Source organism: Micromys minutus (genome assembly GCF_963924665.1).
Source record: "Micromys minutus genome assembly, chromosome: 3".
Lineage (NCBI taxonomy): Eukaryota > Metazoa > Chordata > Mammalia > Rodentia > Muridae > Micromys > Micromys minutus.
In genome coordinates, this window is record NC_137972.1 from 30,287,460 (window position 1) to 30,357,244 (window position 69,785).

The 69,785-nt window shown below is 53.2% G+C and overlaps 3 protein-coding genes across 3 annotated transcripts in view; 1 reads left to right on the top strand and 2 right to left on the bottom strand.

Moving 5' to 3' along the window:
- Positions 1-8,284: 8,284 nt before the first annotated feature.
- On the top strand, positions 8,285-47,463 carry PLXND1 (plexin D1). Its single transcript, XM_080914688.1, has 36 exons — positions 8,285-9,756; positions 22,165-22,341; positions 24,282-24,413; positions 24,646-24,746; positions 24,831-24,960; positions 26,106-26,283; positions 26,375-26,483; positions 26,795-26,897; positions 30,196-30,300; positions 32,377-32,466; positions 32,634-32,727; positions 33,139-33,293; positions 33,807-33,958; positions 34,525-34,624; positions 34,707-34,846; positions 35,095-35,262; positions 35,344-35,434; positions 35,602-35,859; positions 35,953-36,102; positions 36,624-36,738; positions 38,366-38,473; positions 38,543-38,655; positions 39,215-39,319; positions 39,674-39,804; positions 39,966-40,164; positions 41,501-41,647; positions 41,777-41,933; positions 42,326-42,429; positions 42,508-42,571; positions 43,003-43,037; positions 43,242-43,346; positions 43,641-43,804; positions 44,649-44,796; positions 45,517-45,657; positions 46,172-46,246; positions 46,405-47,463. Exons 1-36 carry the CDS (start codon positions 8,434-8,436, stop codon positions 46,519-46,521), a joined length of 5,784 nt encoding a protein of 1,927 aa, XP_080770814.1. The 5' UTR covers positions 8,285-8,433; the 3' UTR covers positions 46,522-47,463.
- Positions 47,464-51,866: 4,403 nt separating this feature from the next.
- Positions 51,867-56,651, bottom strand: H1-8 (H1.8 linker histone; the record flags this gene model as incomplete). The annotated part of the gene is made up of 5 exons (XM_080914420.1): positions 51,867-52,115; positions 52,340-52,401; positions 53,142-53,373; positions 54,040-54,299; positions 56,549-56,651. 5 exons carry the CDS (start codon positions 56,649-56,651, stop codon positions 51,867-51,869), a joined length of 906 nt encoding a protein of 301 aa, XP_080770546.1.
- An 8,074-nt stretch (positions 56,652-64,725) lies between these two features.
- The window catches only part of RHO (rhodopsin), a gene marked incomplete at its 3' end in the record, with an annotated part of 5,068 nt that continues 8 nt past the window's right edge, over positions 64,726-69,785 (bottom strand). Inside the window, exons 1-5 of the mRNA XM_080915092.1 lie at positions 69,306-69,785; positions 67,692-67,860; positions 66,084-66,249; positions 65,745-65,984; positions 64,726-64,836 (exon numbers count right to left, since the gene is read on the bottom strand). The exon at positions 69,306-69,785 is cut by the window's right edge and continues 8 nt beyond it. Of these exons, the coding sequence (XP_080771218.1) occupies positions 64,726-64,836; positions 65,745-65,984; positions 66,084-66,249; positions 67,692-67,860; positions 69,306-69,666 (1,047 nt within the window). The 5' untranslated portion in view covers positions 69,667-69,785. The remainder of the gene's footprint in view (positions 64,837-65,744; positions 65,985-66,083; positions 66,250-67,691; positions 67,861-69,305) is intronic.

Below are 69,785 nucleotides of genomic sequence, written 5' to 3' on the forward strand. Positions count from 1 at the left end.
GTCACTGCCACCAAGGTACCGAAACTGAGGATTGCCCCTTACTCCCTCCAGCCTACTTTGAGATCTGTCTCTGCTGCCCCTCAGGCCCCACCATCTTCTCCCCTATATCCGGGCAGATGCAGAGCATCCCACAGGTCAACCTGGATTCCTCCTGCTTTCTACCTTCTCACCAACAGCCACGCCCTTTTCTCTTCTTCCCCAACACAGCCCCTGACTTCCAAATGCAGTGTGAGTGAACCCCTTGGAACGGAGGTTTCTTTTGTTCTCTGCTACATCCTGGCTCTCAGTAGGAATTCAGTAAGTGCATCTGGACTCTAGATACTAGAGGTTGAGGGAGTACAGGGTGGAACCAGCCTGGTACTAGGCCCATTCTCTTGTCCATGCTCCCCCCCCCAGCCCCCAATCTGTCCCAAGAGGTGGAAAGGGGTGAATGACTCCCCTGAGTCCTAGAAGGGCAGCTTCACCCCTTCATGTGCAGTTGGGGAAGTAGAGCCTTGGAGAGACACTCTTGTCTCTTGGTTCCCATGACAGGGACACACAGCTGGAGCTGAGCCCAGTGCCCCTGGCCTACACAACCGTATCCCCATGGCCTTCAGTGGGTTGAGGAGAAACTGCCACATTGCCAAGTCCTAGGCTGTACAGCACATGGCCCCTGCCTTAAGGACTGAACAGGAGGCGGGGCCAGTAAAGAAGGCTGAGGAGAGGATCTAGGGTGCTTCCTCGTTATCCTTCCCTGGGGGTTCCAGCAGCTGACCAGAGAACAGACATCTACCTTTTATTCTCTGTGAGACTGCTAAGAGGCAAGCTTCCTCCTGGTGTGAGGAACACGGTTATGCCTCGAAAGGCCTGTTCTCCAAATGCCTCAGGGTGGCATAGCAGCCAGCAGGCAGGGCACCTGTGATGAGGTGTGGAAGAAAAGGCCCACCCAACTTAGGGGTCTAGGTGCAGGAGACCCAAAGGACCAGGGGAGGTGATGGGGACAGTTCAGAGCAAAGGGGACTAACAAGCCCTTGGGACTGACATTTTGGGAAGGGATGGAAAGTCTGGCGGGGGGAGTACAAGCAAAAAAAAAAAAAAGACATCCTGAGACAGCTAGCTGCAGTCAGACTTCTCTCAAGCGAGAAGGGATGATATCATCCAAAAGTCCCTAAAGGCCTTCGGAGTTCTTCGTAGAGGTGGCATTCAAGGAACAAGAAAGCTGAATTGCTTCAGCTTAAGTGCCTGGTCATTCAAGGTCCAAAGCTAGACCATTCAAGGCCAGTAGTTAGACTCTCTAAGTTCAGAGACTACACCAACTAAGGTCAGAGGCTGGACCATTCAAGGCCATGCTGAACTCTATAAAAACAGAATAAGCATGTGTCACAGGAAACCCTCCTTCCACCCCAGGGACAAGCGAGACCCGGGGTATACAGCCTCCACAGACAAGGGCTTCATGTCCTCCAAGGCCTGGGCTTCTCTCAGCAGCAGCAGACACTGGGTCCCTTGCTGCCCAAGGCTCCTATCCATACTCCCTCCCATTGGCCTGTTACACACACCTTTTTCTTGTTCCCCTGGAGCTTCTGGGAAATTCTTTCTCCACCTCCTTAACTTTGCAGAGCTTAGCTTAAGGGTGACAGATCAAGTTTATTAATGAAAACCTTCCAGAATCACCCAGACCCTCTGCCATGCACTTTGTACAGTAATGTGAGGACCAGCCGGCCAGTGCTTGTGGGTACAGTGGCAGCTTAGAGCCTGCTCAACTGGGGTGAGGTGGGGGCCTGGCTTTGTACTGGGCTCTGCCTGAGGTTTTGCCTAGGTACGGAAGTGAGTTATGACAGGTCCTTAGACAGAACCCTCCAGCAGTCAGTCTGCTTGCTATGTTCTGACAGTGTGACAATGGGCTGTCTGGATGGCCACATGAACAAAATGGAGTCAGGAGACATCTAGGCAGGGCTTCTACATGTCCTAGACAGGATGTTGGTCGTAACCTCTGTCTCACTGTGGACATATCCTGGACCACTATGGAGTTGTGTCTGCTGTAAGGTCTTTGGGCAGAGGTTTGAAGAGGGTAAAAGAGGTCCTAACATTGCTTAAGAACACTAGAAAAATCTCAGAAGGGTCATTTAGAGAAGACCCTGTGGGATGTCTAGGAGTTCACGAGGACTTTCCAAAGGATGTGACATTTTGGCTGGTTCCTAAAGGATAAAGTTCACCAAGAAAGAGAGGAAATATCTTTTCTGGGAACTGGTGTCTCCTTAGGGATGCCTATAGGCCACTAGCTGGAGATCAAGGTATTATTAGCCTGGGCCCAGGTCTTTTCTCTGCAGTGTGGGATAAGGGGAGTACATGCCTCAACTGTTGTCCTGGCCCCAGTTGTGTGAGCTTCATGAGATCTTGGCATCTGGCTGTTGAGTCTGACTCTGTGCCTTGCTAGGGTCCCCTCTGAAGAGCGCCTGGTAAGCACATGATGCCTCTTCCCCTGGCTGACAACCCTGCTCTTGGCTGACTCAGTGGCTCCTGAAGATGTGTGGACCTACAGTTCCCCAGTAGCTGAGACCAGGTGGTTGAAGTTTGGAGGTAGCTGGAAGGGGCGGACCCAATCACAAACAGCTACTCACCTGCCTGGCCTATCCTTACAGCCATGATGTTCCCAAGGACAGTGTCCACCCTACCCCACCCCTGTGAGAACATTATGGGGTGCTAATGGGCTTCAAACCGGGTATGTGACTGAGGTTTGGAGAAACCTCTGGGCCGGTTAGCATAGGGCTTGGATATTCATGTTTATTAAGAACAAGGTTCCCCTAGTCAGGCGGCGGTTGTGCCTCCAAGCACTCAGGAGGCAGAAGCAGGAGAACCTCTGTGAGTTCAAGGTCAGCCTAGTCTACTGAGTAAGTTCCAAGATACCCAGGGCTACACAAAGAAACCTTGTCTAGAAAGAAAGAATGAGAGAGAGAGAGAGAGAGAGAGAGAGAGAGAGAGAGAGAAATGAAGAGAGAAACAAGGTTCCCCACATACCAGCTGGAGGACCCCCCCCCCACATACATACACACCAGCTTCTCCACCCACAAATGGGCATAGTGTCACCTTCTTTGTGGGTTCTTATAGGTTTAAAGTAGTCAAGGCCGAGTGTTTAGCCCCAGGCCTACCCCAGAGAAGAGCTAGAGATATATCTGTTATTTATTCCTGTTTTGTTTCAGAACCAGCCTCGCTCTATAGCCCAGGCCTGCCTCAAACTCAGGGTAATCCTCTGCTCCCTCCGAAAGACTGATTACAGCATGCACCGCCGTGTCTGGCTTGACTCATCATTTTGAGACAGGGTCTCACTAGCTTTTGTAGCCCAGGCTGGCCGGGAACTTGAAGTGATCTGTTTGCCTCAGTATCCCTATGGCTGGCATGTCACACTGTAGGGAGGCCAAGGCTCTGCCCTTGAAGATGGAGGACACAGGACCCTGAGGAGTTAGAGGAATGGCTCCTCAGGGCCAGACTCCAAGGTCAGCTGGGCAGGCCACCCACTGAGGATATAATAATGTCACTGAATGTGCCTTTCCTCCCCAGTTCAGAGGCTAGCTGTGCGCCCTGTAACTAACTCTGTTCCCACTCCCGCTTCACAAGTGTGACAACTGGAGCCAAAAGAAGTAGGAAATTCTGGGTTACACAGACCGGAAGCTTAGGGTGATTGTTCGATGGCCTGATGGGGATTCATCCCCTCACCCCATCACCTTGGAGAAGAACTCATGGTATTTATGTGAGGTCCCAGCTCCACCTGGGACAATCATGTGGTCCCATGCAGGCCACCTCCCCTTTGTACTTCAGTCTCCCCTTCTGTAAACAGACTTCCTGCCCCTGCCCAGTGAGGGTAAAGTTCTAGCTGGGACTGCCCAGTGCACCAGGGCCAGGAACCCTGCCATGGGAAGCCTGCCTGAGGGTTTCCATGGGCCCGGTTGCCCGTCATCAATTGCTAAACCTGCCCTCAGGGCATGGTCACCACAGTGTCTCTGGTGTCCCTATGGCAGTCCTGGAACAGGCATAATCAGACAGACCAGCCCCTCACCTGAGCCTCAGTTTACCTAAAGACTATGATTGTCTAGGACCTTTCAGGCACACAGTGGGTGTGTGACCTGCCACCAGCTTGAGCATGCCTGCCTGCCTATCAGCTGCCCAGCCCAGCCTAGGCAAGACACTTGGTAGTAGCCTGCAAATGTGGGTGGGGACCCCCGGGGCAGCCCTGCCCTCATGGCTGCCACTGGACAGAGGCCTCAGTGTGAGCATACCGGGGCCTTTCACTAGCTCAGACCCATGACGGGGCGTCTGAGAATGCTGCCATTATCCGATTCATAGAACACAAAGGGGCCACGTGGGGGCTTATATAGGCCAGGCGCCTGCCATGAGCCCTTAGGGGCTCAAGGTCTCCACCCTGCCTTTTAAGTCCCCTGACCACAGAGGTCAAGGACATGCCCAGAGTTAGCAGAGGGCACTGACGTACAGGAAAGAGAACGATTTCCTCCAGCCCCACAGGACAACAAAGAAAGAGCAGGCCCCAGCCGGATCCCTAGGGTCTGGGGTGCCCAGGTAGCAGGGAAGGGATCCTCCAGAGTCCAAGGGAAGTGGGCCTGAAATATGACAAGCCCCATGAGGTATGGCTCCTGACAGCTTTATCCCTTGGTCTCTTCTGGGAACCCTAGGGGTCACAGTGCTGTGACATCAGGTGGCCATCGGAGCCCTCTTAAGCCTTGGCATCCATGAGTGGTAACTAACATCCAGGCTCTGGATGGCATCTGGCACATATGTCTGCTGGGGCCTAGAGGGCTCCCCTGAGGGACCCAGAGGAGTAGGGAGAGAGACCCCAGTTCCAGAGGTAGCAGGTGGGCAGACACCAGGCTCACAGTAGGCCAGATGCTCCAACATGTGGCTGTTTACATTCCTCACCACAGCCCTGTGGTTTGGACCCCATGTCCCTCTTCAGATTTGAAATGGAAGCCCACGCCCCTGTGCCCATGAAGTTAAGGGTAAGGCTGAGGCTGGAACCCAGATGTGTGAACTCCAAGGTGAAGGGCTGAGGACACAGGGGCTCAGACACTGAGCCCTCAGACACTGAGCCGAGGCCTGTGCAGCTTCAGGCTTATGGCCCCACCTCTGTGAGCCATTGTGCCCCCCCTCCCGCCCCCCAGGCTCACTATGAGGAAGGACTGGAAGGGCAGAGCCCCAGATGACTGCAGGGCCCCTCCTGTATCTTTCCTCTATTCTGCCTCCAGCACTTTCCTGCCCTCCACTTGTGGTGTGTTAGGAGCACTTCCTGCTGGGGGACCTTCTCCAGTCCCCAGGCAGAGCCCCCTTCCCAGCACAGCCAGGGCCCCCGTGTTATTGTTTCCAATGAAGAAGAAAAACATTTCCTCCCCTCCCCTGTCTCCCCTCCTCTCCTCTGCCCTGCATTGGCAGAGATTTGCAGGAGGGGATAAAGGGGCCCTGACCTGGGGGACATGCTCATCCTCAGGTCCCCAGCAGCCAGGGAAAGTCCCCCCCCCACCTTCTTAGCTTCTGCACACTGAGGCAATGGCCAATGCTCTTCAAGGCCACCCACAGGTGGTGACCAGGGACAACTCCACATGCCGTGCTAGAAACGAGCTCCACTAGCCAGAAGCAGGCAGGAACTTAATGCAAAGAGACGCTCTGAGTAAACTCTAGAACGCGTAAGCTCATGGAGTGAATGGAGCTTGAAACCCTCTCTCTAGTAGACAGGGACAGTGACAAATGCTAGATGCTAGAGAGTCATTAAAGGCGCGTTAGCCCCAGACCGAGACGTCTACTTGATCGAATCAGGAGCCAGAAGCAGGAGGGGAAAGGCCCAGTCATCAGTTGTTGGCAGCCGAATGTATATGTGGGTATAACTACCTCAGTCAGTGTGCTGAGTGCCATCTGTCTGTCTCCCAGTGGATCCTCAAACTTATACTGGAAGGACCCCCAGAATCTCAGCAAGGACTTCCCTCTTTCCTCCGTCCTTCCCTCACTCCCCATATCTCTGCACACCCAGGAATGACATTGGTCTTAGAGAAAAAGCTGAATTCCAGTCCTACTGCTGATGCCTCAGTTTCCCCGTCTGTGAAATGGGCTCAGTGACCCCTGCTTTGTCTTCTGGTGCAAAGAAGGTGTGAGATGGTGGTGGCAGAACTGTGTGTAGTGTTTACCCCCAAATGACCCATTAACTTCTATGGGATTCGAGACATAAAGGCCAGGACCTTGATCTATTGCCTCCTCCTGCCCCTCCTCCCAGCTTAGCAGGGGCTGTGGGGCCATGACTCAACCTTGCAGTAGTGTGCTATTATATGGTCCACACCAGGAAACAGGCTCAGAGAGGACAAGCACCTTGCTGGAGGCCACACTACACTTCCTATTTCAGTTTATGTGAACATATTCAGACCCTAGCATTCAGGTCCCCTAGCATGCTGACAGTGGGGTGACTGCAGAGCTCTACCAGCTTAGCAGGAAGTTTTCCACAATACCCCCAAAACAATCCATCTGGCCAGCTAAACCAAGATGCCATAAAGCATTATCCTCGAGGCTCAGTGGGGGGAGCTGCAGGATGCGGCAAGAAAGCAAGAGAGGGACAGGAAGGAAGCAAGGAGGGGGAGGGGAGAGGACGGAGACTTGGAGAGTGAGACAGAGACCAGAGATACTGGGAGGGGAGAAAGAGGAAAAGAGACAAAGAGGGAGAGTAGAGAAAGACAAGAGATAGGCAGGAGGCTGAGGAAGACAAGCCCACGAATGTGCTGAAACTGTCCAGTGCATGATGTGGAGCTTCCCCAAACAGAGGTGGAGGCAGGTCCCCTGGATGCTCAGTTGGGGGTGGGGCAGAATATAAGTCTCCAATTTCCTGCCAAGGAACACTCTTGACCATCAAAGCCAAGGCCATAAGTGGACTGGAACATGGTGGGCAGGCAGGCACAGGGACAGGAAGGCTGGGGTGGGGTCCAGGGAAACAGGGATGGCTGTACTCTGAGCCCTTGCTGCTGACCCTTTAGGCGAAGGAAAGCTCCTCCCCACCCTTCCTTCCTATCGGGTGGGAGCAAGGTCACTCTGAGAAAGGGGTACTAGGCCTCAAGTGACAGCTGCAAGTTGTTAGGAGTCCCTGATTGAGAACTTATAGCTGGGATTGTGGCTTCAAACAATGGGTCTGTGTCCCACCTTTCCCCTTAGCTGTGTTATTTGGACTTTACTTCTGGGGCTTCAGTTTCCATGTTTGTAAAATGGGTTGAGTATTTCTAAGGAGGCTGGCATTTGGTGTAGTCCTATGTGGACATCCCCCTTGCTGCGGAGATGATCACATGGTGGTCTGTGATCTTAGGAAAAATACTACTTGCCTTTTCCCCGGGGCCTACCTGTTCCTTTGAGGGTCAAAGGAGTCTGGTGCCCAGTACCTGCTCATATGTGGAACGACTTTAGGTTTTCTCAGAACTTTGGACTAAGGGCAAGGTCCTCCTGGGGGTCTACAGAGTTTAGCTCTATCGATAAACCAAGGCCCTGTGGTCTGGTGTCCTGCTCAGCCCAGCCTGCCCTTGCTAGAGGGATGTACTTCCTCTCAACACAGTTTTCTACTTTTGCTGTGGGATTGTCAAGCTTGTCCCAGATGCCTGTTGCTTGTGAACTCCCTTTACAGGGCATTTTTGGGAACAGACCATGGGGTCCCAGGGGCCTGATGTCCCTGGTCTAGCTGGCCTTTAGAGTGAGGCTTGGAGAACATGCAGAGGGGGGTGGGGGGAGGGAGGGGCGGGGGTACTGTGCCAGAAGGGGCAGGCAGGCTGAGGGGAAATGGAGGGCTTTAGGGGCAAGGAGAGGAAACGAGTAGCGAGGGAGAACTGCGGGAACAGAAAGAAAAAACAAAAAACCGAAAGGCAGTTGAGGGAGAGGGAGTGACGCGGGAGAGGCACGGGGCGGAGTTGACAGGATCGGAGTAGCGGAGTCGGAGAGATTGAGAGAGTGAAACTCTGAGCTGCGGTGGAAGGCAAACGGGAGCCCAGAAACAGAAGAGGGAAAGGACTAGAAAGAGGAGAGAGAAAGATCGGAAGGATAACAAACAAGCGTGGGGAAGACATTCCAGGAGGTGGCCAGGAACCAAGAAAGAGGCAACTTGCCGCTCCTGGGCGCAGCGGTCCGCAGCGACCCCAGACCGCGGGGCGTGGCTCAGGGGCGTGGCTCAGGGGCGTGACCCAGGGGTAAAGGGTGTGGGCCAAGCGGCTGGGGCGGGGAATGGGCTGGGGGCGTGGCCTCCACGGAGCCGCCCCCGGGCTGAGCGCCGCGCCAGAGTCGGGCCGGGGCGCCGGGGCCGGGGGCGGCAGGCGCGGGCAGGAAGCGCCTCGCGGCCCGGGCCCGCCCCCCGCCTCTCGCCGCCTCCGAGCTCCCGGCTCCCGGCCGCGCCGCGCCCCATGCACTCGCCGCGCCGCGCAGCCCGCGCTCGCCTGGATGGCTCGTCGCGCCGCGGGCGGCGCACCCCCTAGCGCCCGGGCGGCCGCGGCTGTCCCCTTGCCTCCACGCTCTCACTCCTGGGGACCCGGTCTTCTGCGGCTGCCGCTGCCTCTGCTACTACTGCTTGGGGCGGCGCGGGCCGGCGCCCTAGAAATCCAGCGCCGCTTCCACTCGCCCACGCCCACCAACAACTTCGCCCTGGACGGCACAGCGGGCACCGTGTACCTGGCGGCAGTGAACCGCCTGTACCAGCTGTCCAGTGCCAACTTGAGCTTGGAGGCCGAGGCAACCGTGGGTCCGGTGCCGGACAGCCCGCTGTGTCACGCCCCGCAGCTCCCGCAGGCCTCGTGCGAGCACCCGCGGCGCCTCACAGACAACTACAACAAAATCCTGCAGTTGGACCCGGGCCAGGGTCTGGTGGTCGCGTGCGGCTCCATCTACCAGGGTCTGTGCCAGCTGAGGCGCCGGGGCAACATCTCAGCCCTGGCCGTGAGCTTTCCGCCTGCCGCGCCGACCGCAGAACCGGTCACCGTGTTCCCCAGCATGCTCAATGTGGCCGCCAACCACCCCAACGCGTCCACCGTGGGGCTGGTGCTGCCGCCGGCCTCGGGCACGGGGGGCAGCCGTCTGCTCGTGGGCGCCACGTACACGGGCTACGGCAGCGCTTTCTTCCCGCGCAACCGTAGCCTAGAAGACCACCGCTTCGAGAACACGCCCGAGATCGCTATCCGCTCCCTGGACGCTCGAGGAGACTTGGCCAAGCTCTTCACCTTCGACCTCAACCCGTCGGACGACAACATCCTGAAGATCAAGCAGGGCGCCAAGGAGCAGCACAAGCTGGGCTTCGTGCGTGCCTTCTTGCACCCGGCGGCGCCACCGCACAGCGCGCAGCCCTACGCGTACCTGGCGCTCAACAGCGAGGCGCGTGCGGGCGACAAGGACAGCCAGGCGCGCAGCCTGCTGGCGCGCATCTGCCTGCCCCGCGGCGCGGGTGGCGACGCCAAGAAGCTCACCGAGTCCTACATCCAACTGGGCTTGCAGTGCGCGGGCGGCGCGGGCCGCGGCGACCTCTATAGCCGCCTCGTGTCGGTCTTCCCCGCGCGCGAACAGTTCTTCGCGGTCTTCGAGCGGCCGCAGGGCGCCCCAGGTGCCCGCAATGCCCCAGCCGCGCTCTGTGTCTTCCGCTTCGCCGACGTGCAGGCCGCCATTCGTGCAGCGCGCACCGCCTGCTTCGTGGAGCCGGCGCCCGACGTAGTGGCGGTGCTGGACAGCGTGGTGCAGGGCACCGGGCCGGCCTGCGAGAGCAAACGCAACATACAGGTAAGCCATGGACCCGAGGAGCGTGTGCGAGGATACAGTATGCACGCAGATGTCCCAGAGGGTTGGTTACTGCCAGCGGTGCTGGCCGGGGAGTGTGCTGGGTCACAGGTGCACACGCCTAAGGTCTAGGTTGTCAAGGTACCCAGGTGTTCCCCGAAGACAGCGCACCTACAAATCAGCTTTGCAGGTGGGGGCCACAGGTGCGTGCTGAGCTGAGAGAGGGAGTGACACCAAGAGTGTGTTTAGGGAGACTTCGGGTGCCCTTAGGACATACCTCTGCACCCTGGCAGATGTGTGATGGGTGTGGCACCTGACCCTGTAGATAAAGGGAGGGTAGGATGGAAGGGCTGAGTGTGACAGGGACACCCATCGGAGACCCCCAAGAGTGTAGACATGCAGGGATGTGGACTCCCATTGGGAGCCTGTGCCAGGGGACACTGGTATTTGGGAACTGATTGGTTCCCTGTAGAGGCCACCTGGTTGGCAAACAGGTGTGTGCTCAAGGCCACTCAACAAATAGCAGCTGAGCATCTAGCCGGTGGCATGGCAGACCTGTGGTCACAAATGTGGACTTTTAACTTAAGCCAGCCATTCTCAACATGTGGGTTGTGACCCATTTGGAGCCAAGCAACCCTTTCACAGGGGTTGCTTTATCCTGCATACCAGATATTTACATCGTGAGCCATAACGGTAGCAAAATTACAATTATGAAGTAGTAGCAATGACATAATTTTAGAGTTGGGGGTCACAGCCTTAGGAAGGTTGACATCCACAGACTTAGTGTGTCATGCGTCAGATGTCTTCAACAAATGTCTGTTCTCATCCCTTTGTACATACAGATGAAGAACTGGGTGTAAGTTGTAGGGGATGCTCAGAGTTAAACAGTTGGAAAGTAGCAGAGGTGGGGCTTGAACACAGGATGTCTGGCCCCAGTGTGTGTCCGTGGTGCTGGGGTTTTGCTGCCTTACAGATGTGGAATGGGGGCGTCCAGGCAGCCCAGCTGGACAAATGGAGCCATGGAAGGTGGAAAGGAGTCTTTTGCAGGGAGATCTTTGGCGGAGAACTATAGGGCTGAGGGTGAGGTGGGGCCTCAGGATGGGCAGTGACAAGACAGCCAGGTTAGGGGATCACCAAGTGAGTTGGCCTTGGGTACAGCCAGTCCCCTCGAAGAATTTCACAACAGAACTCACTTTCTTTCCACCCGCAAATGGCACCAAGTTTACAAAGGGCTAAGCCCAGCTTTCCAAGCTCACTGAGGCTCCCTGCCTTGTCTCTTTCTCTGTGGTCCTCAGGGTTAGCAAGATTATCCTGTGGGCGTGCCCAACACTGGGGCTTTGAACAAGCCCAGATTCCTTCTCTTGGCAAAGACTCCCTCAGCCGCCTACCACCCTGCCGATTGACCCCTCACAAGAAAGGTCATAATGGGTGAGAGGCAGACGGGACTGTCTGAAGCTTGTGGCCCTGCCACTCGGCAGGGTCAGGCCCTGTGCAGTTCTAGCGTGAGGGCAGCTACTATTCTCTGTAGAGCCACAACCTTGCCATGCCTGTGCCTGGCTGGATCTAAAGGCTGGGAAAGTAGGAAGGGGGAAGCTCTGTGGGCAAGGGAGGCAGCCCTTTGTGGGCCCCTAGCTGATGAAGGGTTCTGCGGGATTCCTCAGGCTGCTTCTCCCCTCCCCCTCCAGTTAGATGTGTCCTGATTCCCACGGTCCTTGGTGCCCCCCTGGGCCGGCACAGTGACTCACCCAGCTGAAGGCAGCTGGATTGTCCTCTCCCTATGGGGGCAGGGCCTCTAAAGGGAAAATAGCCCCAGGGCAGTGTAGTTAAGGCCTGTTCCTCACCCCAAGGCCACACAGTCTCTCTGCTAGGGCCCTTCTAGATTAGTGTGCTGCCTTCTCCCTGCCAATGCCCAGCTGTGGACACAGGCTGGGCCCCTTGCAAGACCTGCAGCAGAACAGGGTACTGCCAAGCTGTTGCCAGCTCCCCTGCACCGACTTGAGGTCCCTCTCTCAGTGCCTGGCTGTGTGGCCTTGATGGGGCAACAGAATCTTCTGAAGCCTCGGTTTGCTCCCTAAAGTTAGGGTAATGCACAATCTTCCCACAGAGGCATTAGGACCACGAACGCAGTCTTCCCACAGAGGACCAAACAAGCAAGTTAACCGCAAAGTCAAGCACTTAGTGCCTTGCGCACAATAGTCACTGGTTGGTTCTGCTGTTCTCACCCCTGGGGATGTAGTTAGCACTCAGCTGGGCCCTGGGCTGTCCTGAAGAAGTGTTCTCATCAGACCTGCTCTGCAGCTAGAAGACCCCACCACCTGCACCCGCAGCCCCACGTGGGGCCCCTGAACATTTACCAAACCCCCAATGTTATGAGTCCTCTGCTTTCCGGGGACCCTCATGTGACTTCCCGGTTTCTGGACTGGGTTTGTGCAGCACAGGTCAGTTTTAGGCTCACTGAGTGCTGGGGTTAAGGCCGTGTGCCGCGGTGCTCAGTTTGTGCGCCCTTGAGTATTAAACTCAGGGTCAAGGCGCATGCTAGGCAAGTGTGGTACCAACTGAACTACTACATCCTGTCCCAAATGGAGTCATTTTCAGAGCACCTAGGATCTGTGGGCATTGGTATACTTTGTCCATCGATAAGCACAGGAATTGGCAATTGTGTGACCTCAAAACCCACAACAGCTGGCAAGGAGGAGAGACCCAGAAGGAACGTTGGTCAAGATGGTCAGGGTAAGGTATTCTCTGGAGTCTTCCCTGTGCTGTCGCCACAGGAAAACAGTCTGGGCCTCCACTGTGTCCAGCCAGGATCCTCAAGGCCCGACATGAACAGCAGCAGGTGGAAGGATGGGAGGCAGTTAGGTGGGATTTCCTTCCTCACACCACAGCATGTCTGAAGGGAAAGCATGTTGGGCAGTTGTATACTGTGGTGGAGAAACAGGCAGGGAATGACAAGGTAGAGCTGGCGGGATGTGACTCCTTTCTCTGAATCTTTGCCTGTAAATGACCATGATGTGTGTGTATTTAAGTCGCAGGACAGCACAGCAAATGCCAGGTCTGCTTTTTTTTTTTTTTTTTTTTTTTTGGTCCCCGTGGTGTCTTTTTATAGTAATGGCAGGGGAAAAAAAAAAGAAAAGCCAGGCAGTTTTTAAAGCAGGCATACAGTGGGTGGCACATGGCTCAGGAAGGTATTTTCTACAACAGTTTCAGGGCTGAGGTGGCAGGTGGTAGCGGAGGGAGAGAGCTTCCAAGACAGGTTTGGGAAGGGGTTTAAAGTCAGCGCTTGGTGTCAAGGAAGCAAGCAGAGACCCTTGTGGGATTTAGGAGAGGGCCTGGCTGGGATAACCTCCCCTGGGAAAAATGTCTGGGTCCCATGTACCTAGGGACAAAGTTGTCAGAGTGTTGCCCTGCCCTGCCCATATGCTGTGTAATCCAGGGCCAGTCAGTTACCCTCTCTGTGCCTCATGCTTCCTCATTCTAATGGAAAGTCTGTGTCTCCTTTCAAAGATGTGGGTCAAAAAAAAAAAAAAAGAAAAGAAAGAAATCCCATATGCTGCACCCAGGAAACGGCAGGTGCAGGTACTAGGGGAAAAAATACATCTGAGCACCGCATGCTGGTGTGGGGAGCAGACAGCAGGTGCTCAGAAGAGGGTGGGCTGGGCTTGCAGCTGATGAGCTCACACCAAGCTCTGAGAGAGCCTGGATGAAACTGAGAACTCTGGTGAGAGTGTAGGTGGCCCTGTCCCCAGAGGAGCTCAGTGGGGCGTGCAGCCCTCGACAGGCCTGCTGTGCACCAACTCAGGAGGTTGGGGCCTCTCTGTTTGTTTGTTTGTTTGTTCTTTCTGTGGGGCGTGTTGGGCAGACCCAGAACCTGCAGCCTGCGGCTGGGGAGGTGCCTGTCTGCTCACTGCCCTAGTTCTTACTCTTCACACTTCAGCCCTCACACAGTGAGGTTTTACAGTGGGGAAAACTGTGAGAAGCCCAGAGAGGGCAAGGGACTTGCCCAGGGTCATGCAGCTACACTGTGGGTTTCAGGTCACCAGACTCCTGACTGGGTTTGGACTCCCTTTGACCAGCCTTTACTGAAGCATGACTGGGCAGCTGAGAGCTCTGAGGCTCAGGATGCCTGGGTTCTCCCACAGCTGGAATGAGTTCATTTGAGCCATTCCCTGGTGGGGGCTGGGTACCACAGCTCCTGAGAAATAGATGGGTGGGGTGAAGCCACTGAGCATGTGCAGGATTGGGTGCTGAAGCCTGGGCACAGAGGAGGCCTGAGAGCATCTGGCTGTTCTTTTCTCTGAAAATGCAGCATCTCAGCCAGGTGTAATCCCAACACTTGCGAGACCCGAACCAACTGTGTAGAGAGACCTTGTCCCAAACCAAAACCAAAAGTGAAGGAACAGGAACATCCCTTTTCTAGAAAGGGGTAAAGAGGGCCCCAGCCCCTGGGAGTATGTAAATGCATTGATCAGACAGTAGGAACAAAGACTAGGCAGGTTCCTTTTGTTTTTTCCAATGGGGTCCTGAGTCACTTGTGTTGGGGGACAGACTGGAGAGACTACTCAGGGAAATGTAGATGGATTTCACGGCCCAGGACACAGTCAGAGCAGAGACCGGCTCTACCTGGCAGGCTGGGTGTCCTTGTTCATGAAGTCTAGGGAGCTAGTGTGCGGCTCAAGTTCTAGTGGCTGCTGCAGAATCTAAGATAGACCATGTCTTGACAGAGTCCCTCATTCAGCCGCCAAAAATGCATGTACCCCTTTGTAATTGGTGAGGTTTCTCGAGAGTTTGTTCTGTGCCAGGCATATGCAAAGCACCTTAAGACCCAAGTCTCCCCATCCAAAGCAATAAGATGGCATTTGTCTACATCTGCATGGATACACACGCTTGTAAAGCCACAGGTCAGTGTCCTGTGTCTGCCTCTGTCACTCTAAGACTGGCTGACTCTCCTGCCTCAGCTTCCCAGTGCTGAGATTATAGGTACAAGCAGCCATACCCAGTTCTTCATGTTGATGCTGGAGATCTGAATTCAGAGCCTTGTACTTGTGCATTGAGCACTTAAAAAAAAAAAAAAATCCATTTTAAAGGTGGGAAAAAGGAGCCTAAGAATGGCCTAAGGAGGCAGTGAGTGCTCTTGGGAGGCCTGCAGAATTGCCCCAGTCTAGAGTCAGAACCTTTCAGCCACTGGCAGATGTGGGGCTTCTGCCCCTCCCTTGGGCTGCCATCTTTGGTGGCTTGTCATGTCCAGCATCTTAGTTCTGAGGGGCATCCCTTAGGGAAGGCCCTACGCTTGTTTCATGGCCAAAAAAGAGGAGGTATAGACCCTGCCCCAGTATCCCAGAGTCCCAGAAAACTCAGGACCATTCTGCCCTGTGCTGAGCCTCATCTAAGAATAGGAGGGCTTCTTGAAGGTGGTGGCTCTGGACAGCATCTGGAGAAAGGCTAGACAGGGAAGGAAGGAATCAATGGCAGGGATAGGTGGTGGTGTGGTGGCTGACTTAGCCAGCAGGGCTGAGTCTGAGACATAAGGTCTTGTCTGAATCAAGGTCTTAGATACCATCCTGCTGGCCCGAAGGAGCCTGCGTGGCTCTAGAGGACACATGGCTCATCTGGCTCTGGAAAAGTCGGAGCTGCTATCAGGTGCTGGCCAGTTTCCCCTGTGATGGCTGCACCAGGTGACTCCCAAGGCCTTTCCAGCTCCTGACAATGGTGTGATCATTGCCATGGAAACCAGCTGTCCCTGAGTGGGGACAACCTCAAGAGTATCTCTGAGCGCCAGAAAAGAAACCAAACTACCCCAGAACCTAGCTTCCTCTTGTCAAAGTCCATGTTGGGGCTACCCAGATGGGCATCTGGTAGCCCCACTGAAGTGGCTTCCTCTGGTGCTGACATGTGATGTCACCAAACTCCCAGCCAGGCCCCTACTCTCCCAATGCACTGCCTTCAGCCCAAAACCCCATAAATCACATAAGATGGAGGATGGAGGAAGGAAGCCTGCCTGCGGCTCTAGTCCAAGGTCTCCGCAGCCCCAGAGGGCCGATCACAGCAGCACTTTAGGCCCAATCAGTAAATAACAGAGCTGCGGGTAGTAACCTTGAGTGGAGGCCTCAGGCTGGAGCCGTGCTGGGCGCTGGCTAGCTGCCCTGAGTGGGTCATCTCAGCCTTGTTTGCATGCTATGTTGCAATTCCGTGGGCCTCAGTTTCTCCACCTGTCACTCAGGGCCTTTCTAAGCTCTAATTGGCTGTGATGATGACAGCTGTTGGGAGCCACAGAATGTAGAACCAGCTGACAGGCCTGGAGCCTAGGAACCCACAAGTGTGTCAGTACCCTAGGGATGGGGGATTACAGAAGGCCAGAGAGGCTGTGCTGTAGAGGAGGTGTGAGACTCAGTCTGTTCCCAGCCCTCAAGGGACCAGTAGTGGCCTGCCCAGGAGACACAGCTGGTCCCCTGCAGTGAAGAAGAAGCAGAAAGCCATCTAGCCGAAGGAGGCCTGCCTGCTGGAGCTGGGGGCAGGGCCTTGGGCTGGGGAGAAACATAGTGCTGCTTAGACCACACCACACTGTGTTCCTTGGGGACAAGTGGGGGTGGGTGTTGCTGGGGACTGGGCCAGGCCAGGGAATGAGAAACAGCCTGGAGAAGTGGGGAGCTGGGTGTCGGGCTGGCTGTGGCCAGCTAGTCAAACAACCATCTGAGTAAGCCCTGAGGGTCCAGGTAGCAGTGGCTCAGGCTACCCAACCTAGACTGTGCAGGATGCTAGCACAAGAACCCACGCAGACACCCGACTGCTGTAGGTACCCATCGGTCAGTCTGACAGGGCTTCCCCATTCTTGGGCACCCTGACTCTGCTGATGTCCCCAAAGCCACCTGGTAACATTTACTGAGCAGCTGTGAGGTCACTTCTAGTAGTCCTGTGTGGCAGGTGCCGTCACTGTCCTAGTCTCACAGTTGAGGAAGCCAGCCAATGGCTGGGCTGTATGTCTCAAGGAAGTCCCTGCCCGCCTCTGTGCTGGGCATCTCTGGAAACTCCTGGAGTATCCTGATGGCCTTGGAAGGACCTTCCAGAGCTGAGTCTGTCGTCTCCTTCCCTGGCCAGAGCTGATACATAGTAGGCTTAAGGGATCTTCCTGTCTCAGTTGACCCTCAAGTGAGGCACTGCTTATGTGGGTCCACCATGTTCCAAAGGGCAGCATGTGCTGAAGCTGGGGGATGGGACTTAAGGCTGGATTGCTTGGAGGTGAAGTTCTGCTTCTGATCACATATCTGTGCAAGCTCCAGATAATCTCTTTTATTTCTGAGATAATTAACACCAAGGGCAGAGGGGCCCCAACTGGCTGGGCTCTGCAGGAAGCTGCTGCCTGCTGAAGTTTCCCTTTCTCCTGGGCCACCCCCATGTCCCAAGGAGAACCCTGCGCCATCCAGCCTGGATCCCTGTCCTTATCTGACAGAGATCAGGGCTTGAGACTCTAGGAGGTGTGGCTCCACATGGGGCAGAGATGAAGGAGGAGTTACCCAGAACACAGATCTCAGACCAGCCAGAGGTCAGGGTAAGGGAGGCTTTTGTTTATACTGACTGGAGGCTGTTGAACTGCAGAGAGGTCATGGCCTACACTGCAGCTGTGTGTGTGTGTGTGTGTGTGTGTGTGTGTGTGTGTGTGTGTGTGTGTGTGTGTGGTCATGGCCTACTCTGCAGCTGTGTGTGTCTGTTTTAATAAGCATTGTACTTGAACTAATTTTCAACTTAAGTTGTGCAGGCAGGAAGGGCAGCCTTCTCCCACATCCCTCTCCCCAAATCCCCTTTGTTGGTACCTCACACTACAATACCACACTGTATTGGGCCCCCTCTGACTCTCAGCTAAGCTTCAGAAGCTCCCAGTGGGATGGGGTGTGGCTCTCAGAACAGCCGAGAAGAAACTCCCCCATTGGCTGCTCTCAGGGTGGTTGAGAGGGGAGTTCTGGGCAGCTCGGTAGCCTTTGTCACCCCAGTCAGCTATATGACACTTCTAAGCAATTGTGAACCTTCCATTCTGGACCTCAGATAGGAAGGTGTCCCTAGGCTGGGGCCAGCTGCACAGTAGGCACCTGGGATGGAACCTGGTGACCACGGTTGCCATGTCTCATCCCCATCTGAGTGCCTACTTTGGAGGTGTAGAGGTCTGGCAGGGTTTGTGGGCAGGATATGGCAGGCATACTGTAAGCCCTCCTGTAGTTGGCTTCCTGGGAGAGAAGAGCTGTATTCAGCTGCAATTACTGAAGGAGGGAAATCAATAGGGCAGCCCTTTAATGGAGAGTGGGCAGCACTGAGCTTGGCCCCATGAGGCAGCCGGCTCGATAGGGAGGGGCTGTGTGCTCTCACGGAAGAGCTGAAATCAGTGGTCATTACCTACCCCATTTCAGAGAGGGATAAACTGAGGCTCTGCCAGATTTTTGTCTTGCCCCAAACACCTGCCTGCCCTGTGCTGCTCACACAATAGGCAGACCTTGAACTATGTTCTCTCCTTGCTTTTCCAACACTCATGACTGTATGACCTTCCATCACTCTGCTTAGAAAGGAAGCAGCTGAGTATAAACTTTACACCTTAGTCAAAATTAATTTCCTTTTGTTAGTAAATATTCACCCATGAGCATTCCAGAGGGACCCATCATGCATATGACACACCCGATAAATAGAAGTACTGGCCGTTACTGTTCTCTTCACGCTCGCGAGCACGCACGCGCGCACACACACACACACACAAACACACACACACACACAGAGCAAGACTGAGCATGAGAATGTGTGTGTCCCACACATATGGGGTGGATGTACACATACATATGGAGGCCAGAGGACAACCTTGGGTGTCTTCCTCACGGGCTTCTCAAAGTAGGCTAGGCTCACTGGCCAATGAAGTGCAAAGATCCGCATGCCACCGCCACCATCACCGCCACCTCCCAAGTTCTGGGAGTCCAAGCCTGTGCCACCAAACTCATTGTTTTTGTTTGTTTTAATCATGGGTTCGGGGGATTAATCTCAGGTCTTCGTGCCTTCAGAGCAAGCACTGGTCCAATGGAGCCATTTCCTTGTCCCTGGACTTATTTTTTTTTAAGAGTCTCATATTGATTGACCAGAGCCTTGCAGGCTGGGTTACCTGGAGAGGAAGCATGGTGAAGCTGGGGCCTGAGGGGCCACACACTGGATGCTAAGGGTAGGACCAGTAGAGGGGTGTGGGACATTGGTGGGATGTTTCAAGAACTGCAGAGGAACGATGTGGTTGGCCTAAAGTGGTGGGTAGTGGGCAGAGTGGGGGTGCTGAGCATTCGGCAGGGTGAAATCCCTCTGCACACAAGGACGGTACAGCTGTGTCTCGGGGACGGTGGCGTGCTGTGTCCCATTGAGCTAGGAATAGGTTGGGGTTGTGTGGGCCACTTCAGTGAATGAGGTGCTAGGGGAGAAATTCCAGGCTGTGGGGCCCAGGCCCCTGATTACCAAGCACGGCCGCCCTCAGGGCCTCTGTGGGTGTCCCAGTCCTGCTCCTGCTTGAGTCACTTGTAGTCTGAGGGCTCCTGGCCCAGGCAGGCAGCTTCTTTCCACATAGATCATTCCAGCTCCTGTTGCTCACTTCTCCTTTAAAAAAAAAAAAAAAAAGAAAGAAAAAAAAAAGAAAAAAAAAGGCTTTTTTTTTTTTTTAAGATTTTATTTTTAGGATAAGAGAAAGAAAAAAAAAAAAAGGTTGGGGGAAAGGCTTTTTCGAAAATTCCTTCGGCACAGAATTAATGGCTTGTGAACGTCAGGGCGGGCTGCGTGAGTCAGTTCCCAGCCTCTCTACAGCCTCCCCTCTCACCGCGGCCCACAAATCACCCCCAGCCCAGCACCGGCTTTGCCTTTCCCAGGACCCGCACCCTGCCTGGACAGCCGGGCAGAGCTCTGCAGAGAACCCAGAGCCAACCCCGGGGTCTCACAGAGCTCACATCCCACCGCAGGGGCTTACAATTTTAATTTAAAATAAACAACGTATTTAATGACGCAAATAAGTAATCTGCATTCAGTGAAAGTTATGTAAGTTGTGGGAGACCATGGTCTCAGTGGGAAGGGACAGCTGTAGCCCTTGTGGTATTCCAGGACAGCTGGGGAGGAGCCCAGCCTGGGGACAGCTCAGAACCAACGTCTAAGGTCATCTAGGCTCACATACATCCAGGACAAAGGCTGGGTTGGGGCTGAAGCTCAGGTCAGGAATCAGAGTGTAGTGACTCAGTTTGCACAGTCTCACTTATCTCGGTCAGCCAAAGTCTAAGAATATTAAATGGAAAATTCCAGAAATAAACAATTCATAATCTTGAACTGCTTGCTGTGCTGAGTACCACGATGAAGTCTTGTGGCGTCCATCCTGACCCTGCATCTGAATCTGGGCTCTGTCCAGCGTTTCTACCCTGCCTAAGTTACCCACCTGGTAGTTGCTCAGTAGTCATGGTTACTGGTCTTCTGTCCCTAAATTGCCGGAGCTTTGTTTGCCTGGCCCTTAGTTTTTCTTAAAGTGCAAATACATGGTGGTGGCAATTTGATATATCACAAAAAGCCATGAAATGCCTGCTTTGGGAGAAAGGGTGGGAATTCTTGACTTGAAGCTGCTGTCTGTGGTCAGTAAGATTATGAAGCAGAGCCCACACTTCCTGAGCTCCATTGCAGGGTTCTGCAATTGTTCCATTATTACGTCTCTTACGGAGATGGCTGATAAACTGTTGAAGGGAGTTACATGTGGGACCAAACTGTATATGTAGGACTCGGTCCTTGTGTTTTCTGAACTCCCCAGAGGACTTGGGATGTGTTCCTGTTAGACGCTGCTGTGCAGCAACCTGATAGACAGCCACCGGAGCAGATATGATGGTCCTGAGGCAGGAACAGCTTGTGAGGTATAGATACAGGCTAGAATGGAAACCTGAGGGCTGCAGTCAGAGAAGCCCACTGAGGTGAGTGAGGCCACAAGCTTAGGAGTAGACAGCTTCTGTGTGCGGGGCAGATGCTCCGCATTAACTCTATCACGGCATCGCAGACTCTGGAGGTCTAAGAACTAACTGTTTCTGCCTTCCGCCTTGAGGCAGTGACTCTTCTTGCTTACGTGAAGTTGAGATGAGTCTCCTGTCTCTGCCTACCATCTCTCTAGAAGGGAACTGGAGTCACAGATGTGCACTGGCATTTTTGGAGTCCACAACATACTCAGGTCGTGAGACCCGTGGGACAAGCTGCACCATCTGACCAGTCCTAGGCGCCTCCAACCCCCATTTACCTTTCTTTTTTTTTTTAATTCATTTTTTTAGTTCTTATTTTTAATTTTCTTATTAAATTAATTTCATACAAAATATTTTGATCATATTCTTTCCCCTCCCCAATTCCTCCCAGATCATCCCAATCTCTCTACCCACCCAGGTCTTCTCTCTCACTAGCTTGGAACTCACCAGGCAGCCATGATGCCTGGCTAGTAGTTCCCAGGGAACCCACCCGTCTGCCCCTGGAGCACTGGGATCCCCGGCTGAGCCCTCAGATCTATTCTGTTACTGGATTGGTACCAGTCATAGCTGAGACCTGCTAAGACTGTCCCACACCAGCTGCGGACCTTGACCTCTGCAAACTCAGTCCACCACTGAGCTTGTCTCAACCCCCCAAGGAGAAGTATGTGCCTATGCCCATTTTACAGCTGAGTGAACAGACTCAGAAAAGCAAAGTGACGCCAGGGTCACCCATAGCAACCCTCCAAGACACAATTTGCCCATGGGTTTTAGCCCAGGCACCTCAGCTCCTACCTGTATTCGGTGGGGAGGGTTACCTTACTCCAAAATTGTCCCAAAACACTAGGGGACAGGAACAGATGCTAGAACAGTGGGGAAACACAGTGGAGATGAGAGGGATGCCTCTTGGGTGTCACTTCAGTAGTAAACTAAGGCAAGGATGACCTCAATGACCAAATATGGGCTCTTCTGGCCTCTGCTATGTTTGGCCAGGAGGAATGATGTGGCCAGGTATATGAATGCTGTTTTGCTCAGGCTGGGCTGAAATTCCCAGGGTCAGATGACTCTCCCGCCTCAGCTTCTCCAGTGTCTGGGACCCCAAGTGTATACCTTTAGTCTCTTAAAAGCCAAACTGACCAGTCCCTTGGCCTGCCCATCTTGCCTTCCCCCCTTCCTCCTTCCCGCCCTCCTTCTTTCCTTCTCTCCTTCCCTAACTTCCCCACACCCAGTCTAGTCCCCATGCATCTTAAACACCAGCCATCTCCTAGGGGGTGGCTGTGTCACTCAAGGTCGAGACTAGACCTGGGTAGCTAGGCCTCTGCTTGGAGCAGCAGTGTTCAAGCAGGACTGAGGGCTGAGATCCATCTGTGTGGACACGCAGGGAGCCAGAGAAAGTTCCAGAGCTGAGGTCTAACCTGCCTTGTCCCCACAGCTGCAGCCGGAGCAGCTGGATTGTGGAGCGGCCCACCTGCAGCACCCACTGACCATCCTGCAGCCTCTGAGGGCATCGCCCGTGTTCCGTGCTCCAGGGCTCACGGCCGTGGCCGTGGCCAGTGCTAACAACTACACGGCCGTCTTTCTGGGCACTGCCACCGGGAGGCTTCTCAAGGTAAGCATGCGTGACGGGAGCTCCCTGGGGTGGTGGGCCACAGAGGGCCAGAGTCACTATGCCTTTGTCAGTTTTCCCTCTAGGCCTCCACAGCGGCCTGTCATGGAGGGGGGGAACTGGAAGCTTCTTGACCTTTGCAATACACATGCTCCCTCGAGGGCCTCTGTTTCCCTGCTGGCTGCATTTGTTAGGGGGCTTTAATGAGGGGAGACAATAGCCCTGCTGGCCATCATTTCAGGGGTCTAGTTTCTGGATTAACCATGAGGCCTACCACCTTGCAAGTTCCAGAGCTAAGGGAGGGCAAGGAGCTGCTTCTCTTACCTCAGAGCAGACTGAACATCCCTGCCCACTGCCTCTCCACCGCTTTGTGGGGAAAGTCAGCCTTCCAGCCTTCCAGCCAGGCCTAATTGACTCGAGAGTCCATAATCTAATTCCCTTTGACAGCTGCCAGAGGTGGGGGAAAGATGGGGTAGGGGGTGGGCTTGGGCCCCACAGGCCTAGACCACTTGTGGTGCCCAGGGAGAACTGGGGGTGGTGGCGGGGGGAGGGCAGCGCCTGCCAGTTACTCAGCTTCAACCGGCCAGGGCCCAGCTTTGTAGTCAGATGACTGGCTTCTTTTAACTGTTACTGCTTGCTGTGTGACCTGAGGACATAGCTTGTCTCCTCTGGACTCCAGGCCCTCTATCCATTGAGGAGAAATGAGGCAGAGCTGGACTGTGGTCAGAGCCTTCTTCCCCTTCTACCCACTAAGCTGCAGTCATTAGGCACCTGCTGTTTACCCAGTGCCTCAGGGTACTTCACAGGCACCTCATCCTTGAGCTCTCCCATCAAACTGAGGAGTCTATTCCACAGAAGCAGGTCACTGAGGTCCTTCAGGAGAGGTGACTACCCTCAGAGTAACCAAATAGCTGGAAATGGGGTCGTTGCCTTTCATTTTTAATTGCCTTCTATGTGCCATGCTTGGGAAGGAATACAGGCCTTAGTGGTGACCAGGTTGGTGTCTCTCCTGCCAACCCTCTCTCTATTTGGAACGTCGATCTTAATCCTCAGCTTGGGCCCCAGTACTCAGTGAACACTGGGGAAGTGGATACGAACTGACTGTCTGTTTGGTGTCTGGGGTAGGCGGATGTGGTGTGAGCCCATGGCATGGCCAAGCCCCTGCCAGCATCCCAGAGGGCAAGCCTGAGCCAGGGGGGACCTGGGGAGGGGACAGTGCTGACCTGTGAACCCCAGAATGAAAAGGATAGCGGTACTGTCAGGAAGCTGTGTGTCAAAGGTGAGGCAGGCCTGGCTGTGTAAGGTGTATAAATGTATAAGTGTGGGAGCAGAGAGAGAAAGAGGTGGGGGTGTGGCTGGGGGCGTGGCTGGGGTGTGACCACGTGGATCCTCAGGGCATAAAATGCCACAGCCAGTTTCTTCCTGCAGAGAACCTCTGCAGGTTTTAGAAACCCAGAGAAAGGTGAGTGGGCAGCCCCAAAAGTGTCCAGACCACCAACCTTTACCCTCCAATTAGCATCTTGGATCCTTGAGCAACCGGCCTGTGGAGGTGTGGGGAACGCAGACAGCAGGGCTTTGCCAGACCTTGGAGAGCCATGCAGAGGGTCCTGGGACCTTGCCCAGAACTACTGCTTGTCTTATCTCTCTTATCCCCACACCCCTGTGGAACGATGACCATCCTGACCCTTATTCACTGGGGAAACCGAGGCTCAGGGAGGAAAAACAACTCACTTGGATTGTGTACACGGTGTACACGAGTGCTGTCAGAAACAGAATTTAAGCCTTGCTGTCAGCCGTGACAACCAGAGAATGGTTTGGCTACAGCCCACACATATACCTGGAGTCAAGCAGGAAGGGACTTCTTGGCGGAGGCGCTGTTGAGTGAGAATGAGAGTATTTGGGTGGCAGTCCTGGCGCTGAGGTGACCGTCTTTCCTTCCACAGATCAGCCTGAATGAGAGCACGCAGGTCGTGAGTCGGCGGGTGCTGACTGTGGCCTATGGGGAGCCCGTGCACCACGTCATGCAGTTCGACCCCACGGATCCTGGTTACTTGTACCTGATGACATCCCACCAGGTGAGGAACTGTAGCCAGCCAGCTTTGATGCAGGGCCTTTGCACATGCTGACCCTCCTGCTGGGGATACCTTCTCCCCACCTCCATCTTTGCTCACTCTTGTCTGGGACACGATGCTTCGAGGAGGCTATGTTTTCCCCACATACCCTCAACTAATGCCTCTAGACTTAGCCACCCTAGTCTCACAAGAGAGGGGTGGCCTCCTCGCTCAGCTGGGCCCCCTCTACCTGCAGATGGCCCGCGTGAAGGTGGCGGCATGTGAGATACACTCCACCTGTGGGGACTGTGTGGGTGCAGCTGATGCCTATTGTGGCTGGTGCACTCTGGAGACCCGGTAAGGCCCCTGAGGTGGTGGCAGGGCAGGGAGGGGTAGGGTGTAGTGGCCCTGGCCTAGGACCTAACCCCATGGTCCCTGCAGGTGCACACTCCAGCAGGATTGTACCAACTCCAGCCAGCCGCATTTCTGGACCAGTGCCAGTGAGGGCCCCAGCCGTTGCCCTGCCATGACAGTGCTGCCGTCTGAGATTGATGTGCACCGGGACTACACAGTGAGTGGAGTCACAGCAGCATAAAGCCTGGGGCACAAATTAGGCAGCGCACAGCAAGGGCCAGGTACCATCTCCATGGCTGGGCCACTTCTTCAAGATTCTGCCATGGACTCTTGCAGGACGTAGCCAACAGTTAGGACCATGCAGCCTGAATACACAGCAGTGCACAGGACCACTGCTGGTGTTTAAGTGGCAGTTTCTGAATGTACTGACTGGGGATACCCAGACAGAGAATAAACCCTTCTTGTCTTCTTTTGGGGAGTGTTAGTGGCCATCACTTATCCCTGATATGGGACAGCCAGGGATGGTAGCTAGTGTCAGGGGAGCCATGCCCGCAGCATGGTGGGTGACCCAGCAGCCTGGGTCCCTCCCAAATCTCTCCTCACTTACTCCTCTAAGAACAGGGCCCTCCTATGTCACTCCGAGGGGTTCCAGTGGTCCAGCCTGTCTACTCCACCAGACCCCTGGGCAGCCTGGGCTAGGCACAGTCACCCATCTCCTTGTCCGTTCACATGGTACTAAGCACTTATTGGGTGCTGTGCATGTATGTACTCGAGATGAACCCTTGGCCGGGGAGGAGCTGATGTGCTTTTGGAGGGAGAGAATAAAATAGGTAAAATGTAGAGATGGGACTGCACGCAAAATAGAGTGGGGCGGGGCACAGGGTAGGCAGGGAAACATACAGACCAGCCTTGTTTGGGAGAGGGCATGGGGTGGGTACGAGGAAGAATAGCTTTACAGGAAACTCCAGTCCAAGAGCCCTAAGGTGGGAGTAAGGTCCCTGTGTGTGGGGTGGAGAACAGGGTCATAGCAACCATGTGCTGCAGAGACCTACTATTTTGTTGACACCATAGCCCAGTTCAGCCTTGAACTTGTAGCAATCCTCCTGCCCCAGCTTCCCAAGCGCTGGGATTGCAGGCTGTGTCTCAATGCCTGGTTGACAAGAGCCTTTGTGACCTCTGAGATGAGGAGCCTCAAATGGAAAAGCTAAAGCCCTAGGGTATCTTACAAGTAGGCAGCCTTGAATTCCCTCAAGACAATCCGTTTTCTGAGAGACACTCAGGCAGGATCAGACAGATGCTCTTTTGCAATTGGATCTGTAAGGGGCACGACCTGGGCCTCACCTGAGGGTATCTCTCCCCCAGGGTATGATCTTACAGATCTCAGGAAGCCTGCCCAGCCTCAACGGTATGGAGATGGCTTGTGACTATGGCAATGGTGTTCGAACGGTGGCCCGAGTACCCGGCCCCGCCTATGATCATCAGATTGCCTATTGCAATCTCCTGCCCAGGGCCCAGTTTCCAGCCTTTCCTGCTGGCCAGGGTGAGTGCCTGGCTGTGATGCCAGCCTAAGGGTGTGACCCTGCCAGCGTCACATGTGGATGAAGACGTTTGTATCTCTGATCACTTTCCAGATCACGTGACTGTTGAGATGTCTGTAAGGGTCAAAGGACACAACATTGTCTCAGCCAATTTCACCATCTACGACTGCAGCAGAATTGGACAAGTCTACCCTCATACAGCGTGAGTGGGTGGCGGGGATGGGGGGACAGGCCCCAGCTTGGAGAACAGCCTCAGACTCTAGAACGCACAGCAGACAGGATCCCACATTCTTCCCTTGCCTGTAGCAAGCTTTGACCAGCCAGGTCCTGCGGACTGACACCAGACTGGCAGAGGCAGAGGGAACTAAAGAGTCCACCTGTTTCTCCCTTACATACCTCTCATTAGTGGAAGCTCACTACCTTACAAGATGGCCCATCCCTTTCTCCAAGGCACTAGGAGCATCCCAGCTAAGGGTGGGCAGGCAGGGATCTGAGGGCTTCCTTGTCTTACAGCTGTACCAGCTGCCTGTCCACACAGTGGCCTTGCTCCTGGTGCATCCAGCTGCACTCCTGTGTCTCCAACCAGTCTCAGTGCCAGGACTCGCCAAATCCCACGGTAAGCCTTGTCTCTGGTGTACCCCTACCCACGGCTTTAGTACCCACTTCTCTTGAGGTTTTAAAGTTACTGTTCCCCTGGTATTGTCTTTGGCATCACACTAAAGGCCCGGGGGCGGGGTGCTCATCACAGCATGTTTAACCAATTCCCCGTGGGGACTGTGCCTTTTTTCCCCTCCTCTGCCTTGGAATCTCTCTGGGTTACTACTCCAAGAAAGCTGGTTCTTAGAGGAGACACTTCAGGGTTACATTGTGACCTTCTGGAAAGTCTGAGCCAGACTAAAGCTGTGCCCAGTGTACTGGCCACCTTCACCCACAGCGGATGCTAAGGGTGGGACATTGTCATCCCTGTTTTCAGTTTCTTGGACACTTCAGGCCTTTGTCCCTATAGCTTTGAGAGGAGGTAGCTTGTTCAAGGCCACCTACCTGTCTTTCTCTGAAATGCAGAGTTAGGTACTAAAACCACCACCACCACCACCACCACCACCACCATACCTCCATCACCTTGACCCTGGAAGGTTCCTTCCTCTTTCAGAGGTCACACATGAAAATCCCAGATCTTGACAGGTGACTAGTAGTACTTGAGCTCAGCTATGCTTCTTGTGTTATGTCAGGGCTGGGCACCCTAGGAGGGACTGTCATGGCCTCAGCCCAACCCTCAGGCCAGCCTTCAGCAGCATGCAGAAACCACACCTTACAGAGAGCCCACAGAACAGGGGATCTCACTGACAGGCTCAGGAGTGACCTATGGTCATAATGAGAGAAGCTATGGGTGTTGGGATACAGTTAGTCTGGGTCCATCATCCTGGTGGTTCTGGGGTTGGGGGTATCTGAGTTATGGCATGTCCTACAACCCTAAGCTGCATACACAGCGGGGACTGCTGACTGCTGAAGACCATATGTGTCCCTTGCGTCTGCCTTGTACACGCCAACCCTGAAGGACCGGGGCCTCCTTACAGTCTACCAGTACTCACCGAGGGACTGTTGTACACCAGAGTCTGCGCTAAGCACTGGGGAAAAGATGTAGTTCTGCCTTTCCTCCCACAGGCCCAAAGCCTTAGCTCTGACCCGTGGCTGTGTGATCCCAGGCAAGCTACTGACCCTTTCTGTGTCTTTTTCCCTCTGTAAAGTGAGGCCCACAGCAAAGGCTAAGAGTAGAGATCTAGAATTGCTCCAGGAAGCACTAACCCTATACTTGGCACATAGATGATTTTAGAGGTTGTGGCTACTGTGCATGGGTGACCAGGAGAGAACTCTCTTGAAAGGATTTTGTGTGGGGTCTTAATACCTGCATAGGAGCTCAACAGCTGGGAGGTGTGTCTGATGCTGGCAGGCAGCCTGGTCTCCCCAGGTCAGCAGCTCTCCCTCGGGGCAGGAGTGGGCCAGCCCCAGAAGGGCTGTCTTGGAGCATTACAGTAATCTGGCAGGAGAAGAGGCAGCTTCACCAAGGCCTGTGCAAGGTTCTGAACCAGTGCTCGACTTGGCATTTAATTAAGTGCCAGTTAGCTGTAGAGGCGCCAGGCCTCCCAGGCAGACAGCAGGCAAGAGGGTCTGCATGTCCTCCGGGACCCCTGGCTCCTGGAAAGGAGGCTCTGAAGGTTGTGCTTGCAGCCACGTGCACGTGGTCCCAGTGGCCGCGACAGGGGGGCTGCTAGGGCTGGCCCCAGGGTTGGGATGAGAAGAGGCCGCAAGGTGTCAGGTGTTCCAGGGCAGCGTGACGTCACGATTTGGAAGCAGTGTGGAAAGTGGTAGCTGGGTCAGAGCCGGGCGTGTTCCAAGCCACAGGGCGGCACAGTGCTGGAGCCAGGAGCTGAGTGGCTTGATGTGGATTGACAGCCATCATGGACCGTGTAGGCTGGACCACAGCAAGTGGCAGCAGGCCAGGGGGCCCCGGTCACTGGATCTATTGATGCCTGTTTGGCTTGGGATGCCAGCACTTGCCCTCTTGCTCGGATACACTGTAGGACTTCCAGGCAAGAGCACGTTTGGGATCCTAGCCACCTAGCTTTGTTCCCTGGCAGCTCCAGCTAGCCGAGGAGAAGTCTTTGCCAACCTGTGTGAGCTAGAACAGGCTCTGTGCATACCTGCATGATGCTAGCTCCGGACATCTCCCTCTCTCCTGTCCACTCATCCCTGTCCTATGTGTGACCAAACACAGTTTCCAAAGCCTGCAGGTCATGTTTTCCTTAGGGAAAAACCATCTGAGGCCTAGAAGTCATCTGATGGCCTTGGTGGGAAAAGGAAAGGGAAGTTCATAAGGGAAAAGCCGAGACTGGCTTCTGGTCATTGGAGTTAATCAGCTAATGCTAGTGATCTTATCTTCAGGCACCAGTGGATCCAGGAGTTCAGTACAAGGGGCTTCTCAACAGGCTCTTCACTGGTCTAGCTTGGTCAGGGTCCCTCTTAAGGGGAATGTGCCCTGTGTGATTTAGGGATGGATAATAATATGAAATGTCCCATGACTACCTACCTAATCTCAGCACCAGGGAGGCTAAGGCAGGAAAAGGCAAATTTGAGGTCAGTTTGGGCCGTGAGGCAAGCACATGGTGGATGGAAGCTGGAAAGGCTGATGGGCGTGGCAGCCCACGTGTGTGACCCTAGGACTTGAGGCCAGCTTGTCTGATCAACATACTGAGACTGTCTCCAAAGAGAGAGGGTAAGGGGGGATCAGAGGAAAACCATTATCCTAGGAGAAGGTGTCCTTGCCCCAGAGGGTGATCTCATGTACATACAGGTGTCCCTACCTAATCCTTTCTTGTCCTGACAGATGTGACCAGGAAACCCCTAGTGGCTAGAGTGGCCTTGGGATACATGGCTGCCCCTGGTCTCTGTGACCTCTTGTCCCCGTAGGTCAGATATTGAGGCACCAATAGGTAGGACCAAAAGCTCCAGCACATACAAGGTCCCCAGTACCCTGCTGAGGAGAAAGCATAGCCACAGCCCTCCCTTCTGCCCCTCCCCTGTACAGTTTCCTCAGTGCAGTATGGTATAGTCTCTGAGAGCTGCAGAGGCAATTTTTAGCCCAGGTCTGGCCTAGTGTTGTGTCCTGGAAGGTTGAGTCCCAAAGACCCCAGCCACCAAGAGCTCCCCACCCTACAATACCCAGGCACTCTGGGTCTGAGAAGCACATCCAAGAGGAGGACTCTACCAAGATGGAACGTTTTACCTGTTTCCCATCTAGAAAGTGGGGCTGCAGGCATCACCATGGAGACTGCTGGCACCCTGGGGAGTCAGGACTGTCTGTTGGGGATGGGGGCTCTGAACATCCTATCTGACTCCCTCCTGTGTTTGGTCTGCAGAGCCCGCAGGACTGTCCCCAGATCGTGCCCTCACTGCTGACACCCGTACCCACGGGTGGCTCCCAAGACATCCTGGTGCCTCTGACTAAGGCCACCTTCTTCCAGGTAAGTAGAGGCTGAGCAGGGTCTTTGTGGGTGTCAGACTATCCCAGCATCCATAATGGTGGCCCAGCTTTTCTCTCTGAACCTCGTTCCAGCTGTATGAGACATGGAGCAGGAAAGCAAGGCTGATGGGGGACAGCAGGCAGCCAACAGCTGCCAAGGGAACCCTGGCCCGGGCCCCAGTACTGCCCTGGAGGCTCTCTGACATAGTGGCCCAGCCCCCTGCCTAGCGCCACAGTCCATGGGTGGATGAGGTTCATGTGGGCTCTGCCTGCACTGCCCGGGCTGAGCAAAACCCTGCGTGCTCTAAGCTCTATGGAACATACAGTTCAAGGTTCCTATGTCTTTCCCAGGAATGGCCGGAAGAGGCTGTGCCCCTAATTCCCATGGTCTAGAGGGGACACTGAAGGAGAAAATGTTCCTGGGAGAGGGGATGTGGCCATCTCTGTACCCCCTTACTCCCAGGAGGAGTGTGACAGAGGGGGGCTGATGAGCTTTGGAAGGATGCCAACTTTCCTAATTCCTGGGACATGCCATCTGTCACTGCCACGCGGGAGTTGGGGCCCGTGACGGTTGTCACACGTGGGGGCCACGTGCCAGGCATCTGGGATGTGTCAGGGAGCCTCTATGGGGTAGGGGCTCTTGAGAGCCAGGGTGGAGCTGCCTTCCACCAAAAAGCCTATCCTGCCAAGGCCTGGTGGGTCACAGGAGCGGGGTGGGGAGGCTCTAGTCCAATTTGGCCCTGACTGATTCTCTCCAGCTGTGTGGCACTCTTGGTCCAGCCTCTGCTTTTACCAGACACAGGAACACCCACTCTCCATGCTAGTCCACCTCCGGCGCTGGCCGCCTGCTCACCTCGCCCTGACCGTGCTTCTAAATCACCAGGGATGGGACGGGGACCTGGACACAGGCAACCCTGCTACTGGCTGCTCTGCCATGTGCTGGGGGAGGGGACCCACCTCCAACTCTGCACACTGGGAACAGAAAAAGCATTTGGCCCTGTCAGCAACCTCTTTCCTGTGTTAGCTTCCGGCTAGGACCCCAGGAAGAAGAGGTTGACCTGTTTTTTTCCTCAGGGTGTCACATCTGCCAACAGCAGGGTCATAAACAGGAAGTACTGGCACATGGCTGCTGGGGCTTGGTCTGACACATGAAACCCAAGTTTATATCATTCAGTAAATATTTATTGACATGACTCTCGGGTGAGCAAGATGAGACTGAGGGATTAGGCCTAACTAGGTGTGTCAGCATTTTACACATCAGACACCTGTGTGTGTAAGCCTCTAAAACATCGGATGTGTACTTGGCTCAGCAGACCTATTCACATCCCTGCATGAGACCACACAGTGAACAAGGAAAGGTGGGATTTAAAGCTAGGCCTATGTGAGGTTGAACCCAAGCCTTCCAACAACTTCTGCTGGTCTTAGGTATATAAAAGGCCTGCAGTCAGCTAGGATCTTCACCAGTGGGTGAAGAGAGATTGGTGCCAACAACCTAAGCCAGCAAACAGGACATTTGACCAGCAGGGCAGGGCAGGCTTTGGAAGTAGACTAGCTCTTACTGCCAGGAACAAGATGGAGTGTGAGGTATCCTGATCCAGGGGGGCCTTGGGGATCCTGGGGCTCTGCAGCTTGAATTTGGACACTGTGGTGATTCTCACTGGTGGTGAAAAGGAAACCAGCCCAGACAGAGGCCTGGAACATGCCGCATGGAAGTTGATGGGGTGTCTAGGGTTTACCTCTGCAGGGCAGAGTCCAGGGACTCAGTCCAAGGGACAGGCAAAGGCTCCTGGAGGTGGGGTATCAGGAACTGGTTTAGGCCTGTAGACCACAACTGTGGACATGGGACAGCACGGTGAGCCCGAGGCGAGCCAACTCCGGGGTCGGCATCCAGGATGTTCTTGGCCAGCTCCTAACTATACTGCTAGGGTCCCCAGCATCTTTGCAGTCCCTGACATGATGGCAGGAAGGAGGTTCTGGCAGCAAAAGGCCTGGTGGCGTCCCTAGCCCACCTGCCAGTGTAGAGCCTGTTTTGAGGGAGGCATACTGAGAGTAACGCTCCTCTGCCCTGTGTGTGCAGGGTACCTCCCTCGAGTGCAGCTTTGGGCTGGAAGAGAGCTTTGAGGCCGTATGGGTGAATGACACACTGGTCCGCTGCAACCAAGTGGTGGTAAGTGGTGTGGCCCAGCAGGGCAGGAGAAACCCACTTGCCTCCTTTCTCCTCACCTTGCCTGCTTCTGCCTTTTGGTCCCCTCCCTCTGCTCTCCTCCATCTTGATGACACCCTTCCCCCCCCCCCCAGAGAAAGACCCCACCCTTGCCTTTCCTCATTTTGCAGCTACACACGACCCAGAAGAGCCAGGTGTTTCCACTGAGCCTGAAGCTGAAGGGGCCGCCAGACCGATTCCTAGACAGCCCTAACCCCATGACAGGTGAGTGTCCCATTATCCCACTGCCCAGCCTTTGGGGGCTCAATGGCAGCCACAAACACCATACCCCGTGGGTGGCCAGCACTCACTGAGACATTTGGGCCAGCTGTGGCCAGCCTCACACCAATGACTGTTGTAACCTCCAAGCCCTTACTTTCCACTCTGAACCCTGCTGTTTCTGAGTCAACTGAGGCCACGGGCCTTCACCACAAGACTGACCAGGACTCAGTGAACCAATCCCTATAAATCTTGTCTATAAACTGAAGGAGTCAGTAATTCCTCCACAGAGTCCCCATGAGGAGAGGGAGTGTGGATGAAGTTGGGGGGCTAGACACAGGGCAGTATAGGTAGGAGCCGGATGCTGACCCCAGAGTTGGCTCACCTTGGGCTTACCGTGCTGTCCCGTGCCCACAGTTGTGGTCTACAATTGTGCGATGGGCAGCCCTGACTGCTCCCAGTGCCTAGGCCGTGAGGACCTGGGTCACCTCTGTGTTTGGAATGATGGCTGTCGTCTGAGAGGGCCCCTGCAGCCACTCCCTGGCACCTGCCCAGCACCTGAAATCCGAGCGGTAAGCACACAACACTCACGCACACAGCATTCTTGGCTCACGGGTTACCTCCCTGGGCTAATGTTTTAATGGGGCACAGACACGTGGAGGTGGAGGAAGCTGGGCTTTCACCCATTGACAGTTCACAGCCACCCAGGAAACTTCTGATCTGGTGACAGCTGAGGATTTCTCCCAACTTAGCAGCAGTCTGATTTAGTTAGGAGAAGAAAAAAAAACCTCAGGGAAGGAGTTTGATTGGCTTAGCCTGGGCCTAGTGCCCACCCTTAGCCCTATCAGCTTCTAGCTTGAATGCTGAATTCTGTGGTCAGGCATGCCACCAGGAACCATGTGACATCATCAGCCTTGGGACCTGTGCAGCCCGGCCACCATTTGCCCCAGGCCTCTGAACACTCCGAGCCTCCATGTCCTCTGCTAAGGAGAGGGTCTGTGTGGCCCCTCCTCCTGTGGGCACATGTGACAGTGAGAGAGACACCCAGGCCTCAGGCCTTCACTTACCTTGGTCCCCCCTGGCAGATTGAGCCTCTGAGTGGCCCCTTGGACGGTGGGACCTTGCTGACCATCCGCGGCAGGAACCTGGGCCGTCGGCTCAGTGACGTGGCACATGGTGTGTGGATTGGCAGTGTGGCCTGCGAACCCCTGGCTGACAGATACACAGTTTCAGAGGAGTGAGTGTCAGGCATTGCCAACCTAGTCCTTCCCCCTGGCCCTGCCCCCTCTCCCACCAGGGTACGTGACTGTGAATGGGCCTCCCCACTCTCTGCCTGGGCCACTCCTTTATCCTGCCTTCTCAGTGCTGCCTCCTCTGGGAAGCCCTCAGGGCTCTGCCTCCTGCCACATAAGCCTAGCTTTGATGAGAATCACTTGCTACTAGTAAAGTTTGGTGGGGTGGCTGGTGGGGTGTAAAGGTCAGGGTGCAACAGCTGCCCCCAACACGGGATGTCTGGAAGAAGGTAATTAGCTAGGCTTCCTGTTGGAAGGCTCTGGACCAGGCTTGCAGATAAGAGCATCGGGTGGCCAGCCAGACTAGCCGGGCAAACTGCCTGGTGATCAGAGACCATCTGAGCCTTGTCTCAGCCACGGATCTGGAGGAAACAGCAGAGAGATGTGCCTCTCTTGGCCAAACCTACAGTGATCATCTACAGAGAACATTGTTGGTTTGGCATTCTGGCCCCAGTGGGAGTGGGAGGCAGAGGCCGTGTGCTCACCTGCCCCTATGCCTGCCTGCCCTCAGGATCGTGTGTGCTACCGGGCCCGCCCCAGGGGCCTTCTCAGACGTGGTAACGGTGAATGTGTCCAAGGAAGGCAGGTCTCGTGAACAGTTCTCTTATGTGGTAAGTGGGCCACCACCATTCACCCTCCAGCACAATCCCCCACAAGCCTGCAGCCAGAGTCTAATCCCTTTCCCTCCCCCAGCTGCCCATGGTCCATTCGCTGGAGCCTTCCATGGGCCCAAAAGCAGGAGGCACAAGGATCACCATTCACGGCAGTGACCTCAACGTGGGCTCCATGCTCCAGGTCCTGGTGAATGACACAGACCCCTGCACAGATCTTACGTAAGCTGTACCCACAACCTGTCAGCTGTGGGGTAGATAACAACCCAGAGGTCTCAGATGAGCATGCCTTGCGCTGTCCCTTCTTGGCTTGGGGTGGATCTGGGAAGGGAGGAGCTGGGTCCCAAGCCAGCACGTGGCAGTGGGAAGGAGGGATTGTACAGATGGGAGAACACAAGGCTGAGGCACCTGCAGTGAGTGGCCAACAGGGAAGGACCACACTCATGTCACCCGCTCACCACCCCCCACAGGCGCACAGCCGCCAGCATCACCTGCACTGTGCCAGAGGGTAGCCTGCCCTCTCCAGTGCCTGTGTGTGTGCGCTTCGAGAGCCGGGGCTGCGTGCACGGAAACCTGACCTTTTGGTACATGCAGAACCCAGTCATTACAGCCATCAGCCCAGGCCGCAGCCCCGTCAGGTGAGATCCGGAGCCGCCCAGGCCCACTCTGTCTCACTGTCCAGGCTGCAGGAAGCCTGACAGGTCCCGCTGTTCCCTCAGTGGCGGCAGGACCATCACTGTGGCTGGCGAACGTTTCCACATGGTACAGAACGTGTCAATGGCGGTGCACCACATTGGCCGGGAGCCCACGGTAAGGGGACGGGGTAAATGGGAGTGACGAGGGGCTTTGGAGTGAAATGGTCCTGTGAAGCCAGAATCCTGAAGCTCTTGTCTACCTCACTTGCCTTCTCCATCTCACTCTTACCCTCTCCCTTCACTTCTCCACTCCCATGGCTTCACTGGACCCTGTCCTTCCAGTTCTGTAAGGTTCTCAACTCCACGCTCATCACCTGCCCATCTCCCGGAGCCCTGAGCAATGCTTCAGCACCTGTAGACTTCTTCATCAATGGCCGGGCATATGCAGATGAGGCGGCCGAGGAGATGCTGGACCCTGCAGAGGCACAGCGGGGCAGCCGGTTCCGCCTAGACTACCTCCCCAACCCACAGTTCTCCACAGCCAAGAGGGAGAAGTGGATCAAACATCACCCAGGAGAGCCACTCACCCTCGTCATCCATGTGAGTACCTGACTGGGAGGACGGGTAGTGGGAGGAGGGGGGCAGCTGACCTGGGAACCCCACCCCCATCCCAGCATCCCATCTACACCACAGAAGGAGCAAGACAGTCTGGGGCTGGAGAGCCATGAGTACCACATCAAGATTGGCCAGGTGTCCTGTGACATCCAGATCATCTCAGACAGAGTCATCCACTGCTCAGTCAATGAGTCGCTGGGCACAGCTGAGGGACAGCTGCCCATTACAGTGAGTGGGTGGGGCTCTGGGTGTGGGCCTGGTATAGAAATCCCTGAGTGTTTCATTATCCACTAACTCTGGCCAGCAAAATAGAGCGTTATAGCTTTGACAGACAGGGAAACTGAAGCCCAAACAACTAGTTACAGCCAGACGCTATTAAAAAGTTGGGTCCCGTGTGTTTAGGTGTCACGCCTATAGTGTGGCCTGCTAGTCATTGTGTAGGATCATGGAGTAGAGCAGAGGCCCAGAGCATGGGGCCTTTCTGTCCTACCTCTGCCTTATACCTCCTGCTGAGCCACCTGCTCCAAGACACCATCTCTGAAACCCCTCCTAGGTTGTCATTACCATAGCGCTGTACTGAGTTGGCCTCTGAGCCAAACTCTGGATCACAGAATGTCTGGCACTGCCTGGTTGACCAGGAGTCACTGTGGCCATCTGTTGTCTGTGAGGCTCAGAACACACACCAGCGAGAAGAGTTGAGGTATTGCTCTAGCAAAGCTGATGTGCTGCCCCTCCCCCGCTGTGCACAGATCCAGGTGGGGAACTTCAACCAGACCATCGCCACACTGCAGCTGGGGGGCAGCGAGACGGCCATTGTGGTGTCCATCGTCATTTGCAGCGTCCTGTTACTGCTGTCCGTGGTTGGTAGGTGGCCTGCACCTGGGAGAGTTGGGAGACTGTATCTGAACCCCTCTGAGAGTGGCAGTGGTAAGGGGTGGCCACAGTTAGGCACCCTGGGATGTGACAGATAGAAGGTGGCAGACATTGCTCATTGGCTTCGGATGCGAGGGAGAGGAATTTTGGGGGCTACTGAAGAAGTTTGTCCAGGGGAAATGATCCCGTGTGTTTAATGTACTCAGTGTGGAATCAAGAACAGAGCTCCCCTACAGTGCTGGGGGGACAAAGGTACACTTGCCTCGGGAAATGGCCTGTCACTTCCTGAAAGTCCTTAGGTTAGGTGTAGATGGCCCAGTACATCTACACCTGGGTATCTACTCGAGAGAAAGAAAACATGTCCACATAAAGTCTTGTACACAGAGGTTTGTAACAATATTACCTACACTAACCAAGAGGTCGTAAGAGCCCAGTGGCCATCATATAAGTGTGTAATTTAGGGTGTGGTGTAGTAGCCATCCAATGATGTTTTCAGCCATAGAAGAGAATGAATTGTCAAAACATCCCACAGTCTCGATGGGCTTTGAAAACATGGAAAATGAAAGAGACAGACTCAAAAAGCTGCCCCGCTGTTTTTATTTGAAGTTTACAGAATAGGCAAAGCCACAGAGACAAACGGATTAGTGGCTTTCTGGGAGAGGGAGGGTATGGGAGCAACCACACATCGGGTGAGGCTCTCCCTCGGACATAAGAACATTCTAAAGTTCTGTGACGCTGATGGCGTGTGCGTGAACGCAGGCACCTGTCCTGTAAATGGAGGGAATCTACAGTGTGGACACTTAGAGGCCAGAGGTGTTGCACCTCAGTGTCTGTCATCTGTTTTTGAGACAGGATCTCACACTGGGACCTGGAGCTCACTGATTTGACCTAGGCTTACCGGCCAGCCGGAGAGCTCCAGGCATCTGCCTTTCTGTCTTCCCAGCGCTCAGATTACAGGCTCATACCTTCATGTCCTGCTCCTTGTGAGTCCTGGGGATCGAACCTAGGTCCTCACATGTGCACAAATGCTTCACCAAGTGAGTCAGCCCCCTGCTCCCGTGTCTATGTTCAATATAAAAAAAAAAGCTATGAGGAAGAACATCCTAAATACAGTAGTATTTTTGTTCCTAAAAATACTATTATATATATGTGTGTACATATATAAGGTATATATATTATACACACACACATACACACACACACACACACACACACACACACACACACACAAACACATCAATGGATACTACATCCTTCCCAAGAAAGGCAGGTACTATACACTGCTTTGAAAAGTTTAACCCACAAGGTACTACATCACCTCAGAAGAAGCAAATTTCCCATAATTTTTCTACCCAGAGGCAGCCCCCGATGAGTGCTGTTTGACACATTTATCTAAGAGATGTCAAGGGTTGTCCTGCTGGCTGGCCCCCAAGCCCTGTGTTGTCAGGGAGGGACAGACAGCAGAAAGGCTAAGGACACCTACTTGCCTCCTACCCAGAGGCACTGAGGCCAGTGGGTAGAGCCTGTTCCTCCAGGCCCATAACCTGCATACAGCAGGTGCCCACTGATGCCTTCTCGTGGGTCCTGGGGACCTGAGCTGCCCCTCTGCTGCCCACAGCTCTGTTCGTCTTCTGCACCAAGAGCCGCCGCGCTGAGCGCTACTGGCAGAAGACCCTGCTGCAGATGGAGGAGATGGAGTCTCAGATCCGAGAGGAGATCCGCAAAGGTAAATGCCAGGCCGGGAGGCGCTGCGCATGTCTGGGCAGGATTCCTCAGTCACTGGTGTGTCCCACAGGCTTTGCGGAGCTGCAGACAGACATGACAGACCTCACCAAGGAGCTGAACCGTAGCCAGGGCATCCCCTTCTTGGAGTACAAGCACTTTGTGACTCGTACCTTCTTCCCCAAGGTACACACCTTCCCAATGTGCTGGTCACCACGGGGTGTTTGGATCAAAGCACCTTCCTGCAGCCTGGTTTCTTTTCTCCCCCACTGTCAATTCTCTGCTCAGCTTTCTGTATGGAAGGCTGCTGCCATGACCTCTGTGTTGACCTACCTCTCCCCTCACTGAGGGAGCTGAGCAGAGGGATAAGGACTCTCCCAGGTCCCTGCCAGACTTCTTGGTCTCCACATTCCCTTTTCCTCTTGGTGGTCCAGGATCTGTGGTCTGACTGTCCCCTGTGCCCAAGGAAACAATGTGGCACTACCGTTTTAAGATCCACCCCTCTCCAGCCTTTCCCAACCTCAGAACCTAGCAGCTTGCCTGCCTCAGTCTACCCTGCTACGTGTTCAGTGGCTCTCGTTCACCCGTGAGCATCCGGTCCCTTGCTGTGCTACACCATGGTCTGTGCCCCTCTAGGGAACCCTGGATCCACGGCCACCATGTGGCCCCAGGCACACTTTTCCATGTGTGGCGACTCCAGGTGCCAGGCAGTCTGCAGTGCTAATGCAGTGGTTTCTCTCTGCAGTGTTCTTCCCTCTATGAAGAACGGTATGTGCTGCCCTCGAAGACCCTCAACTCCCAAGGCGGCTCCCCGCCACAGGAAACCCATCCCCTGCTGGGAGAGTGGAACGTGAGTATCCTGGCCCCCAGGGCCTCCATGAGTGCTCGCTGTGATCTGAGTCATTAGAAGGTAGAGACGTTCACTCCAACGTTCAGGGTGCTGCCCATCCCCCACAGACCAGGCAGAGAGCATGGGCACATGAGCTCATGCCACCTGCTGGGGACAGATAGAGAGTGGTGTCATGGATGTGGGGTTCCCTGCTGTCCTTGTGGCCTTTTGCCACCCTGCTGCTCTGCTGGCTCTGCGGCAGGAGAGGTTAAGGGGGCACATAGTGAACGCCCTATTCCAGGAGGCACCCATGCAGCCAGCATGGGCACAGTGGCCTCCTGGGACACAGACCATAGGGCGTTCCCACTTCCACAGATCCCAGAACACTGTCGGCCCAGCATGGAGGAGGGGATCAGCCTGTTCTCCTCGCTGCTCAACAACAAGCACTTCCTTATCGTCTTCGTTCATGCTCTGGAGCAGCAGAAGGACTTCGCTGTGCGTGACAGGTCAGGCTGAGAGAGAGAGACACAGGGACACAGGGGTGAAAATCAAACTCCAGGCTCTGGGACCCCCCCAGGCATTCCTCATTGCCCCACACAGGCTCCCAGTGTAGGCCGTTCTGATCTGACAAGGGGGTGGCCCAGCCTTACCGACACTGCGCCTGCAGGTGCAGCCTGGCGTCGCTGTTGACCATCGCGCTGCACAGCAAGCTGGAGTACTACACAAGCATCATGAAGGAGCTGCTCGTGGATCTCATCGACGCCTCGGCCGCCAAGAACCCCAAGCTCATGTTGCGGCGCACGGAGTCTGTGGTAGAGAAGATGCTTACCAACTGGATGTCCATCTGCATGTATGGCTGCCTGAGGGTGAGTCTCCTCTCTGCCCAGAAGCCCCACCCCTACTGGAAAACCTAATTTCATTAAGGCCTGTGCTCTAGGGAGGGGTCGCATGTTGCCAATGGGATTCCTATGGACAGGTGGGAGAACTGGAGCTTGGAGATCTGGCTAGGTGGCTGCCGGGGGGACACACTATTTGCTGGGATGGTGGGGGATAGGCAGGGTCTTTGGCAAAGCATCAGGTCCCTGCAGTCCTGAGCTTTCCTCTCCTTAGGGGAGGGGCACAGAAGCAAAACTTCAGTAGAACAGTGCTTGGCCCATTCTGGCTGATGGTTGGTTGGAAAAAGCCAAGAGGTTTCCTGGAGCAGGTGACTCACCCTGAGCGCCAAGGAAGCAGTGGGAAGGAGACAGACAAGGGTTCAGGGCCAACAGTCCAGTCCAGATGTAGGGTACATTGTTGGCAAAGATCAGGATGAGGAGACACCACAGTTTTCAGCAGCTGGAGTCTCTCTCTGGATTAGGCCAACTCAAGGGCCTGCCCATAATGGCAGAGGGTCCAGCGGTCACCTAGGAATCCTCCGAGAAAGGCAGAGGCCTGGGGTAGTACCCAGAACCATAGCCTTAACTGTTCTGGGCATGTGACTGGTCTTTGCTGCAATGCGGCTGTGTGGTTCTGGGCAAGTTATTACCCTCTCTCGTCCTTAGTTTCATTTTGTCAAATGGGGGACCACAGGGACCACTTGTAGACTCTGGAACCAGGTTTCTCAGCCACTGCTGGTGACCTCAGCCTGGCCTTCCCCTGCCAGACAATGGGATGCTGGCGACTCCAGGCCAGACCTCTACAGCAGGAAGCAGGGCGGGCAGCGGCCTTGACACTGCCCAAGCAGCCTGATGCTATTATGAACTTAACTTTTCCTCCAGACCTATTTGCCATGGTCGCTCTGTACCCCCACCCACAGAACAGCTGGGTACTAGTCTAGAGCAACGGGGGCAGGGGCAAGCTTGGGGCTGCAGAGATGGTAGTGGCCATGGCAGGAGGTGAGGTGTGAAGCCTGGTTGGGCCAACATCCATCTCCGGTTCTGTGGAGGCTTCTTCTGGGTCCTGCTTCTACTCAGCCATGTCTGGGCAGACTCCAGCTTTGTAGAAAGGCTTCATCCAGGTGTAGGAGCCCATGGGTCAAGTCCCATTTTCCCTGTTCCTTCTATGCATCGATGTGCAGGATGCAATGGAGACACCCCGGAGTGGATGTGGGTGTCAGCATCTGTAGGAGGGGGTGTTGGGGCTACCAGCAGGCCAGAGCTTGGAGGCTGGAACACAGAGGGGAGAGTGGTCCTGACCCCGAACCCCCCCACCCCCCGCTCACAGGAAACAGTCGGCGAGCCGTTCTTCCTGCTGCTGTGTGCCATCAAGCAGCAGATCAACAAAGGTTCCATCGACGCCATCACAGGCAAAGCCCGCTACACACTTAACGAGGAGTGGCTGCTGAGGGAGAACATTGAAGCCAAGCCCCGGGTGAGCCAGGGGCAGGGCACTGGTCCAGTAGTGGGTGGGTGTGCTCTTAGCTGGACCATCCTGGCCTCCGGTCTTGACTGAGTCTCATGGTGACAGTGGCCCTCAGCTGACACCCCCTCTCTTGTGCAGAACCTGAACGTGTCCTTCCAGGGCTGTGGTACGGACTCCCTGAGTGTGCGGGCCATGGACACCGACACACTGACGCAGGTGAAGGAGAAGATCCTGGAAGCCTTCTGCAAGAATGTACCCTACTCACAGTGGCCGCGGGCGGAGGACGTGGACCTCGGTGGGCAAGGGCGGGCACCGTGCCTGGCAGCTGGCCGCTGCAGCCTCTTTCCCTGTGTTAGTCAAGGCCCTAGGGTTCCCCACAAGGAAGAAACCCTTGTTCTGCAGATGTGGACAACAGCAAAAAGCGACCAAGAAAAGCTTCTTAGAGAGCCTGGTGGTTGGGTCTTTATGGATGCGTAGGAGTCACAATCAAACTGTTTACCAGAAACCTCCTAAGACTCACCCTGAACCAGGCCCGGCTCTGTACAGTTGGGATGAACAGCTGGCCTCCCAGATGGGTGTGGCCTGCTTCTGATTCTAGGAGAATGGGAAGTTTCTTTTGCTGTGGCCCAGGCTAATGGCTGCCCCTGGGGCCACCTTTTCCATAGTAATGTCCCCTTTCTCCTCCAGAATGGTTTGCCTCGAGCACCCAGAGCTACGTCCTCCGGGACCTGGATGACACGTCAGTGGTGGAGGATGGCCGTAAGAAACTGAACACGCTGGCCCACTACAAGGTGCCTAAACTGACCCAGCCACCCTGACACCTCTTCTCTAACCTCAGACCTCTAACCTCATTGCCTCTCCTCTGTCAGATACCTGAGGGCGCCTCCCTAGCCATGAGCCTCACAGACAAGAAGGACAACACCCTGGGCCGAGGTACGGCTTGTGGCTGAGGAGGTGATCCAGTCGGGGTATGAGGGAGCTCCCTTCTTGGACCCTTTTCTGAGCTGTCCTGGGGGCAACTGAGGTGTGGAGAGGGGGTCCCCGCCTCCATGCTGCTGGAGCAAAACTGATTGCTTCCAGCAACTACAGCAAGGCCCCAGGAGGGCATGTGCCCTTCCAAGAGGCCTGGGCTATGGCCAGGTCTGAGCTGGTTGCATGACCCATGGGCTCCAGGCCACACCCCTGCCTCCAACGCTAGACCATGTCCTTACAGGCCCTAAGCCCAGATCCATGGGGGTCCCAGGGTCCATCCTGAATTAGAAAGGCAGATCTTGGCTCTCTCCAGTCTTCCCCCTCACCCTACTCCCACTTGGGTTACCTTTCTCACCCCCCTCATTTGTTTATCCTTTGTTTCCCTTTTGCAGTGAAAGACTTGGACACAGAAAAGTATTTCCATTTGGTGAGTGCCCAGCCTCTGGCCCTAGGGAGCAGGCTTTGTGGGCGGGGCTTTGGCTTTCTGCTGCCTCCCTGAGCCTCCAGGAAACTGCTTCTAGGCCCTGGGAAAAGCCAGAGTGGGTGAGGGAATAGGGGTGGGCCTGGTGCTGGGTAACACAGGGCAGAGTTTCATGGGAGGACTGAGGAGGGTGCCTTGTCCACCTTGCAGGTGCTGCCTACGGATGAGCTGGTAGAGCCTAAGAAATCTCACCGGCAGAGCCACCGAAAGAAAGTGTTGCCAGAGATCTACCTGACCCGTCTACTGTCCACCAAGGTGGGCCCAGCCTCCATCTCCTCCCCTGTTGGGGCTTAAAGGGGGCCCTGCGTACCAAGGAGAAGTCTGTGTATTCTTCCTACCATCCAGTAGGCAGCAGAGGACCCAGGGGTACTTCCATGGCCTCAGGTCACAAGACTCAGACCTACACCCAGAGGTCACATTCTGAACCCTACTTCCCTGCTACGGAGTACCTCCCACCCCTCCAAGAAAGCATCATTGGTTCAACTCAGTCAATAATCTTGAGGCTCAAAGATGTTCTGATCCAGTGACACACATCTTCCTTCCCTGCAGGGCACGCTGCAGAAGTTCTTAGATGACTTGTTCAAGGCTATCCTGAGCATCCGAGAGGATAAGCCCCCACTGGCCGTCAAATATTTCTTTGACTTCCTAGAGGAACAGGCAGAGAAGAGAGGCATCTCTGACCCTGATACCCTGCACATCTGGAAGACCAACAGGTGGTAGCTGGGGGGGTGGGGCACCAGGGGATGGGACACTGTGATGTTAGGGCACCAATGGTATGATAGCATCAGGGCAGCCAAGGTACCAGGGCAAATGACGGCATCACTTAGCTAAGGCAGAGCCTGCCTGACCCGAATGCTTCCTGTCTAGAGTCAGCTCCTACTTGGCCGTTTCTCCAGCCTTAGCTCTCAGTACTGCAGTTTCTCCTCTGTGAAACCAGAAAACATAGAAGCTTGCCTTTGCTCCCCGCTCATGCCCCATCTTACCGAGGGAAATGAAGGCCCATAGAGCAGCTGTCATCCAGGTCCAAGGGCATATACACTGGGAAGTGGCAGTACGCATTGGCTGTGACTCCCACACCTAGTTTGTAGCTTCCTTTGAGGCCCAGTTTAGCCTTCTGGGGTCACATACTACCTACCCCACCAAGAAGCTCCTAAAACTCTTAAGCCTAGCTCTCAGAGAAATGCCTGTGCAAATTCAGTTGCAGATTCTCTCTGCTGGGGGATGGGGGTGGAGGAGCAGGCACCATAGGCTCTGCAGGGCTGAGCAGGAGGTTGTCCCCAACCCTCTCTGGCCTCCTGAGGACAGTCAGCCCCGCCTTCTTCGTGCAAGGCTGAGTGGGGGAGGAGCGTGGATGCAGGCGGCAGGGTGGGGGCTTCTAATGAGAACCAGGAGTCTAGCGTGCGAACAGGAGGAAAGCTCTCTGTGGTGAGGGTTGGCCCCTCGCTGGCAGGGGAAGGGCAACATACCCAGAGGCTGCAGGGGCTGTGAGGATCAGCATTGTCTACCTCCACGGCCCTCTGCTGAGCTGCTGCACCCGCACTGTCCCTGCCCCCACAGCCTTCCCCTCCGCTTCTGGGTGAACATCTTAAAAAATCCCCAGTTTGTCTTCGACATAGAGAAGACAGACCACATCGATGCCTGCCTGTCTGTCATCGCTCAGGCCTTCATAGATGCGTGCTCCATCTCTGACCTGCAGCTGGGCAAGGTTAGCTCTTCTATCTACTCCTGAGTGGGAGGGGTGGTGCCGAGAGTCATTCCAGGTGGGTAGAGAGCAGATGGCAAGCCAGAGGGAGCTCTGCAGGCACCTGCCAAGGGCAGAGGACGTGCTGGTTCCATGGCTAGAAGCCATCAAGGCCTTCTGAGCAGAGAGGTGACCTAGGTAGCCCCAAACTCCGAGGCCATGAGCACCCATGGGATCCCAGAGCTAGGCTGACTCTGTGGGGTGAGGGCAGGACTCAGGAGTCCCAACCCACAAGGGAAATGAAATGTCACCGCTTCACACATGCATTCCGTGACAACAGAGAGCTGCCAGCATACATCTTAGCACATGGTGCTTTTGGGGTGTTGGAAGTGCAGGGTGGGAACCATTCCCGCAGCCAGGAACCAGCTTCCAACCATCTCAGCCACCAAATCCTATCAACCCTAATAAGGGAGTAAACAAGACAGGCTGCGGGCCGCGTGCAGCAGAGGGCTGCTGGCACGTGGCCTAGGAGCTGTTCCCATCAAATCAAAGTCCCCATGTGGGTCACCATCCTGACAGCCCCAGTATCATGGGGCAGAGCCTCCATGCAAGAAGGAGGGAGGGCCAGAAGAGACTAAGAGACCCTGGTCCAAAGTCTGACTGACTGGGGGTTGTATGGCCACGGTTGAGGATCCACCACGACCCATCTTTCAGTCACCTAACTGCTGAGGTCTCCCTGCCCAGGATTCACCCACCAACAAGCTTCTGTACGCGAAGGAGATCCCTGAGTACCGGAAGATTGTTCAGCGCTATTACAAACAGATCCAGGACATGACGCCACTCAGCGAGCAGGAGATGAACGCACACCTGGCTGAGGAGTCTCGGGTAGGTGGCCTTTGAGGCCTAGGCCAGGAGATAATGATATCCTTGGCCTTGAGAAATAGCCAAACCCAGTAGCATCCATTAGGATGGGGCAGGAGGACAGTGAGAATTTTGGTGCAGTCTCTGTTTCTCACCTTTGCCTGCACCTCCATTACAATGTTTATTCTAAAGTCTGAGGATAAGGGGGAGTGTGCTCCTGAAGGTGTGAGAGGTGAGAATACTGAGTCCAGGAAGCCAGTGTGTCCCCATGGTAGAGGGGCCTAACTGTAATCTGTCAACGGGGCTGTGGAACTGGGTGGTCTTGGTCCTCGTCTATAGGGTTAGCCCCCACCCCCTTGCTGGTTGGTGGTGGCACACACCTTTAATCTCAACACTTGGGAGGTAGAAGCAGGAGGATCTCTGAGTTTGGGGCCATCCTGGTCTACAGAGCAAGTTTCAGGACAGCTAGGGCTATGCAGAGAAACCCTGCCTCAAACAAAGAAAAACACCTCCCTTTCTTCTTGCGCCACCTTTATAGAAATACCAGAATGAGTTCAACACAAACGTGGCTATGGCTGAGATCTATAAATATGCTAAGAGGTATCGCCCACAGGTAAGTTCCCCCGTCCCAAGATTTGCCCATTTCAGCCCATAAAAATGAACTTCCTGCTTTAAATTTGTCTGGGGTGTTGGCACTTTGATGAGGTTGCTGGTGGATGCCCTCCCAGGATCTCAGACACGGCACAACTGACTCACTGCAACTCCCCACAGATCATGGCTGCCCTGGAGGCCAACCCCACTGCCCGCAGGACCCAGCTACAGCACAAGTTTGAACAGGTGGTGGCCCTAATGGAAAATAATATCTATGAGTGTTACAGCGAGGCCTGATGCAGGAGAGTGACCAGGAGCCACTGCCAGGGAGACAAGACAGCACACAGGCCACTTGGGCCTCCACTTGGTTTCTTCCCTACACCTCTCACTTGGGCTGGGAACTGACAAAGAGGAACCTGCTGGGCTGGGGGAGGTGTGGGGGGACACTGGCCTCTTAGTGCCCAGTTGCAGAGCTCTCAACCTCTCAGCCTTGTCTCCTGGGGCATCTCTGTCCCCTCCACCTGCCCAAGACCTGACTCTGGGATGAAGGCCTTGAATATCGATCGCTGCCAGTCCCTGGTAAGACTTTGCCTGCCAACCAGGACACCCTGGCCTGCTCACTGTTTCAGGCTGCTCAGCACACATTGGGAGAGGTGGCCATATCCCAGAACACTACCTCATCCACCTGGCAGAGGGGATTTCTGCTTCAGCCACCAAGCAATTGTTTGTCTATGTCCCCCATCTAGATGGGGGGTCGGGGCCCTGGCCACCCACAGTTCCAAGCAGGGTCAGCTGTTTGCTGTCCCAGCAGCCAGTGGCAACATGGGCAGTGCCCATTGCCCACAGAATGGTGGAAAGAGGGGGCACAGGCTGGGGTTCCTGGTCCCCAGGAAAGCGAGGAAGGTGAGGGTGCAGGGCTGTAGCTGGACTACTCAATCTTCCTGGAAGTGTTTCTAAAGAGCACCACTTTTTTGTTTTTCGTTTTTTAAGAAAAAAAATCTTTTATATATTAAAAAAAAAGCAAAACTTATGCACCAACTGTGAATAGCTGCCGCTTGTGCGGGTCCCCAGGGGCTCCCGGTGACACACTGGACATGACTGTTCCAGGGGACAGAAAATACTCATCTGTCCCCAGCACAGGCCACCCCCTATCCCCATAGCTGTTGGGACCGCCTCAGAGCCCAAGGGGGCTGGGCTGGAGGGGAAGGCTTGGGACTCTCTGGAACATTCTTTATAATAAAAGCCTGCCGGGAAAACCTACTATGGGCTTCAACCTTTGTCCTGAGATGGCCGACGGGGGAGGGGCGGGGAGAGGGCAGTCTCTCTATCCCATTTACACAGAGAGGAAATGCAGAGCCTGACTTCACAGTCCCGTCTTGGACAGGGCCGAAGGGAAGACCTCTCCCTTATGGCTGCCAGGAGTTTGCTGCTGCACCCTGTGGACACACATCCTCATGGACAACCCTGACACCTGAGAGCATGTCAGCACCTCATGTCCTTCCACGTGGGTGCATATGTGCTATGTGAGCCACGGAACCTGTGCTGTCTTGAGCTACAGTCTCCACTGAGTTGTACCCAGCCCCCACATCCTTGTCTTTATTCAAACCTAAGAGAAGCAGACATTTTGTCCTCATTTTGCAGATGTAAGAATAGTGTCAAGGGGACTGAAAGGGTTCAAGAGGTCACACAGCCAAGAAGGGCAACACAGGGACAAGACAACTGAGTCCCCGTTCCTCCTGGCAAATCACCTTCAAAATGGAAAGGGTTCAAACTGACCGTACACCCCCAAATCTTCATACCCCATGTTTCAGACAAGGGAACTCGGTTTCTCCAGGGCCAGCTATGGCAGAGTCAGCCACAGCACATCTGACCTGGAATGATACCCACTGTCCTGCCTGGGCCCCAGTTTCTCAAGGCTGAGTCAGTGAGGTTCTCCCCAGAAGCAGGATGTGGCAGAGCCAGCCCGAGGGATGGCCATTCACATGTCCCCTTGAGAAGGAAAGTCCCCACCAGGCTCGCCAAAATTCCCAACAACAAGAGTCCAACCTAGAATTCACCCGCTCAAAAAAAGTGAACAACCTCTCAGTCCAAAAATAGCTTTCTCCTGTGCGGGCTGCGGGTGGAGAAGCCATCTTTATCTCTCAGATTTCTGCTGCTTATTAAGGAGCAGATTTGCTAATTTCAATTATTGGCAGATTTGATGGTTTGGATTTTTTTCCTTGATGAGGTGTGACTCCAGAATGGATTCATAAAACCCTGAAAAATACAACTGCAAAAACAAGCCCGAGCAAATCAAAGCCTTGCGTGCTTGTGGGGACATTTGCACCAGGCACCGGCCACACGCAGGCCAGGGCACCTTGGCCTTAGTGGGGCCGTGAATGAAGATGAATCAGTCCACACTCTGTTCTAAAACCCGACTTTTCCATTGCATAACAATATGTCAGGAACATCTTTCTAAGTCATTAAATATTCCACAGTCTGGCTACACATCTCATTAACATACAGCTCCTCGCTGACATTCAGAAGGGGCTCTGTGCATAGATCTAGTTTCCAGGGTCACTAGTATTGCCAGGTGGGCAACTCCACAAACTTCAGTCCCTGCCTGGAGCCCCAAAGACATGCCTGGCAGCCATGGGTACCCAGACAAGGACCTGGCTGCAGCAACCTCAGGCTAAGATCACAAAGTGGGAGAAAGGACACAGCTAAGGGCTGATGGCCCAAGTCTCTAAGACAGTGCAAGGTGTATTCTCACCCTGTCACCAGGGCAGGGCTGATGGGTCTCTAGCTCCTGGAGGCAAGAGGCTACAGGCTGTCTTCCCTAGCCTCAGGCCTCACCATGCAGAAGCAGAGGCAGAAGCCGAGCCTCTGCTTGAGAAATGCCAACCTGCCATCTGCTGGGTACCCCTCGGGGCCTGCTGACAGGCACATTATAGATACCCCAGGGAGCCTGCAGAACTATACACAGCTTCCTATGGGACTCCAGAGAGGAGCTGTGCACAGCATAGAGGCCTGAGCCCCATACTGGGCATTTGGTTTCCCTGGTGCTGTCTGGTCCCTTCCCAAGCATCCCCCCTATTGAAATGCCCCTTAGATGCACCCATTCATTTGAACCACCTCTTGGCCTTAGCAGAGTCCCCACCTCAGCAAGCAGACCCAGAACTGTGGCCATATCTTTGACCTCTTCTGGCTACCACGAAGCCTCACCTACCATACTGAAAACTAACTACCTCTTCCCTCATCCGAGCTACAACAGTGGTGCTCTGATGGGCTACATGCTTCTGACATGCTCCTAGGGTCCATCCTCCTGCTCTTTGATCTTACAACCGTGACAGCAAACCCACAGAGCCCATCCTGTGAGTCCTGTCACATCATTCCAACGTCAGATGCCAAGAGCACCACAAGCCATTTGCTCAGGCATTTGTCATGGGGGCCTTGTCCTTTCTACAAGCGGGTCAGCAGGGAGAGTTGGAAGGTTTTAAGTGCCAATGGCAGCAGTAACAGGAAGCTCAGCAGGGCTGAACTTGGCTCTCCATGGGTGGTGTGAGCTTCCCTATAGCATGAGGGATGTCTATGAAAATACAAGATCCTCCAAAAGTTAAAACTACCAGTGTGTATGTTTGTGTGCACAGCCTATTTGTCCATGTGTTGAGTCCAGAGCTTGACACGGGTGGCTTCCTCAATTACTTCACCTTGTTCACATCCCAGTAGGCACACGTGTGTGTGTGTGGGGGGGGTACATGTGCAGGCCCAAGGTTGATGTTAAGAATCAATAGCTTTTCCTTATTCACCAAGGCAGTCTTAATCAAATTCAGAGCTTCCTGATATTTTTTTTTTAACCAGCCTGCTCTTAGGGTCCCATCTAAGTTAAGGTTTCTATTGCCTTGATGAAATACTAAGACGAAAAGCAGCTTGGGGGAGAGAGGGTTATGTCAGCTCACAGCTTTACAGTCACTGAGGGAAGGCAGGACAGAAACTGAAGAAGCCATGAAGGAAATCTGCTTATTGTCTGCTTTCTTATACAACCTTGGACCACCAGCCCAGGAATAGTTCTGTCCACAGAGATCTGGGCCCGCCCTTCCATATTGATTGTTAATTAAGAAAATTCCCCACATCTGGGAGGGATGTTCTCTCAAGTGAGTTTTCTTCTCAGGCCACTCTAGCTTATATCAATGTGACCAAAACTCAAAACGAGTCCCACAAGCCAGGACACTCTCCACCTGCTGAGGCTGAAATTAATGGGGTGCACAACACCCATCTGGCACTAACTCTGGTCTCATACACAGCAAGTGCTTTTGCTGTAACCACTGAGCAACCTCTTCAGCGCTCCCTCCACTTTTGAAACCTTTTGAGTCTTTCACCTTGCTGTTTTTGCCTAGGCTGTTTGGGTACTAATCCCTGGGGATCCTCCTGTCTCCACCACCTGACACTGGGGTTATACACATGCACCCATGCACCCAGCTTTTTATGAGTTATGTGGGGATTTGAACTCTAGTCCCTCATGCTTATGTAGCCAACATGTTACCCACTGAGAAATCCTGCCTCCTCTGAAGCTGAAGTCTCGGATTTGTCCCGACATTGCCACTGCCCTCTGATCAATACAGAGCTGACCCAGGGCGAGGGAGCTGACGCCACCTATCCACGGGAAGTGTCTCCGATTTTAAAGCAGTGCAGACTTTATCCCCATGACGTGTCTCACCCTTTGGGCACGTAAGGTGTGCAAATATATCCTTGCCCAGTGGATTGCCAACTTGACCAGATTTGGAGTCACTGCCGTGTCTGTGAGGCCTTTTCCTGCCAGAGCTATCTAAGTGGGAAGACCCACCCAGAATTTTGGTGGAACCACCTTGTAAGAAAAGGTTGAGCCAGGTACCACCACCTGCCATCTCTGTTCCCTGATGAAAGCCAGCACCTCACTCCTGCTGCTGAGCCTTTTCTGCCATGGTAGACTATGGAGGAAGTCATGAGCTGAAGTGAACCCTCCCGTGCTTACGTCTCTTCTGTCATAGCAACATAGACAGTAACCAATACGGGGCCTTTGTGACCTCCCCTTCTCTTACTGAATATGCCTCCATCCAGATTTGGGGTCCTGCTCAGCCACCCTCCCCTAAAATTGCACCAAGAGCTAACAAGATGGCTTACTGAGCAAAGGTGCTTGCAGCCAAACTCAATAACCCAAATTTCACCAGGACCCACAAAGTGGGAGGAGTGGACCTCTTCAAATTGTCATCTGACCTTTACATACATACCATGACACATGTACATGTATACATACTAAATAAACTACACTTGCAGCCAGCACTGTGCTCCTCAGCAAACATGACAGTCCCCCAAGCTGTAGCCCGTCTGTCTCTCTGGGCTGAGGCTTGATGTAAGGCTCAGGAAGCTTACGCTGGTCTCTGACCCCTCAAGTCCTCCATCCCTCCTGTCTGTAAAGACATCAGCTGCAGCCTGCACTGTTCCCTGACTCCCAAGTGTTCAAAACCTACCTCTGCCTTCCTGCCCCAGTGTCCAGTGTACCAGTGTGGGAATACAAAGAAGTCTTTATTGATAAATTATGATTAAACATTATTATGGCTTGTTAGAGAATAAAAGCTTCAGAGTCGCCATCTCCCCAACCCTGGCCCTAGCTACCAGCCCTGGCCCTAGCTACCAGCCTTGGCCTTCTTGCAGGGAGCCTTGGATGAGGTCTTGGGGGCTGATTCAGGCCTTTTGGTGTTCTCAGGGGTCTTTGTCTTCCTGACCCTAGTTGTGGGTTGTGCCTTATGTCCCATGTCCTGGGAAGGAGTGGGCGCTTTGGTCTTCTGTACCATCTTCATCCCCTGAACAACCATCTCAGTGTGGGCTGTGGTTGCCATCTTCTTTTTGGTGAGGGAAGCAACACTATTCTGAACCTGTAAGAAAGCAAACCCAGTGGTGGGGAGATGGCTTAGCAGCAGAGCACTCAGCTCACAAACACAAAGACACAAGCTTACTTCCCAGAGCCTGTGAGTACATGCGTGCACACGTGCGCGCGCGCGCGCACACACACACACACACACACACACACACACACACACACACACACACACACATATGAAAGGACCTGAGATGCAGCGGGCCATAGGCACCTACCTACCTTGCTGACCAAGGGCTTTGATTTTTCACACACATCTTTGGTTTTCCCATGGGCATCTGCTGCTGGAAGATGGAGTGAGTATGAGGGGCAAAGGGTCTACGGGCTCTAGAGTTCTCAACCTGCCTAGATCCCACGTTGTCACCTGGACACCTAAATGCCATGTGACCCGGGCCAGCTGTTTTACCTCTGAGTCTCAGGCCCCAACGTGCAAGGCAAACAAGATGATCTCTTTACACAACATGGGAACATCAAGTTTTGTTGCCTACCTGCCAATGGTGGAACTTTGATGTTTCTTATGTATACATATTCTTTTCAGGAGGGTAGGGCTGTTTCAGACAGTCTCATGTGACCCAGGCTGATTTCAAGCTCCATATAAAGGTAAAGATGTTGCCTTGAACTTTTGGCCTTCCTGCCTCTCATCCCCAGCACTTAGGATTATGGGTGTGCACCAGCTTCCTTGATTGTCTTAAAACCATCACTCCCAGCTCCCTGCCAGAACCCTTTCATGGCTGCTCACTGCCCTAGAGAGAGCCTAGACTCCTCATTGAAAACCCCCTTGGATTTCTTCTGACCCCCCTGCAGACAGACACACCCAATGGCAGCTCTTCAACCTTTTAGCACAGATGCATCTGAAATGACTCCTCCAAGAAGCCTTCCCTGACCCCGACTCAAGGCCGCTATGAACTCTCTATTTTTTTATCCAGGTCTAGCCCTCAAGGCCCACTTCCTAGGGAGGGAAACCCCTCCCATCCTACCCTAGTGGCTGCTGGGGACCCCCTGTCCCTGCCACCCACTCACATACCTTGCCTGCTCCCACTGTGTTTGGCCTTCTGGCCTATGTTGGCAGTGAGAGGGGCCCTTTGTTTTAGGGGGACCTTCCCAGCCTCTCTCGGTTTCACAATCTCCAATGTGGCTGCTGAGCAAGGATAAAGCTTCCTCCTCTGCCCAGGCTTTGGAGCCACTTTTATCTCCACTTTGGCCTTGCCAACTTGGTTTTTCTTCTGCAATGCAGGTTTCTTGGGCTCGGGGACTAGCTAAAGACAGAATATGGGATTAGGATGGAAACAGAAGCTCTGGATATCCCCCTATACCCCATGTAGGACACCAAAGGGACCATGCTCCCAACGACAGGGTTAAGAAGAGAGAAGAGGAGACACATCCACCTCTGTGATCCTCACCCCGTGTTAGTCTGTTGCCTCGCTGCAGTGCACTGCTGCTTACTTCTAAGGATCTGTATCTGCCCTCTGCCTGCCCGCCATTTAGCCGCAAGCCTCACTCTTCTTAATGTCTCCAAGAATACAGGCTGAGAAATGACTGATTTCCCAGCTTCCCACAGGCCTATACAATTGATATTCTATCCAGCCACCTGCCCCCCACACTCCAACTAGGCCCCAGCAGAACTCCCCAGTATTGAGACTTCTAGGCACCCGAGTTAGCACAGGTACCACATGAGGTTAGTAGAGACTGCCCCATAGTGCCCTCCCCCACCAGGAGCTGTGTGGGTCAGTGGCTATGTGGTAGACACAGGCAAGAAGCCACTCACACAGACTGTGATTCTGTGCAGGCTCTCCCCACCACACAGTATGAGTTGGAAGAGGGCTGTGGAGATGTGGACTGTGGTGAGAAACAGCACGTTCTAAGGCCCTGATGTCTAAACCTTGTACCAAGTCCCCGCCCCCCCAACCTTGTCTGTAGCTCACTTTGAAGCTGCCAGTGGCACCCTTGGCCTTTGAGTTGGCAGGTCTGGTGAAGAGGCCTCGACGCATGCCAGTTTCCAGGGCCTGTTTCAACAGGTACTTGAAGCGGCTGGTGTCCACTGTTGGGTACTTATGTTGGATATAGACCTTGATGGCTACAACTGATGTGCCTTGGCGCTTCTCGCTGGCCTTCAGAGCCTCTAGCACCATGCACAGCATTGTTGGGTTTCGTCGGCCTACCTGGAGTCTGCTGCACCTTGGACCTGTGGGGTAGACAGAAGGGCATCACCCAGACTGCCCTCTACCCCAGGCACAGCCTAATTTTGGTGGAGCAGAGCACACTCTGAGAACCAGCTCTCTGTTCCATCACTGGCTGCCAGTCTACAAGCCTTACACTGACCACTGTCCCCTGCACGGTTCACCAAGTTCCCTTCCTTTTGAAGAATATTCTCTTGAAGAGGCAATCGTGGGTAGGTGAGCTGCCCTGGGGTATCTACAGCTCAAGCTGTGTTGTACTGGCAGAAGCAAATCAGGAAGCCCAGAGGCCCATATTGGCTTCTCTTACACACAAGTCACCTTGAAGAAGGCACCAAAGACCCTGAGGACAAAAACACCAAGAAAGCAACATCTCTGCCAAATGCCACAGGGCCCTGTTCAGACTCAGAACAATCACCCTGGAAATCCAGGCATGGTGGGACACACCTGTTTACTGACACTGAGGTGAAAAGATTGTTGTTTCCAGACTAGCCTGGGGCTACAGAAAGAGGTGGTACCTCAAAAAACAGGATATACACAAACTGGACAAAGAAATAAAGCAACCAAGTAGTCATAGATGCAGGGAGGAAAAGGCAGCCCTGGAGATATCTTTTGTACTGCTCCTGAGGCAACCCGAGGCTTTGTGCTCGCATGCTGTGTCCCACGCCTGACAAAACGTTCCTATCTTTGGAGATCAACCCTGGACTGAAATGCTGGGCCTGGTGTGTGTCTGAGATAAGCCAGTGGGTAAGCAAGAGCAGCCACAGCTGAGGCCGCCTGAGCTTAATGGCACAGGGGAGGGACTCAGCGGCTCCACCTGATTTCCTTTCAGTTTCAGAAGGTTTCCTAACAAGATATTAGCATTATCTGTGGGTCCTAGACTTTGTAGCTGTTAAGTCTGTGTCCACAGCTGGAAAGAAGGTAGAAAAGTGCACAAAGGGGTGTGAAGGGGGAAAGAAAAGGGATTTGGAGGAGTATGCTCACACTCAAAGCACACTATATACTTCTGGCCTGAAAAAGGCCTCGTGTGCAGAGTAACAAAGTAAAAAGAAAGCCTTCTAACACAGCTCTCACTGGCCTGGAACTCACTCTGTAGCCCAGGTTGGCCTTGAACTCAGACCCGCCTGTCTCTGCCTCTCAAGTGTGACCCATCAAGCCCAGCCCACACAAATAATTTTTTGAAAACGTTTAAAAGAAACGTATTTTGGGAAAAGTAAAAGTAGAAACAGTCACATTCCTAGAAACACACCCTGAAGAAGTAAAAATGCAAGCAGTGGCTTGTGTGAGGGCGAAGGAGCTGAGCACTCTGAGCAGGCAGGAGGTCCTGGGCTCCGTTCCTACCCCCGTGTGTGAGCGAATGTTTCTTCCCAACAACCCAAACGCCTGTACCACACATGATATGCTCACACAGTGGAATACTACTTGGTCATAGAGGACTACAGTGTATGTACGGAGTGCTTCTAAATAAAAGCAAAAAAAAAAAAAAAAAAAAAAAAAGCCAGTCACAAAACTGTGCATGAAATGAGAGCCCACAGACACAGGTGGAGTGAGGCTGGGGAGTGATTGTTAATAGCACAAGACAGCTTTTCTTCTCAGGAAATGACTCAATTCTGAAACAAGCTGTGGTGCTGGGCAAACAGGATGACGTACTAAAGGTCGCTGCACGCTGAACTTGGGGGAGAGATGATATACAGGAATATTTTGAGGTGGGCTGTTACTTTTGAAAAGCAGCAAGAAAAAGGAGGATTTGGAGGAGAGGGATGGGAGAACCTGTCAGCCAACAGGCACATGATATAAACTCAGAGTGATGCTACCAGAATTATGTTCAAAATTCACACTCAAAAGTAAGCCAAGTTTTTAAGCAGAAAGAAAAAGCCATAGGCTGGAGAGATAGTTCAGAGGTTACGAGCACTGAGTGCTCTTCCAGAGGACTGGGGTTCAATTCCCAGCACCCACATGGCAGCTCACTGTAATTCTCTGTAATTTCAGTTCCATTAGGTCTGATCCCCCTCCACACACAGAGAGAGAGACACACGTGCAGGTAAAATACCAATGCATGTAAAAGAAACAAGAAAAAGCCATACAAAGAGCCACAAGCCTAAGGGAGTCTTAGGGTAGGGCCATGGCAGCCTGAACCTGAGCTCCTCCAGTCTGAGTGCTGGGAACCAGCTTTTACAGCGGCAAGCATCTGCTCAGCTGTTGTCATCGGCCTTCCAGGGACCTTGGCCTAAACTCAGAATTCCACTCCCTTGCCTACCTGGCTTGTCAGCCCCAAGGAGCCCACATGATCCAGAAGGTGCGATGTCCCTGGAGGGAAAAGAAGAGGAGGAAGAAACACTGGAGACACTCCCTGAAGCCATGGCACAAGCAGCAGCGGGCTAGGCCAATGCTCACTTGGGGCAGCCTCCAAAACTTCTGCCTTAAATACCTCCCAATGGTATTCAACCAATGACCAACAGCCTACCACCTGAGCAGCTGGAAGCTGTCAATCGGGCTTGGGAGGGAAGGCTCACTCTGAACACAGCAAAACACAGCGACCGCCTCAACCCTGGGGGACCTGAAGCCATGGAAAAAGTACAGAGGCAGAGCCACTGTGCTACCTAGCTAATGGGGCTGGCATGGAATGGGAGACACCTGAGTTGTTGGGGTGGTCATGAGGGCCCCCTAATCCCACCAAGTGGGCAGGGGCGTGTCTACCCTGTTCCAGATTACTTCTAGCCTCAGTTTTCCACAAAGTAGCAATTGTAGGAAGGGAGTATTTGGAGGCAGTGGCCTTTTCTGATGGCTTTCCTTTTGTGTCATTTAGATGTCTTAGCTTATAATACAGTTTGAGATGCAGGGGAGGTGTGCCTGGGTCTTATATGGCCTTGGCTGATGGCCACTGTCTTCAGTGTCCTTGGCATTCAAACACACATGGGACAGGCGTAAGTCACTGTTTCCCATCACACTGCCCAACACTGGATCACTGGCTAGGGTTAGAGAACCAGCTGCCCCAACAGGGCTGTGACTTGGGAAGGGATCCCCCAGCCTGGCCATTCTGCCTCTTTCCTAGAAGGACTGAGTCATTGAGATGAAAGCCATGACTTCTCCGTGAAACCACATGGGCCTGAGTAAATTATTCCATCACTGTGAACCATGCTATAGCATACATGACAAGGTCTGATAAAGACCCCGAGGCTTGTGCTTGTTCCTGCACTGGGGAAACTGAGGCAGGAGGCTAGGGCGCTTTGGGCTAGCCTAGACTGCAAACCCCTGTCTCAAAAAGAGTCAAACCAAACATAGACAAAACATAAACAAAACATGGTGAATTAAAACAAGCTGAATCTCTCTCCTGGCTGAATGTCAGTATCTCTCATGAACTGTGAGACAAACATTTCTCATAGTGACTGTCAAGGATGTATGGAAATCACAGAGACTGGGAGAGCTGACAGGCTAGCCATCTTAGAGGCAACTCAACATTTTCTGGGGCAAAGATGAACTTGCTCCATGGCACAGCCATCCCTCCCTGGGGAGAAACAGGGGAACTAGCAAACAGGAACTTCGCCCCGTATCAGCAGAAATTCAAGGCAAACTAAAAACTTGTCAGGTAGAAACAGGCTAAGTCAATTATGGCCTGTTCGCAGTGGGATAGGACACAGCTGTGAGACGGCCAGCCCTGAAGCCGGTCTACCAGGACTCACATCAGGACGGTAGCAGCCATTGCTTTGAGAGAGAATGCCTTCCAGGAGACTTACAAACTTCTCCCCAGTGTGTATGATCCCTTTATTTTCTGGAACTTTCTCAAAGAACTCACCATTCATCATAGGTCTGGTTTGAGACAGGCTGTGGCTCTCAAGGTTCTTTGCAGTGAAGCAGATCTCACTCCATTTCTAGAATCTTCCATGGCTTCTTGCTCCCTTTGGGGAGAAGTTTGAGGTCTTCCATCAGGTTCATGGTGCCTTCCTCTCTCTAGAATTCCATAATTCAACCATGCTGCAGGTAGGACTCGGGTTGTGGCTCAGTGGCCGAATGAAAGCTTAGCATCTCTGAAATTCTGGGTTCAACACTCAATACTAAACCTTTAAAAAGTCATGTCATGTGGCCTTTGAATGAACTGTAGCTAATACCAGGATGTCACACTTTTGTGCTTCTGTGTCAGTTTGGTGCAGATGGTCCAGAGCTCCCATCTCTGCCCATATCTATACACACATTCAACGAGGCTTTGTTGATCTCAGTCTTACATCTGTGGTAGCCTTGTGCTGTGAGCTACCATGGAAATGGTGCTGTCGTGATCCCATTGTCACAGGAGTAAGCCCTACTAGTCTGTTGGATGCCGAGACCCATGGTCCAGTCACTTGTTACCCAGCCAACATCTAGGCAACCAACTGGTCATCAGCTAGTGCTTTATTTCACCATGGATGCTTAAAGCAGCCCGGCAGAGATGGTCCAAGCTGGGTCGCAGTCAGCAGCATCACCTAACTAGTCCCTGGAGCTGGACAAAAGGACATGTGGTTTGTTGATTTAAATGGTAAATTCTGGGAGTGTTTGTCGCATAGCACAAGGCTGCTACTATACCAGGCCTAGAAAGCCTTTTATTCCTACCTACTTTCTCTGGAATATGTCTTCCTCTCTCATGTAGGTAAGGTTTGCTCAGGAAGGCCACAGTACTGTCTTACCTGTCCCTGACTCTTGAGCTCTGTGGTGGATCAGGGCTGTCTCTGGTACCCAGCCCAACACTAGCACACAGTAGGCCTTCCAGACTTGTGGTGCTATGGCCCCAAGGAGTGAACAGAGACCTGCAAATGCCCAGTGCTAGATGGGGAAGGAGCTACAGGAGGCGAAGAGGCAAACGGGAGTTGGCACACACGGGGGCAGCAATTTTGATCCATTTGTGGGGCGTTTCCAAGAACTGAGAAATGCAGAGACTCTGCAGTGTAAACATTCCCACGAGCTTTGCTGAAACCCTGCTCCCAGGCTGTGCCAGGATCGAGTTTTGTGCTGGGAAGGGAGTTTGGGAAAAACTCAGAGATCTAAAAATTCTCAGAGGGGTTTGCCACTTGACAGGGAGTGATAGCAAATTAGGGAGACTGCTAGCAGAAGCATGCCCTCTGCCAGACGGGGGTAGGGTGCTGACTTCCTTCTGGAACCTTCTCTTCCCATCCTAGGACATGCTCCATTTTCAGAGATACGTGTCCTGAATTCTGAGATGAGTGTCTCTGCTTTGCACTGTACTAGTTCCTGAGCCCTGACATTGGGACATTGATTTCCTAATCACCAGGGTGAGTGAAGTTGCAGCCACTGGAATGCCTGTTGATATTACACAGTTTTATAAGTTTGCATCTCCATCATTTTACACATGAAAAGGCTAAAGTCCAGAAGTCTGGCCCACCCCACACTCAGACCCTAGGCTGCATCTTGGAAGCCCTCTGTCCTAAAGATAAATGTGCTAATCCCCAAATACCCGTTCCCCCTTGATGCTTCCCTTTAGAACTTCTTTAAGTGGCCCTGACTGGTGAGGTTTAACTGGTGAAGTAGCCCTGGGGGAGCCAGACCCTGTCTGGTCTTTGACTTAGGGCCCATTTCATGATCCGACAAGACTGCTGCGGCTCCAGTTCCTATGATCACATTCCAGCCAACAGGAAGGAAAGCAGAGGAAAGCAGAGGGCCCTCTTGTCTCTGAAATTCACAACCCAGAGTCTGCATGTGTCTGAGCCATTACAGAGGAGAAAACGATAGTGGCAGCCATCAGCTAGCATGGAAGAGGACCTCACCAACAGAAGGGAGGAAAACACAAAGCTGAGGCACCTAGCGCTCTTCCTCCTTTCCTGGGCCCTCATCAAGCCCATCTCTGAACATGCCCCTCCTCCACCAGGGCTGCTGCTTCTGAACCCTGGCCTCATCCCTGGGCAGGGAAGCCACATGCCCTGAACAGCTGCTGTCTGAAGTGTTATCCATACTGATGTCGTCTTGATCCTTCAGACCCTGTTTCTTAGGTTCTGGATCACAAGTCTACACAGGGTGCTACCCTTTAATTTGTGGGGTGATAGACACTTTGGGAGCAGTAGAAAGTTTCTGGATGTACAAAGATCAAGAAGTAATTCATGGAGAGACAAGATGGCTCATCTCGAAAGGCATTTGCTGGCAAACCAGACAACCCAAGTTCCATCCCTGAGACCCATGTGGCAGAAGGGAACTGACTTCCAAAAGCTGTCCTCTGATGCTCACATTCACGCTGTGTCATGTGTGTGTCCCCCTCCTCTGACAGGAACAATAAACAAAATGTAAAACAATTTTCTTACATCAATTCAAAGTCAAACAGTGAATCTAAGGTGCTTTGGGCAGTGCTCATGGGTGTTGTATCATGTGACTTCATGAAGCCTTGGTTCTGCACTTACTTGTGGACATTGGACTGCACATACCTTCGTACCACACAGTGCCAACAAACCACCTGAACAACCGCTCAGGTTCCAGACTATTGGATGTTGTGAACTACACCCACTACTACCGGATGTGTTAGGTTTGGTTGGCTGGTTTTGCTGTACATACAAAGCTTTCCGTGTTATTGGAACAGTAAGAGTTGAATTGTGAAAAGTGAAGACTTTCAATATTTTCTTACCATCGCCCCTCAGCATATAAGGATTAAATTAGTGTATCTTGGGGTTGCATTATGTTAGAATGCTTGATCATTAAAATTGCTGCTTGAATGTCTGACTTGAGTTTCAGATGTAAATCGTTTGGGTGGGAGCTGGGGTGATATCTTGATCAGTAACACTTGCTGTGTCAGGGTGAGAAACTGAGTCTAGAACCCCAGCACCCATGGAAAAGCTGGGTGTGATCTCATCTGTAACCTCAGTTTCTCCACTTTCAAATACATAGGTGATAGCACCTCCACATAGACATGGACACAGAGACTTATGCACATATGCATGCACACACACAGTGAATTTTAGATTAGGATAATGAAACGATTTCCAACAATTTCTGAAATGGCCTAGACATACTTCTTCACGTTATACTATGTATTTATGCGAAGAGGCATTCTTGGCTCTGATGATTATAAAATCAAAATATCAACCAACTCTAAAAAATGTTGTATATGCTATGTCCTACATCATTAAATATTCAGCTAAGATCTACTCCTTGTGAAAGAGCAAGCAGATCCATCTCATTAGTATGCAAATTTATTTCATTTTTAATCAATTGTAAAATTGTGTATATACCAAAGACTTATTTCACATTAGGTTTCTTTATGATTATCAGTAGGTGTTTGACTTGAGCTCCTATTTAACTTCCTTTATATCTGTGGTCACACTCAATGTTCTCAAAGGTGAAGCGACCATGGGTAGAAACAATTTCAGAAATAAACCCTCCAGCAGCTACGGTATCTTTCACTTTTAGCTCAGAGCCATGGCCTGTGTAGTTCAAGAACTTACCCTGGGACTGGCACTGTGTTTCTCTGGAGCATCTCAGGCTACTTGATACCCCAGGTATCTCTTAATTGGGGTGACAGCTTTGTCTGACTTGTGATTGGCTGAGTGTATTGTATGCTCCACAAATGCTGCTTGGTTGGAGCCTGGCAGGTGGCCCTGGGGGAACTTCAGATCACAGCTCATGTCAGGAGCTCTTCTGTCTACACTCACAGTGACTGCCAAGGGGAGGCTAACAAGAGCACGGTTTTAAAGGGGTATTTTTTCCTGGACAGGAGAAGGCAGGAGTAAAGGTGACATTCCCCAGGACAAGTGAACTGAGCATAGATGAGTGAGGTAGGACAAGGTCAGGCAGCTAAAGTGGTCTACCAACAGCCACTCCTGACCCATAAAGCATGAGAAACAGCCAGAAGTATGGCAGCCATGGAATCCCCTTCATGTCTTGTCTAGCACATTCCAGTCCCCACCTCTCTGGAATTGTCCTGATCCTGTTCCCCTGGTTTCTTTCGGGGAACACATCCTACAGACTCCTTAACTATGTGGAGTCAACTTTATCTCATAGTGTAGGAACACATGACAAATGAGGGGGGTCTATATCAGACATAGTGGTTGGCTTAGAGGTGATCAGGTGACCCAGGTCTAGCTAATCAGAAGAAGAATCTCCATCTCAGGCATGGTGATTGACTTAAAGGTAATCAAGTGACTCAGCTCTGGCCAATCAAAGGAATCTCTTAGACATGATGATTGGCTTAAGGATGATCAGGTGACCTAGATCTGTCCAATAAGAACCTGACCTGTTACCACAATTATAAAGGAAAGGAAAGCCCCTTTCTGTAAGAATTTCTGGCCCTGGGAATGCTGCAGACAATTCTGCCACCTCTGAGGATAGGCCTGTGAATAAAGTCAACACAGAAGAGAGACACAAAGGGTCACAGGTCTGAGCTTCTGCATCTAGCCAGCCTGAAGTGGGTTTCATGTCTCTAAGCTGATAGACAGCCTCTGCTTCAGCAAGTGGGGTGAATTTCTTGTCACTTGTGACCAAATGAAACCTCATCACTTATGGAGAGAACAAGCAAATAACCCCTTGTTGTCTGTCATTGGCCCTTGCCTTAACATAACACCGAGAGACTTTCAACCCAGACCCTGGCACCCATTCCTCCTTGGAAAATGGTGTCACTCCATATCTGAGGCTCTAGCCCATCCCTTTATAAGTGTGGGTGTTTTGGTAAGTGAATCTCTGAGCCAAGGTCTAGAATACCAGAGTGTGCCAATGTCTTCACCATGCCAGGAAGTATGCTGGCCACATAAGTCCCTTAAATCTCATATAATCCCCTCAAGGGCAGGTCTAAGCTCCTCTTTGCAGATACAGAGGCTTAGAGAGGTCACCATGTCTCTATACTGCTCAAACTGGGTTTCTAAAATTGATGGAACTGCTATCACATTCCCCAGAGACTCTGGGCTGCTTATTGCCACACAGTCTAGTCCTCCCTAGCCAGGGGTCAGGAAAACATCCCAGTTTTTATCCATTTGAAAGAGCTTGAGAGCAACAGACCACCACTGCTACCAAATATAGGAGCTGAGTTTTTAATGCCTGTTTGCCTCTGTCCCCATGCAGAGCTGGGCCTGCTGAGGGCCCAGCTGTGGTTCTATAGAGGAGGGATGAAGACTAAAGCTGCCCAATTCTAGCACCCTAGAGTTCCTGTTGACCTCAAAGCCAAAACTCTCTGTGATAAAGAAAAGCAGCATATCCAGCGAGGGAGCTGGGAACTAGATACATGACCACAAGGATGAGGCCTGGTCAGGTCTTGCACTGTGTGTTTGAGCTCTTCAGAACAAGGATGACATCAAAGACTCAGCTTTTCCCCGAAGGTGGGCATATTGGCATGGCTTCTAAAACTCCACACTGGCCTGGAACTGTTGCCACATGGTTGCTGGTGTAGAAGAGCAAATGTATCCAGAAGCTAAGAGGAAGGGCTGGGTCTCCACAGACCAAGTAGGCTGAGACACATGAGCCCATGTTTTCATACTGAAGGGAGGACCTAGGCCTTGCCTGAGACCTCTGGTCTCAATGCTTTCTTGGTCCTAATGTCTGCAACCCACATTACTGTCACTGCACCCTGCATAGATCTGAAGGCCTGGATCATTTGTAAAAGCCTACTGAGGCTAGGGGAAATACCTTATCTGAGTGCTTGGGCTCTGCCCAATTCCCAAGTAGTCACTAACAAGCAGAGACCATTTGGATGGTTAATTAATTATATTAGTTGGTGTTACTAGTAACACAACTACCAGCTGTGCTCTTTATATACAAAGTGTTTGCACGCACGCACACACACACACACACACACATGCATACACACATACACACACATACACATTCTCTCTGTGTGTCTCCCTCCCTTCTTTCCTTCCTCCCTCCTTTTTTCTCCCTCTTCTCATTTCTCTGTCTTTGAAGCAACCACATTCTGTCAGGGCCCCCAGATTTGGGAGATCCATCTGGGGTCGGGGTGGGGAGTAGAGAAAATCAGGGCAGGCATGTAAAACTGCTTATAGATTCCAGCCAAACATGACTGGGTCTGCCAGGTTGGGCACCTGAGGACATCCATGTTTCCTTCCATTAATCCTTTCATTCATATGTCCACTCATTCAGTCACTCATTCCTCCCTTTGTCCTGCTAGCATTTATTAATCGGCTACTATGTGTTCCATTCTGTCCTAGACACTTGACCCTAAGCCGGGACACTTGTCATGTTCCTGAAAGACAAGCTGAGGGGAGGGGTACAGACCCCGCTGGCCCCCCAGGAATTGGGGACTCCAGGTTGGGGGTCTCAGTGGATGGATGTCCTTTGTCAGGCTGTCCCTTTTGAATGGGGAGCCTCATTTTGCTTTTATGAATTCATTAAAAACAAAGAAAAGAACACTGAGGGAGCCTGCACAACCTCATTCCAACGGGTGCTGCTCCTGGTGGGGGCTGTGGCTGGGGTGAGTGGGGACAGGAGACTCCTACAGTCAGCCACAGTCTCTGGCCAGGCTTAGGCTGGAGCCACCTGGCTGGTCTCTGTCTTGGAGACAGTGGCAGAGGCTTCATCATCTCCCAGTGGATTCTTGCCACAGCAGAGGGTGGTGAGCATGCAGTTCCGGAACTGGAAGACAAGAGGCACCAGTCAGGACAGGGCCCTGCCACTTGCCTAGCCTCAACCCCACCTCCAGCATGTCCCCTCACTAGTCTGCTTCCCTGGGGGAGATTGCTAAATGTATGTTGCCCTTCAACCAGAGATGCCAGGAATACAGCACAAGGGGTTTTGTCAACTGACATTCCATGTGTCCTGTAGAGGAGTAGGACCTTCTGAGAATGATCTTATCTAATTTGAGAATTTGTGATTTGGCCCTTCCTATAAATAGGAAAACCAAAGCCCAAATGGGGAGATACCTGACTCACCCAAGGTCACACGGCCTGATGTGGCAGATCTAGAACTGGAACCCAGAGCCTAGGTCCAGAGACCACATCCTTTTCTGCAGGGAAACTGTGGCTCTTTACAGCAGCTTGGTCCCTGTCGTCTCAGAACTAGCATGTTTAGCAAGTTCTTGAGTTTTACAGTAAGACTATTTATTCTATTCCCAGCCTTGGAACTACTTGACATTTTCTGGCTACTTCTTGAGACTGACTCATTTAGCCCAGGCTCACCTCCAAAGAGAGCTTTGAATTTCTGATCTACCTACTTCAGCATTCTGAATGCTGAGATAAAACAACATACTACCACAGCTTTGGGCACATGTTTACTACATAGTCCAGGCTGACCTGGGGCTCAAGATCCTCCTGCCTCAGTATTTTTACAAATGTGCTATTGCACCTGGCTTCTAGCTGACTTCTAAAACAGACTTCCAGAACCATTTGGTCAGCTGTATCTCACAGTAGATGACAGGTCACCCTGGAGGACTTACTCCAAGAGATCATGGCCTGTCAGCAGTCAGAGTGGAATGCCTTCCCTGCCCCCATCTTCCCTCCCCTTCTCTCCCTGACTCTCCACACACCCTGCCTCAGCCCACGAACCTGTTTGTTCATCATGATGTAGATGATTGGGTTGTAGATGGAGGCGCTCTTAGCAAAGAAAGCTGGCAGGGTCATGAAGATGGGGCCGAAATTGGAGCCCTGGTGGGTAAAGATGTACATGGCCACACTAGCGTAGGGAAGCCAGCAGATCAGGAAGAAGATGACCATGATGATAACCATGCGGGTGACTTCTTTTTCTGCCTTCTGAGTGGTGGCCGACTCCTGCTGCTGGGCAGCAGCCTGTAGGGGTACAGACCTGTGTCTAGTCCATGGTTTCCATACAAACCCTGGCACCCGGCTCTGGCCACCCAGCCTGGGGCTGGGGCGGCCCCCTCATACCTCCTTGACTGTGAAGACCAGCTGCCCGTAGCAGAAAAAGATGATGATCATAGGGATGGTGAAGTGGACCACGAACATGTAGATGACGAAGGACTCATTGTTGACCTCCGGCTTGAGTGTATAGTAGTCAATCCCGCATGAACACTGCATGCCCTCAGGGATGTACCTGAGGGTCAATGCAAGAGATGATAAAGCAGGAAGAAAAAACATGCCCAGCCGGAGTAAGTGTGGGGTTCGGGAAGCATGGTTATTCCCTGCTGACCTCATCACCAGGTGAGACTTATCCATCTCCGCCTTTGGACAATTCTCAAGCTCCCTGCCACTTGACCACATACCTCTCCACCAGCCTGCTGCCCTTTGGTGGTTAGGTGAATAGGCAGAAGATGCTGGGGAGGAGAGCTGAGGCCTTCCCTGTGATTGCTGCAGTTTGTGCACATGGGTCTCCTAGGAACAGCCATGCTTTTTGCAACAAGGGTGGGCCTGCTGCCCTAGTCAGGACCTTGTGTAGCTTCTAGAAATGAGGATGTTGTGATGACATTGGAGGACGTAACATTGGGCTGCACTCAGGGACCTGAGTGTCCACTGAGTGTGTCTGTATCTGAGGATGGTGACATTGGGCTGCACTCAGGAACTCGAGTGTCCACTGAGTATGTCTGTATCTGAGGATGTGACATTGGGCTGCACTCAGGGACCAGAGTGTCCACTGAGTGTGTCTGTATCTGAGGATGGTGACATTGGGCTGCACTCAGGAACCCGAGTGTCCACTGAGTGTGTCTGTATCTGAGGACGTGACATTGGGCTGCACTCAGGGACCCGAGTGTCCACTAAGTATGTCTGTATCTGAGGATGTGACATTGGGCTGCACTCAGGGACCTGAGTGTCCACTGAGTGTGTCTGTATCTGAGGACATGACATTGGGCTGCACTCAGGGACCAGAGTGTCCACTGAGTGTGTCTGTAGAGGCCTGCCAAGCCAGGTGGGTGAAGGTGAGGGAAGAGACAGTGGGGTTGAGGGGCTCTGACTCATTTCAAGCCATTGGGTTGACTCCTGGGATGGGGAGGAGATGTAGGATGTAGGCAGAGAATGGAGATTCTCTGAGGCTCTGTGTACCTCATAACCTGTCCAAGTGTCCAAACCACTGTCCCTGCCCTCTCTTGTCCCATGGTGGCCTGGAGGCTAGACGAGACCCAGTTCCTGGGGCTACAGTGTCACCATGCATGTTGGAAAGATTCAGCTTCTCCAGGGGCTAAGTAAGGTCCAAGGTCAGAGAGAGAGAGAAAGAGAGGAAGAGATGCCCATACCCAGAACTCAACCAAAGAGGATTGTGATTTGGCCTTGGCTTAGCTGAGGATTAGGGACTTGGCCAAGGTGAAGGATTGGGATGTCCAGGGCTCTCCTTACTATGGGGCTCAGAGATGAAATCAGACTCATTGCACCATTATAGTACCTCTCTTCTTCCTTGCCTTAGACCTAGCCTGGGAAAGTCATCAGGATGGTCTTAGGGGGCAAGACCATGTTACATTATGCCTAGAACTAATCCGATGGGCTCTGTGTTCTGAATGGGAATCCCATGAAGACCTTGCCTGACCCAAGACTCAATGCTATTACCTGGACCAGCCAACGAGTGGAGGAGCAGCACAGGCCAATGCCATGACCCAGGTGAAGGCCACACCCATAATGGCATGATTCTCCCCGAAGCGGAAGTTGCTCATGGGCTTGCAGACCACCACGTAGCGCTCAATGGCCAGGACCACCAGGGACCACAGGCCAATTTCACCTGCAAGGCAGTTAGTAGCCATCAGTCCTCAAGGTCTGAGCTCATGCCAGAGAGAACAAATACTCACAGAGAGTGCAGGTTAACATGGGAACTTCCAGTTTGAGGCTTGGACCAGGTCTTAGAGATTGCAGTGAGTTTGGGCTGGCCAGGAGGAAGGGATCGGGTGAAGGACCCATGTGCCAGAAGTGAGCAAAGGAACGGAACCGAAGCCCTTCTGTTTGGTTAGAGCTTTAGGTTCATGAGAGACACTGCCTTGGAGCGACTGGAGCTATAGCTCAGGCCACACCCTGGCTAGTGTTTGGGCAGGAGAAGAAGAGGGATAAAGAGGGGGCTCCAGACACTAGTTCACCCTCAGAAGCCCAGTGTGGGGAAGGACCACATAACAAACTTCTGAATAACAGGGATGCTACCAACAAGAAGCCTGGATGGCAGGTGTAGCTGGGCCTGACCCCACAGAGACAGGCTCACCAGCATGGGACCCCAGCTTCTGTGATCACAGAAGGCACAGAGATGCCCAACAGTGCTACCAAAGCAGTACCCTGGACACAGGGAGCAGTACCCCAGGGACTCATGCAGGCTAGACCCTCCTGTCACCCTGGCTTTGGGCTTTGTTACGCCCACTTCTCCTGTTTCCTCCTACATCCTAGAAACATCTCGAGTTCCTAGCCAGGAGACCCTGGCTCTGGTCCTGGCCCTCCCATATCTCTAAACGTGACTTTTGCCTGCTCCGTGCTTCTGTTTTCTCAGCTAAACAGGCTCCAGAGTTCCTCGAGAGAGCCTCACTAACTCCCCAGTCCAGGGAGAGAAAATGTTTGAAAACATCTGGTGTAGCACAATGATCCATGGCTGTGATCACAGCATTTGAGAGGCTGAGGCAGGTGGATCACGAGTTCAAGTCCATCCTCAGCTACATAATTTAAGGCCAGGCTGGACTGGACTATGCGAGACTGTGCCCCACTCCAAAGATAGAAAAAGAAAAGAAACAAATGAATCCTTTTGAGAGTCCAGGAGCATGCATTCTGGTGGAAGCTGACAGGGCTAGCCAGACATTTAGATATGCAGTACACTGAGCCAGTTCTTACCTGGACCAGGGACAGTCCTGAAGGACCTAGACCTGTGTGTCTTTTCTAGCTCACACCTGGTGCTCAGTCTGTGTCTGCTCCAGCTCAGCTGCCTCAAAGGACACCCCCACACACTGTGACTTCCCAGTGAGTCTTTGGACTCTTGGAACCCCTGTTTCTTGCATTACTCAAAAAGAGACAGATGAATGTTCAGTGCCTGCTTTCAACACAGCCTAGCTCTGGGTTAGTGTTTGTCAATGAGTAAGCTAGGCCTTCAGATGATACCGATTAAAGAGACCCATTAAGCTGCTGCTCCCAAGCTGCAGACCCTTCCCAGGCCCTTTCATGCCCCCCCGGCTCTCATACTATACCCCAGTCGCATACCTCCAAGTGTGGCAAAGAAGCCCTCAATGTTGCAGCCTGTGGGCCCAAATACGAAGTAGCCATGCAGTGAAGTGTAGAGGGTGGTGGTGAATCCTCCGAAGACCATGAAGAGGTCAGCTACAGCCAGGTTGAGCAGGATGTAGTTGAGTGGTGTGCGTAGCTTCTTGTGCTGCACGGTGACATAGAGCGTGAGGAAGTTGATGGGGAAGCCCAGGACGATGAGCATGAACATGTAAGCAGCCAGCATGGAGAACTGCCATGGCTCGGCCAGGTAGTACTGCGGCTGCTCAAAGGGGCTGCGCACCACGCCTGTGATGTTGGAGAAGGGCACATAAAAATTGGGGCCCTCTGTGCCGTTCATGGTTGCAGCCCTCGAGGCTGCCCCACGGGCTGTTCGTAGACAGAGACCAAGACTTCCTGGCGAGCTCAGCCACCTACGGCTCCCACAGCGCAACTCCAGGCACTGACCCCCCCCAGACC

What these genes read in the sequence shown, in the direction of transcription:
- PLXND1 (XM_080914688.1), top strand. Translation starts at nt 8,434, where the DNA reads ATGGCTCGTCGCGCCGCGGGCGGCGCACCCCCTAGCGCCCGGGCGGCC. An exon ending in CTAAGGCCACCTTCTTCCAG is followed by an intron (nt 30,301 to 32,376) that starts GTAAGTAGAGGC and finishes CTGTGTGTGCAG; the next exon opens with GGTACCTCCCTCGAGTGCAG. An exon ending in AGATACACAGTTTCAGAGGA is followed by an intron (nt 33,959 to 34,524) that starts GTGAGTGTCAGG and finishes GCCTGCCCTCAG; the next exon opens with GATCGTGTGTGCTACCGGGC.